Source organism: Vigna angularis, chromosome 7 (genome assembly GCF_016808095.1).
Source record: "Vigna angularis cultivar LongXiaoDou No.4 chromosome 7, ASM1680809v1, whole genome shotgun sequence".
Taxonomy (NCBI): Eukaryota; Viridiplantae; Streptophyta; class Magnoliopsida; order Fabales; family Fabaceae; genus Vigna; species Vigna angularis.
This window is the reverse complement of record NC_068976.1, coordinates 15,332,776-15,403,939: the sequence shown is the minus strand read 5'-3', so window position 1 is coordinate 15,403,939 and position 71,164 is coordinate 15,332,776. Positions and strand designations below refer to the sequence as shown.

The 71,164-nt window shown below is 31.6% G+C and overlaps 6 protein-coding genes across 12 annotated transcripts; all 6 read right to left on the bottom strand.

Annotated features, from left to right (window-relative positions):
- Positions 1–10,432: 10,432 nt before the first annotated feature.
- Positions 10,433–18,429, bottom strand: LOC108338319 (uncharacterized). Of its 2 annotated transcripts, none has more exons than XM_052880562.1 (6): positions 18,289–18,429; positions 14,822–16,030; positions 12,214–12,433; positions 11,475–12,134; positions 10,813–11,388; positions 10,433–10,720 (listed from the first exon to the last, which is right to left on the bottom strand). In XM_052880562.1, exons 2-6 carry the CDS (start codon positions 16,027–16,029, stop codon positions 10,529–10,531), a joined length of 2,856 nt encoding a protein of 951 aa, XP_052736522.1. In that variant the 5' UTR covers position 16,030; positions 18,289–18,429; the 3' UTR covers positions 10,433–10,528. The 2 variants fall into 2 exon arrangements, with proteins under 2 accessions (XP_052736522.1, XP_017430607.1); XM_017575118.2 differs by lacking the exon at positions 18,289–18,429 and adding an exon at positions 16,579–16,788.
- On the bottom strand, positions 17,990–20,779 carry LOC108337052 (probable BOI-related E3 ubiquitin-protein ligase 3). Its single transcript, XM_017573490.2, has 4 exons — positions 20,621–20,779; positions 20,363–20,463; positions 19,711–20,033; positions 17,990–18,718 (listed from the first exon to the last, which is right to left on the bottom strand). Exons 1-4 carry the CDS (start codon positions 20,692–20,694, stop codon positions 18,191–18,193), a joined length of 1,026 nt encoding a protein of 341 aa, XP_017428979.1. The 5' UTR covers positions 20,695–20,779; the 3' UTR covers positions 17,990–18,190.
- Positions 20,780–22,736: 1,957 nt separating this feature from the next.
- Positions 22,737–26,311, bottom strand: LOC108337263 (transcription factor ALC). Of its 3 annotated transcripts, none has more exons than XM_017573748.2 (6): positions 25,904–26,311; positions 25,385–25,474; positions 25,245–25,310; positions 25,040–25,105; positions 23,409–23,687; positions 22,737–23,178 (listed from the first exon to the last, which is right to left on the bottom strand). In XM_017573748.2, the coding sequence occupies exons 1-6, from the start codon at positions 26,198–26,200 to the stop codon at positions 23,098–23,100; spliced, it is 879 nt and encodes a 292-aa protein (XP_017429237.1). In that variant the 5' UTR covers positions 26,201–26,311; the 3' UTR covers positions 22,737–23,097. The 3 variants fall into 3 exon arrangements, with proteins under 3 accessions (XP_017429237.1, XP_017429238.1, XP_052736521.1); XM_017573749.2 differs by having other exon boundaries at positions 25,385–25,471; positions 25,904–26,294; XM_052880561.1 differs by lacking the exon at positions 25,385–25,474 and having other exon boundaries at positions 25,904–26,294.
- An 8,796-nt stretch (positions 26,312–35,107) lies between these two features.
- LOC108338304 (probable E3 ubiquitin-protein ligase RHG1A) lies at positions 35,108–40,481 on the bottom strand. 2 transcript variants are annotated; one of them, XM_017575099.2, is made up of 6 exons: positions 40,033–40,481; positions 37,145–38,884; positions 36,666–36,716; positions 35,871–35,969; positions 35,640–35,780; positions 35,108–35,548 (listed from the first exon to the last, which is right to left on the bottom strand). In XM_017575099.2, the coding sequence occupies exons 2-6, from the start codon at positions 38,789–38,791 to the stop codon at positions 35,417–35,419; spliced, it is 2,070 nt and encodes a 689-aa protein (XP_017430588.1). In that variant the 5' UTR covers positions 38,792–38,884; positions 40,033–40,481; the 3' UTR covers positions 35,108–35,416. The 2 variants fall into 2 exon arrangements, with proteins under 2 accessions (XP_017430588.1, XP_017430589.1); XM_017575100.2 differs by having other exon boundaries at positions 37,145–38,800.
- A 16,515-nt stretch (positions 40,482–56,996) lies between these two features.
- On the bottom strand, positions 56,997–61,017 carry LOC108337466 (NAC domain-containing protein 35). 2 transcript variants are annotated; one of them, XR_001832909.2, is made up of 4 exons: positions 60,265–61,017; positions 59,254–59,517; positions 57,453–57,785; positions 56,997–57,366 (listed from the first exon to the last, which is right to left on the bottom strand). XR_001832909.2 is itself a non-coding variant. In XM_017573999.2 (3 exons), the coding sequence occupies exons 1-3, from the start codon at positions 60,706–60,708 to the stop codon at positions 57,663–57,665; spliced, it is 831 nt and encodes a 276-aa protein (XP_017429488.1). In that variant the 5' UTR covers positions 60,709–61,017; the 3' UTR covers positions 56,997–57,662. The 2 variants fall into 2 exon arrangements, 1 of the variants encoding a protein (XP_017429488.1); XM_017573999.2 differs by having other exon boundaries at positions 56,997–57,785.
- Positions 61,018–66,233: 5,216 nt separating this feature from the next.
- On the bottom strand, positions 66,234–70,860 carry LOC108338192 (polyadenylate-binding protein 2-like). 2 transcript variants are annotated; one of them, XM_052880558.1, is made up of 9 exons: positions 70,304–70,860; positions 70,084–70,202; positions 68,895–69,551; positions 68,724–68,801; positions 68,532–68,621; positions 67,438–67,575; positions 67,042–67,218; positions 66,754–66,954; positions 66,234–66,673 (listed from the first exon to the last, which is right to left on the bottom strand). In XM_052880558.1, the coding sequence occupies exons 1-9, from the start codon at positions 70,557–70,559 to the stop codon at positions 66,434–66,436; spliced, it is 1,956 nt and encodes a 651-aa protein (XP_052736518.1). In that variant the 5' UTR covers positions 70,560–70,860; the 3' UTR covers positions 66,234–66,433. The 2 variants fall into 2 exon arrangements, with proteins under 2 accessions (XP_052736518.1, XP_052736519.1); XM_052880559.1 differs by having other exon boundaries at positions 67,438–67,569; positions 70,304–70,859.
- Positions 70,861–71,164: the final 304 nt, after the last annotated feature.

Sequence of the window (71,164 nt, the reverse complement as noted above, 5' to 3'; positions counted from 1 at the left end):
CGTCAACAAATATTAAGTATAATTAATAAAAACGTAAATATACTTTAATGATTATGCTATTTATAATATAATTTATTATATAGATGGATTTTTATCTGAATGAACCTAAACTTGGGTCCAGTTACTCATTTGTCTTATCTAAATAAATATTTAATCATATTTTGCTAAGTTACATAATAATTTATTACGTAATTGGTTTTTGTATATCGAAAGTTAGTCGACTAGGTATGCAGACAAAATGTTTATATACTGACATTTAGAACATATTCATTTGTGTTTTGTGGTGTATCTTTCTAAAAGGAGACCGATACTTGTGAGAGAGAATACACCATCATATACAATATATATATATATATAAAAGAAACCCTTTGCATCTATAAAATAATTAATTCTACATAGAAATAGATACATGTTTAGATCAGAAATCTAGCTAAAGCATAAGACAGAGAAAGACAGAGCCAAACTTTGTCGTTGATTCGAACTAGGTTATAGGTATACATATACACATGATATGGCCGGAGATTAGTTCAAAAACAATCTATATATATTCAAAGTTCCTTCAAAAAGGTTCTGTTTCTATACATATACCATTACTTAATTGGATAAATCCCACGACCAAATTGCACACTCATAATCGACAAGAACAACATTTTGTCTTCACATACAAACATTTGCCTAATCACATTTTGGTACTCATCCAGATTCATACATAAATTCACGTACGCGAGATTTAATTGAAACAGATTTAAAAGACTTAGTTAGCCATAAGAACTCAATTCAACATTTAAGAGACTTTTACAATATTAACGATGCTAAAAAGTAAAAATAATATTTATCTTTAGTTTAGAAGCATCTACATTAATATTCGATGGTATGTTATATAGAACTATCTTCAAAGAAAGATACTTTTGAGAACAAAAAAGTTTCTTCTAATGCATGCGTATACATCTAGTATACATATTTTAAACAAAAAGAAAAATACTATTCATTCTAATTTTTGCTTTTGACTTGTAGATAGGTTGAAGTGTTTCTTTGATTTTCTGTCTTTATAATTATATTTTCCCTAATAATAATAATAATAATAATAATTAATGATACTATACACAAAAACGTATCATTTTTGCATGCTAAGTTGAATTACAAAGCAAACGTTGAAAAGAAACTTTGTGGAAGAATTAATGTTCATATCTCATCCTAATAGAAACATTTGATTTTCTACACATATTCCTTACATTTTATCCCCAAGAAAATCATTCTAGCATGCATTAGAGTTAACGTTAAAAAGTGAGAACAAGAGAGAGATTTCCTTTTTTATATCTTCAATCACTTTTCTTCTTCTTCTTCTTTTCTCTCTCTCTTTTCCTATCCTTTTATTTGTTTTTTTTCTTTCTTTATCTCTTAAAGTTACCCACACACGACTTCTATGGGGACAAAAGATAGACCCTTCTATTTATGTGATAACATGAGATACGTTAATAATAATAGAACGACCGAGAAGGTTTTTTTTTTTTCATTTTTATTCTATATCATATTACTAATCATGCACTTACAGAAAACACTTAACTTTTTGGTGATTTAACTTAAAGAAAAAGCAAAGGGAAGTGTTAGGTAGTCTATTTGATTTGATACTGGCCTAAGAATTTCACCAGTTAGCATAAAGAAAGCTAAAATTTGATGAATGATCAAGAACATTAATTCTCGCGCATGCATGGTCGACCTCACATGTCTTAGAGTGGGACCCTTCTTGTGTTCTTATCAGTACAATTAAGTCTTAACGTTTTCACTTGCCTTTCACAAAATAATATATCACTCAATTATCTTCGTAACCTACACATCTACTATTCTTAAGCTATGTTTATTGGTCAGCTCCATAATCACATTTCATATCACTAACGAGTGATTTAAGAAAATAATTCATGGAAAAAAGATAACACTAATAATTATGTCTTATTTTTAGTTGATGTCAAATCTTTATCATACTCCTTCACGTTGATATATATATATATATATATATATATATATATATATATATATATATATATATATATATATATATATATATATATATATATATATATATATATATATATATATATATATATATATATATATATATATATATATATATATATATAACTTGTAACTAAACGTTGACGTGTGTTCGATAATTCTAATACTATATTGAAAAATAAACTTTTAAATTTAATTCAATCTTACAAAATAAAATATTTACATCCATTTGTGTCTTAACTTTAATAGATGGAAAGTTTTCAATACATCCTAAGAAATTGACTTTTAAGATAATAATTTTGAGGTATTATAAGATGTCCAATTTTTTTTTTATTCAAAAAGTGAAATTTAGATTTATATTTGAATTCTTATAAACAAATAGTTTCAAAAATTAATGTTACACTTGCACATGAAAATGGTGAATTTGTATCAATATTTTATTTTATTTTTTAAAAAAAATATGAACTCGAGGGTCTTGTCTTTTTTAAGAGAAAAACAAGAGTCAGATGACCACACTATTGCCATAGCTAGCTAGGAAGAGGCAATAATGGGGAACATAAAGTCTGTTGGATCACATGCATTTCACAATCTTTTTCTTCTTCTTCTTCTCCTTCTCTTCTTTTGATAATGTGGGTGAAACATGTTTAAAGATAGAAAGAAAGAAAAAAAGACAATAAAGTTGATTACTAAGCAACAAAAATGAAAAAAGAAGAATAATAAGAAGAAAGGTGTTACATGCATCCACATATATATTCCACTACACTGAAGTGATGGATCTGCTGCAACCATAGCTAGCTTCTCCAAAATCGAAGGGATATTCTGTGAGCTGATGAAGCACGTTCGTAACTTCCTTCAGCTTCTGGGTCCCTCCTCATCATTTCCTGCGTCTATTTCAACGACCCACCTCTCTCTCTCACCTTCATAACTTTGTAAGGCATATCCTTAAAGTGCATTTTTTTCTCATATATATATATATATATATATATATATATATATATATATATATATATATATATATGTATGTATATATTCATATATCATGGATGCCATCCAATAATGCATGCATGGCTGTATCTGCATGCACCATGTTTATCTAAACTACATATGACATGGATAATACCCTAACTGATATCATCGTATCAGTTCTCGGTAAAGAAACAAAGATATCGCAGTTGGTTTGTTCTATTATTATGTCGTGAAAGGGAAATCATTGAATTCCCTCATTGCTGGGAATTAAAACACTAGTTTTTTAAAATCATGGTTCTTTCCAGTGACGATATAGTAATTAATTAGTCTAACTATTAAATGATTTTTAGTTTCATTTCTTCATTTATATTTCAATAACTTAATTATATGAAGAAACCATAACAAAAACAAGGATGGTTGATTGAATAAAGCAGATAGGAAAATTAATAAAATGTTGCAGGAAGTGCTCATGTTTATGCGATTCTGAAAAATAAATGTGTGTATATAGAAGTTATATTTTATTAAAGATAATGTTGTGAAAGCCATTTTCTGAAGTTTATCATTTTCCATAATATATATAATAATAATAAAAATATGTTATTGCCACCTAGCTTTCCACTAAATAATAGCCCTTCTGGCTAAGTCAATCATGTCTGATGTAAAGTTCTCTTTGGCAACTGAGATGAGTGTCTCATTCAATCTACCAGCAGATTAATTCACCGTTTGCCTGTTCCTTAAATTCTGCAGAACATTTATTTTCTAATTATAGTGTTTGAGGAACACACCAACTTAATTAAGATGGCCTTCGGGGTCCATAAATTGTTTATCTGTAACTATAGTAAATGTGCTATCGGAGATTTTACATTATGAAATTCAAATTCATAAATGTAAGATCTTTTTTATTCTGCAAAACTGGCTTTTCAGAGTTGAATTATTTCCAAATTTAAATTTTGAAATATTCCTTTACTTAGACAAGGACTGCATAATGCATGACTGTTGCAGAAGGTGGAACCACAACAGCATCTTATTAATTATTATGACGGGTTTGGTGTTGGCTTTATTTGCAGAACAAAAGAAGAAGCTGTTTTCATGTCCCACTAAACCCTATATATATATATATATATATATATATATATATATATATATATATATATATATATATATATATATATATATATATATATATATATATATATATATATATATATATATATATATATATATATATATATATATATATATATATATATATATATATATATATTTATGTGTGTGTAAAGGAAAAGCATAAATGGCTGCAACAATTAGAAGGATATCTGAGAAAGCTAGTTTTAGACAGTGGACACAAGCTAGAGATACAAATATTGGTTTCAGAGTTTCAGCTTTAATATGAAACCAAAAAAAAAACAATACTCCAAACAAAAAGACTCTGAAATTATCAGAACTATAGATGGATATGAAGGACGAATGATGTATAGCAATTGCATATGTTATATACCGTATTATAGTAATGGAAATTATGCAGAATACATATATTTGACTATTTCTTTTGTTTACTGTGTACATCAGCTAGTCATGAAAGTAAAAGAAATTCTTAATAACTTCTTTGAAGCCTAAATCATGCTTTTTACTTTTAGGATTTATTTTATTTGAATCAATTTTAACGTGCTATATATATGTCTCGATTATACTGAAACCGAAGCTTATAAAAATGCGGTAGCAATTTCGTAGTTTTAAGAAAAGTATCTGTCTCGATTGTCCAGAATCCGATGTCTAAAGCCGCTACTGCCTCAGTTCTGAGAACACCCGAGGCAGAAAACCTCAGACATTTAATAGTGCGGTAGCAATTTCGTAATTTTAGGAAAAAATATATGCCTCAGTTGTCCAATAACCGATGCCTAATGGTGCTAGTGCCTCGTTTCTGAGAACACCCGAGTTAATAAGCTGATATTTCTGCACACCTTTCAAAATTCTGCACTCCAAAACCCTAAACGTTTCTTTCCTAAACCACTAAGCCACAAACCCATCCCATTTTCTTTGCATTTTTGCCACTGCCAAGGCGGTCCTCTCCATGGCGGCATCAGTGGCCGCCACTGCAATGGTCATTCGTTCGGTAGCCAGCGAGATCCTTCCGTCGAATGACGAGCCCTTGACTGCGGCGTGTATCTCCAAGCCGCTCTAGATCGGCGAGTGCTCCGTCGTAGCCGCGGCGGCGTTTGAGCGGGAGCAAGGGGTTGGACCAGAACGTCGGCGTGAAATACGCGGTGAGGAGCGGAGGCGGGCGGTTGGTAATCTGCATCAAGGGAGGAGGGCGAATCTGCTGGAGGCGCGAGCTGGGAGGCTTGGGCTGTTGAATGGGAGGAGGCGTTGCGATGCAGTCGTGCGCAGGTTCTGCTGGGCTTGCGGCTGTTGTGGGTTTGGGTTCTGAGGTTGGGCCTGTGGTTGGGGTTGGGGCTGGGCTGTGACGGTGGCGGTGGCTGAGGGTGAGGATGATCAAAGGTGGATTTTTTAATGATGGGTTTGGAGATCTTTTGAGAAAGCTTGTTGAGGTGCCTGAGATATTGATCCCTGGTGTTGGTGGTGTTGCTAGCAGAGCTTGTGGTAGGAGGGACGCGTTGGAGGAGCAAACGAAGGGAAAGAAAATGTTTTGCGAGCACGAGGAGTGTTGGAGGATGGGAAGGATCGCCACCACCAGGATCGTCACCATCAGATCCCCATCCCCAATTTTATTACTTTCTGCATTGGGGTTCTATCAAATTGGGTTTCTAAAATTGGGAAATCTTGGGTCTCTGTTTTGATCTCGGGTTGGGATTTTCTGGTTGCGTATTGTTCCAAGTTTCCAACATCAACTGAAAAACACTTTGACTTGCACCACTCTGTTTCAGGTTCCTCTACCGTCAGAGCCACTCCTCGCGTTGAAGGTTTACACATGGCTTCCACTACACCACATGACCAACCGTAATGGGAATTCTCCTGTGACATGAAAATGGATTTTGGATCTGAAGAGCACGCTTCCATTGTGTATGCTGCCTTAGTAGTTGATAAAGAGTTGTAACCTGATAAAGTAAAACGAGGCATGACAGTATGAACCGAGTCCTAAAGTCTAAAAAAAAAATACGTTACTACCTCGGTTATTTAAGAACCGAGGCATAATCCTATCTTGTTTTATCTCGGTTCGTGACCGAGGCATAAAGCCTACCTCTTTTTACCTCGTCCGTATATGCCTCGGTTGCAGAACCGATGCCTATAAGCAAAATTAACCGGTGTCTTTTCTCCTTACTGTACTAGTAGTGGTCATTTTTCAATTTTAAGACACGATTTTGAAAGTTTTCTAATTAAATTTTCCTAGACGAAAATAATGAAATCTAATATGCTTGGAGAAAAAAAGGGTTATGAACATACTGAAGTTCATCTGAAAATTATGTTTCAGTTGTCATATAGACTGTTTTTTTCTTTCTCAATTTTAGTATTTTAATAACTACTTTAGTTTGAAAACATAGATTTTATATAATGAATAAAATTTTTAAGTAATGAGTGAAAGAATGGTTGATTCAAATTAAGATTGTAAACTGCAATTAAAAGTTATAATCAGAATAAAAATATATATCTACCCACTTGATATATTTAGAAGTAATAACCAAGGAGAATATTCCACTGTACATTTTCATCTTTGAGAGACTAACTTCGTGACAGCTGCTTTTATTCTAACTTTGTTTTATTTTCTGCATAATTGAGAAAACTTGTATAAGGGCACTCATTAAGCAATAATAATAGATATAGATATATCCTGGAAAAGAACAAATGTTCCATTTACATGGAGTGAAGCTTTGCATCAGAGCACAATATCCTTGAAAAGCAGAAGTTCAGTTTAAAGAGGGAATAACTTTGACTGCAAAAGAAGAGATATATAATGTATTGATTGCAGTGACAAAATAAATTGAATGAGCTGGTGCATGCATGATATCACTGCAAAAAGAAAGAAAAGTGATACAAAGTGGAAGGAAGCAAGTCTAGAGAAAGCTGACCACAGACCCCACTGAGAGAAAGAAGAAAAAAAGAAAGTATTTATGTAAACAGCTTTATGGGGAATAAGGGTGAGATTGCATGATTCAACTTAACTAATCACTCTTCATTCTGCAAATCTATTCATTATTCTTCACAAATTTATATATTTTATCTAGGGTTTGGGAGAAAATGTTGGTGTTTGATATATCTCCGGATGTATTTTATAAAAAGATGAAACATAAATTTACATGATTAAAAAAAACTTTAAATTTAATTCAATCTTATAAAATTAACTTGGAAAATAAAATTTATATTTATTTATATATTATGAATTGATTTTATCTAATAATATGAAATTTTTAACAATTATCTTTAATCCAAACTTTTAGAAAAAAAATTTAAATATCTTTTTCTATGTTGTTTAACTTTTTTATTTTTGCTTAAGTGACTTAAATTTACTTAAATTTGTACTTAAATTCTAAATTTTTCTAGTGTATTTTTATTAATAGTAAAATCATTTTCATTGAATTGTGTCTAGGAATTAGATGAACTTATTGTTTTAGTTTTAGGAGAGATGAGAAGAAAAGGCAAGGCAAAAAGGGAGGTGGAGTGAATAAAGAATGCAAAGAAGAAAAAGAGAAAGTGGAAAGAAAAGGCAAAATTGTAGGATGAAAATGAGAGGAGTAAGATGAGAAGGATTTTGCGGTGTGAAAGTTAAGAAGAAGTGGGAATGATTATGATGACAATAATAGATTAATAGTTATAATCATAACACTTTCCTTTGTCATCTCTTTTCAAGGCATGATTAGAAAAAAGTTCATCAATCTTCTCCTTCAAAAATCAAAAGAAAAAAAAAGAAAAGAAAAAGTGTTACTTTCCACACCCTATATCTTCCTCTTAAGCTTTTCTCCATCTTATGCAAAACAAAACAAAAATAGTTTTACTTTTCACTTACACATAAAAAATGTTAGTAATGCAGTTTGAATAAAAGCCTTTGACCAGAATTTGAAATATTGAATTTAATTTATTTTCAAAAATAAGAAAAAATATTCATAAATTTTGGATTTTTGTTTTTAAAATAATATTTTGCTACTTTTAAAGACATTGTTCTCACCTAATCATCACTGATTCTAACATTATCATTATTTCTAAATTTTGGATTTTATCATTATTGTTATATTATAACTACTATCTCGACATTCTGCACCTTCTCTGAATAAAATCAATAATAAATGTGACCAATAACATGATAAAAATAAAGATATAAAGTGATCGTTAACTTAAAAAAATAAGATGTAACAAAGGACAAAATGATCTGATAATTGAAAAAAAAATGGAAAAAGTATCATCATTGTTTTCTTCACCTTTCCTCTTTCCACCACTTACATAACTTTTAACACTGTACCATGTTTGTAGGAGAAAACTGCAATACAATTTTATTCCTTCTAGAAATACTGTGCCTATAATTGCTTTATACAACAATTTCAAATCACTCAACTTATTGTACCGTGAATCTTTATAGTAAAATTTTACATACAAAATTTATATTAGTGAGAACTTCACGTTGGATATAATTATTTAATTTGAATAATTTCGTTTATCTAAACCAATAAATCCTTGGTAATTTGGCATGACGTGGTACTTATCAAGGGTTTTGGGGTTTAGTTATAGGGTATTGACTTACAGAATCTTAATTCATAAAGATTAAGGTTTTCCAAATACTTGTAAATAAAATTAGTTATGTAGTAATTGCAAAAAAGAGAGATTAAAAAACAAATAAAATGAGTAAAAGAACGATATTATTGTGATCCAACAAGGAAATAACCAAGCTTGGGCCTTGAGTTCGATGTCAATAAATTGCTTTCTGCACCTCTCTTTTTTCTTCATGTACCAATGAAATTGTAAACCTCATATTATTCCTGTTGAAGACTTCGATAAATCTAAAGATCCTCTTCACCTCCTTCCTTTTCCTTTTATCACTGAATCGCACAAACTCATCACCAACTTCACCTGTAACCTTACCTCCATTTTTATTGTTGGGATTCATTAAACAATGTCATCATACTACAAGATAATGAGATTAAGGTATCATTTGAGCAAAGTTTACATGTTGTGGGTCATACTTTCAAGGTCAGCTTGTATAAAAGACTGGCGGGCTTTATGTCTAAATATGTTTTGATGCATATTGTTGAAAAGTTTGAACGGGTTAGATATGTTGGATTTGATAGTGAATGTTTTCATTAGGTATTGAGGCAAACTCACTCTTTACCTTATACTTGTGAATTAGTTAGATATGACCAAAGAATAATACTTCTTGATGAAATTCATATGATCTCTTGATGAAATTCATATTATATGGACTACATTGAGTTTTTCTAATATTTCATATACATAATTTCAATATGAGTTATCTATTCAATAGAAATATGATCTTATTTTGAATCATTTTAAAGAAGTTTACATTATTAGAAAAAGTGACAATCAAACAGAAGTTACGTGAAATTGCATGTCTTGATAAGACTTTGGTACTTAAATGCATAAAGTCAAAACAAAGACTTCACAAAAGACTTGATCATCTTAATTTGAGAAGTCTAGCAAGTATGACCCGTCATATTTTATGCATGTTGACGCCTTATATTCTATACATGATAGTTATTGTAAAAAGAAAGTCACGCAATCAAAGACAAAAGCGTATGTTCTCATGTTAAGACAAACAATACCAATGTTGTCACCCTTACATTGTTGATATCAAGGTTGATGGTCATTGTGAGTATTAATATATTATTACCTTTGTTGCTAATAGGTAAAGAGTCATGATCACTTGTTTGAATGAATTTATTTAAAGAACTAAATCAATGACGTGATGAATATATAATAATATTAAGTATGAACGAGTCGAAAAAGTAAAAAAAAAATTGCTAGTAGAAGATATGTCATTAATAAGTTATTTCACACATTTAAAAATCAGTTCAACGTTTGGTAACTCTAATTTCATAAGCACTTATTCAATTCTATACAGGTTATGTCTTGGTGTGTTTATCATTGACTTAGCATTACAAAGTAAACCACCTTAGAACATCATGATACACCATGTCATCACAAAAGGATATGTTTACCGTTCACATTTTGTTCAGGTAACTTTAATTGAGTCATTGTTTAAACACTTTTTACATAAAATTAATATTAACTACATCAGCATATCTCAATTTATGCAGATGAAATTGTGAGATAATTATGCCATAAAAAATGTTGATATGTTATGGTTCACACAGTGTTACCATGAAGCTAAGTTGTTGCCCTCCTTTTATCTTAATAGAATAGAAACATTAGCACAATTGTTACGTATTAAAATCAGTATGTTAATCTTGCAAAGGATTGATTAAATTATTGTATTGTATCGTCGAACATGAAGGCATTTATAATATATTTCACAGTTATATATACTTTCATACTACAAGAAGAGGTTCCTCAAAATATATATAAAATGAAAACAAATTTTCACAGATTATATCTTATACAACACTTAAATATACAAAACAAGTCAAATTTAACTACTATGCTCATCGTGTCTCTCAAATACATTACGAGAACATCTAATACAAATCGTTTTGTTATCAATGACATCACGGGCTAATTGTAGTGATGTTTGGGTCCCAACCCATGCTGGACTTCTTCCTTCAGTCACCTCACCGCAATCAATCATCTTTTGTAACTCGTTCGCGATGCGACTAAATATGTCCTACATTCATCAAAATCAAAGCAATCAATCATACAATCACAGTAAACATCATGGTAAATAAATAATGAATATATATGACCTAAATGACTTACCAAACAAGCATGCTCATGCTGTGGTGGTGTGAGTCTACCTCCTTCATCTGAGCTATGACAATGTTGGCGTGGTAAGACACTGGGTCGACCTTCCTTTCCACTAGAAAGTATGTAAGGGTGTGACACACTCTTATACCAATTCATGTAACCGTCAGCACAAGCAGACGCTGAGGTAGCTGGTATCATCCCTGTCACTAGGTGGTCTGCGAAGTGTAACCACCGTTCATCAATGATAGTCAAGTCAACACTATCAATCGTCGTGGGAGATCTCGGAACAGTCTGCTCGTAGCCATATTGTCGCAAGACTCGCTCCGGCATATGACGATGCATAGACGCACCCAAACGAATGAAACCAGAAAAGAGAGTAATTGACTCGAAGGGTTGAGTGATCCTATGCGCTTCATAAGGGTTCCATATGACTCCAGCATGGGTCAAATTATCTAACTGCAACCTAACCACTCTAACGGTAGAGATATGTCGTCTGGTAACATATCGTGCAGCTCGCGGTTGAACTTCTTGATATGCTGGGACGATGTCCCTATTTCCCATCCCTGGAAAGTGCTCGTATATCCAAGCCTATAAAATTTTAAGGAAAACATTCTAACATCATGTGTTTAGATAAAAAGAAAATTAAATTTAAAATCAATTTATATATCATTTACCTGGACAAGCGTGGCATAACCACCCAATTGTTTCGTTTGTGCAAAGCATGCATCACCTAACTGCTCGTACATGTGTGTCAATGCAGCGGCTCCCCATGAATATTTGCCACACATTCTCAGATTCCTAAATAGTAGTAGGTATGACACACTAATGGAAGTCGCACTCTTATCAGCAAATATAGTACATCCTACAAGATGCAACAAGTATGCTCGTGCTGCGCATTCCCAACGCTGTTGGACACATGATTCCTCGTAAACCTCTCGTAGCCAACTAAGTCTTACATGTGCCCCACGACAATGTCTCATTTCTGAGGTCGCATCTTCATGCTCAACTCCCAACAAGTCCACCAAAACTATTGCCGCAGTGGCAAATTCCAGCTGCTCATATGTACAAAATTGTCCCACAATGGAGATATGAAGCAGTGCCGACACATCATCTAATGTTATGGTCATCTCACCAACTGGGAGATGAAAGCTGTTCGTGTCTCGATGCCACCTCTCCACAAATGCTGATATCAATCCCTTATCAGCTGTCTCATAACTTATGTAGCACAAAGGCAATAAACCAGAATTAAGTACATATGCCTCAATATGAGGATCATAAATCCCGAATTTACTCAATTTACGACCATGGGAGACTAATTTCAATTCTCCTCGATCCTAATAGATACATGTGTTATAATATATAAAATACAAAATCATCATCAAAATAACATCAAAGTCAAAATTTTAAACTAACCTCGCCGTCCCATAGTCTATATGCCACGTGATCAACATAACTAACCAGTAAAGAAGGGTCTGATGGTCCTCCAAGAAATCCTTCCTGCTGCTCATTACCCCTTACAGCTAAAGTCACAGGATCTACACTAATCCCTTCTACAGCTTCTGCAGAGTTTTTTCTACAGGCCAAAGACGTAGGCCCCTGCTTGCCTTCACCTTGGCTTGCACCACCTCTCCTCCTATATAGTACATAATTTCATATCAACAAACATTAAAATTGTATTAATCAAATCATAGATACATAACATCTATTGCATATTAATATATGTGCTTTCAAATTTAGAAAACATACATTCTGGAATGTGTATTTCAAAGCATATTTTCACATTTAAAGATATCTTTCAGAATGCACAATCCGGAATGCATCTCACAAAAAATATACATTCTAAAATGTATTTCAAAAACACGCATAATCAAATTTAAAACCACAAATGTCATAACCACTGTCCCCACCCCCTAAAACGGATAAAGAAGTGGAAGATTACCTCTTTAATCAATCACCAGATGCAGGCAAACGTTCACAATTCCTGCTCCAAAAGCTTCTCACCAATGAAAATGGAGGTAAAGGGTGAAGATGGTGAGGAGTATGGACGTTCAATGAGAAGAGAATAAGGAAGTGAGAAGGGTGAATAAAGTTTTATGTTTTTACAAAAATTTTTGCTTAATTAGTCATTTGGTTCCTACTTTCGTCCAAAAATGCCAAAATTGCCAAGTTGATCCTCCAATTTTTTTTAGTCTCAATTTGATACGATTTGTGAAAATAGATGCAATTTGGTTCTAATTTGTGAAAAATTGATGCAATTTGTTCATTTCTATTAAATTTCTTGAAACAGATCAAGGATTTTTCAAAAATCATTGATCCGTTTCAAGAAATTTAACAAAAATGACTAAATTGTATCAATTTTTCAGAAATCATGACCAAATTATGTCAACTTTCACATATCAAAATCATATTGAGACTTAAAAAAATTGAAAGACTAACTTGACATTTTTGGATGAAAATAAGGACCAAATGAGTAATTAAACTTAAATTTTTAAAAGGGTAAAATGAGGTTTATGAGTTTTATGAAGGTGCAAAGAGGTGTAGGAAGAAAGAGGCTCGTTATCAATTGACCTCCAATAAGTGCGCTTAGGCCTCCCTTTCATTTTCATGGTTTTTCCTTCCTACACCGCCATGATTGCACTGCCACACTTTCTAGCAACACCTCTACAATTTTTAAAATGATCATTTTGTCCCTCGAAAATTGAATTCCAAATTATCTGTTCTAGAACAAGCTTTCCAGAATCTTTAGAGCATGATTTCTAGAACAAAATGTTTGGAATAAGATTTTCATAACAGAATTTTCAAAACAATCCTTTTAGAACAAGTTTTTTATAATAGAATTTTCTGAACAAGCTTTCTAGAACAGATGTGATACCTTTTAGAATCAGTTATCTAAAACGAGTTTTTTTGAAATACATGAAATGCATTCTAGAATGAACTTTCCAAAAGGAACTTTTTTCTCAGAACATTCTCTCTCTCTTCTTCTTCCTATGTAAGAGGGATGGTACAACAACGATGGTAATGACAATATGTGGCGACAATAACAATGCAAAGGTAGTGTGATACAATGAGAAAAAGCATTTTAATTTTTTTTTCTGTTAGTAACAATGCAAAGGTAGTGTGATACACTGAGAAAAAGTATTTTAATTTTTTTCTGTTATTATGGGGGTACAATCATTAATAATAAGGGTACAAGAAGAGAAAAAAAACTTAATTTCATTTTAAAACCCATTAGTCAGGTCTATTAGATGGTTTCATTAAATTTAATCTAATTAATAAAGTGAATTCAATATAGATTTAATCCAATTAAATTGGAATGAAAAAATTCAAATCTAGTTTATCTAATTCAAATGGATTTGGAGTGTAGGTCCAATCTATTTTATTGGATCTAGATTTCAAAAAATTAAATCCATGACTACCCTTAATTATTTTTCATCTTAAGTATGTTAAGAACAAAAAGTTCTTTGTTTTTCAAGCTCAGAGAGACATCACAAGAAAAAGATTTCAAGGTTGACTTCTTGTATAAAAATAAATTGGTCTGATAATTTCTACAACATGCATGCAAATTATGCATTCAGCAAGAACTAAGCAAATTTAACAGCAGAAGTCTCAAAAGTGGCACTCACAAAAAAGAATCAATAAAGGGACTTGTGACTCACAAGGATATATGCTGATGCATTCAATTGAACTTTTCGAAATTATCATGTCACACTCGTTAGTTGCACATAGCTCAAGCTAAGCATCAAGGCTATATATAAAATCCAAAAGAACCCACAACACAACAAAAGCACAAATCAGATACTCATATAAACAACTCTCATTTCAAGAGAAACAAATGGGAGCAATGCAAAACAAAGAGGTTGTAGACAGTGAAAATTCCATTAACGAAAGCAACGAAAAATCAGTAACTCATCAGTGAAACAGCATATAACAGTTTAACAGCTAGAGTAAAGATCAGAATAAAAATAAACAGAACACAAATCGATATAAAAGTGAAAGAAAACAGTGTCCAACATTCAATCACCTAGTCTCCAAGGTGCTCATCCTCTTCTTCCTTAGCATCAACAGCATCCTCACCCCCTCCTCCTCAGCAGGCTCATCCACCTCCTTCTCAACCGCATGCTCATCTGTTTCCTCAATAGAATCCTGCTTTTCAGGATGTTTCGGCCATGCGACATTGGAATCAAACTCCTCTGCAGATGGAAAATGAAATGAGTCCTGAGAAATGCCAGGTATGAGGCTCCGTATGCTGCTCATCATCAAAACCTGGGAACGGTACAAGGCATCCAACTTCTGGTGGATCAATTGCTGATCAGTCTCTAATAGCCCGAGTCGATGAGGGATGCTACCAGGTACAGCAGGAGGCGCAGCTCTCACTAAGGGAGCACGAGTTTCACTTCCCATACAGTTTTTCAAAATGAACTGGGCATTAATAGGCTGCCGAGGTTTTTGGAAAGGTGGCTCTGAGACATCAACTCCTGCCCTGCGACAAAGCTCGGTGATTAGAGACGGGAAACTCAGCTGACCAGTACTGCCTGAGTTTGCTGTCAAATGAATCTCCTGAGCCATGATGGCTCCAACATCCATGGATAATCCAGCCATAATAGCATATACCATTTGGGATCTCCTCTCAGTGATATCTGAGGTGTGAGAACAAGGAGAAATGTTGGAATGCAGAAAAGACGTCCATATCTGCGCTAAGGGAACCAAATCGCCTCTCAAAATTCTCCGTTTGTGGCCTGCTGCACTAGTTACATAGTCTGCCCCACGCTTGCACAGTTTTTCAGCCACCTTCAAGTAGTCCTTTTTCTTATTGCACCATTCAACATATTGACAGCCTGATGGACCCAAATTTAGTTCCGTACCCAGGAAACGGTTAATGACTCGGCCACTATAGGATATCTCTTTGCCTCTGACAAAGCTTTTGAAGGTTGGATCTCCTGCTTTGAGCAACATTGCATTGGCATAGAATTCTTTTACAACGGCTACATTTGCATGAGCCGCGTATTTCGTCAATTTGATCCATTTTCGCCTCTGGAGCTCTTGTTGAAACTCTTCGTGTTCACCTGTTTGTAAAACAACCTTTCGTTCCGGTAATAAGTTCCGGTTCTCGACTACTGCGTACCATTGTTGGTGATCTTCTGTAAGGAACCGGTGGGAATCAAAAGATGGAATGCCTTGGGATTTTGAGATCTTCCTTTTTTTCCCGGGTGGTCCGGTTGGAGGATCCATCCTGACAGAAAAAACATTAAAAAAAAAAAAACAACAACAACAATTCTGATCACAAACAAAAAAAGAAGGAAAGAAAGGGAATTCACATTGCCATGAGATCAACAATTGAACCAAAAACATGCATGAGCGGCAAAAGAAACTGGTTGCAAAAGTACACACACAGTTTAACCTCGCCGCTTATGGAATATGCATCACATATAAAAACAGGTGGGTTATAAAAAGGTAGAAACTTTGCTAGAAAAATGTTCACAATAAGACATTTTATCGAACACCTAGTGAGAAGGAACCAATAAATTACCGATAATCAAACAATCACAAGCGCAACAGCAGCCACTCTCTACATCCTTCAATGACATCATCTTAATGCTTCATACAATAGAAAATAAAAAGGGAACAAACCCTAATCCTCATTATTTTCCGGAAAAGAAAAAACATAAAAACTCCGACTTTAAAACGCAATCCACGACTCCCTTTCCAACGTTGAAATCAACATACAACCCAATCACAAGTGAAGAAAACGAGGAAAAGAAAAATAAAAATATTGCTTACTTGAAACGAGTGAGTGGTAGAAGAGAGGAAAGGAAATAGCTTGAAGGGAAATGAAGTGCCCAAAGGGATGGAAGAAAGAGATTTGAGGCACTGAGAAATGGGAAGCTCGCAGATTAATGAAAGTCCCTTAGTGCAAGTGAATTGAAATATCGCTCAGCGAAAGCGCTTATTGAAATATCCCTCAGTGAAGAAGGACTGAAAGGGGCATGTGATGAAATATGTTACAACACACTTATTTGATTAATTTAGTTTTGCATTATAGCTGTTTTACAAATTATAAACAATACTGATAATATTTTTCAAGTTCTGCTTCTATTTATATTTAATAAAATATTAATAGGGTTTACTGATTTGTGGTGATAAAAAGGGTAATTTGGGTATAATTGTCAAAGGAAATAGTGCATAAGAAAAAAAAAGTGAAATTTGCATTTTGTTTTGGAAAAAAGATTAGAATATGAAAGTTTATATTCATTAAAAATAACATTTTGGAAAAAGATTAGAATATGAAAGTTTATATTCATTAAAAATAACATTTTTGGAAAAATGTTAGAATATGAAAGTTTATAATCATTAAAAATAACATTTTGGAGAACAAATAGCATTTGTCAGATGGAGAATATCCAAGGAAAATACATATATGGGACCTAAAATCGGTTTATGATTAATAAAGGGTCTAAGAAAGAAAGATATAAATTAAATAACAGAAAATTGTAGGTTGTTATATATAGCCTATTTATCTAACGAAGTATTATACACAGTTTGAGATAAAGAGGAAGGGAGTTTGTGAGACTTCTTTTGTCGAAGAAAAATTAGATACATATTTTTGAATAAAAAGAAATATTACAAGCTGCTTCTACTTCCTCAAGAGGAGTTTCAAATTGTCCTTCAGTAAGTGAAATCACCGAACTAAAATTCTGTGTATACCTTCAAGAACCACATCAAAATGTTCTTGAGATCAAGTACTTTGCACTTTTTAATGCTGTTATACCTTTTGTATCTACATGGTATTCATACAAAATGAATATTTTATGTTCAAAATAGATTATACAAAAAAACCAAAATGTGTTTTCTGTTTTGTAGTTTTTGGGAATGAAACCTCAATCCAAACCAGAAACATGTTTCCATTTAGTATCGTGGAGTATTTGTAAAAAGAAAAACTAAAACAGAAGATATATTTAAGAAAAAATGTATGTTTAACAGTTCCCAGCATATAACTAGAACCAACATAACATTCTCACGAAGATGGCATGTAAAATCAGTGACTACACTACACAATCACACAATAAACAACTGTAAGTGAATGACATTAAGAAGAAGAAATTGTTTCGGAAAAAAGTTATGTGGAAAAACATTTATAGCAATAGTAAGATTACCTCTTCTAACAATTTTCTTTTGGAAAACAAAGTTGTGATACACAGTACAAATGTCACCTGCATCGGTGCATGATGCTTTCAATAACCATTGTTCTCAAACATGTGGAACACATTATGGTCAAATGCATCTTAGAAACTAGTTACAACGTGTCATGGTCCTCAGAGACAAGCTACAAGAACAGACGCACATAATAATGACATGAAATTAGAGATTTCACGTGTACAAGTATACTTTGCAGTTACATGTAGACCTCCATGCTTATAAATTTGGAGGATTGACATAGAGGACAGAAACTAAGCTTACTTTCACAATCTTTACAGAGGCAAAGATGCTTACAAGGTAACAAAACCATGGTCACTTCATTCACTCTGCAAGCCTTGCATGTCATCATCTCTTTCATATCAGTGTTCTCCTTAGAAAGCAGATGAAAATCAAGGGTACGGCCATTGCAGCAAGAAGCTGTGTCATCAACCTCACTGTCACCACATCCTTCTTTACTATCTCTACTTTGGACATATGCTTGCTGAAGGTTGAACTTGAGAGCAGCAATCATGTTTTCATTGTATCTTGCTCGCTGCTGCCACGAACCAGCTTCCACAGTCAACTGCTCCATTCGGTCTTCAAGTTCCATGTTCCTCTTGTTGATGCTTTCAACCTCAGCTTCTTTCTCGCGAAGTTTCTGAAGTACTTTGTCTTCTATGAGTGAGACACTCTGAAGCTGTGTTGCTTGAACCTTTTCTAAGATTGATTGACGCAGCCTTTCACCCTATTAGAAAAGAGAAGATTAATTATGTTGCATATTCATATCAGATAGTTTTTTTCCTTCATTTATATAGATGCCAAATCACGTTAAAAACACAAGTTGTAATGTAGTACATAAGTATTTGAACTTAGAAGCAATTAATTAAAAGAAAAGCAGTTTTGTTGATACTGTCATAATGAAGCAATGACAAACCTTCATAAGATTTATCTTTTTCTTGCATTTGACAAACCTTCTAAAGAAACTAAACTGATCCAATTATTCCATAACAGCAAGAGGCAGCAAAAAGGTTGATTACTCTCCTGAACAAGTAAAACATTGAGCATCTCATATGCATACTACATCCTTCTACTACCTTACTAGTCATATATATTTTTATAAAATTCCATCATTGGATTTTGAGCACTCACTATTCTTTTAAACTAAAAGTTTTGAAGATATATGAAAGTGACTGTGCACTTGAGGGTCACCTTTTTCCTTCAAGTGTGGACCAACATAAGTTCTTTAATAGAAAATATGCAAACTTTAACAAGTCCGAAATATGAAAAGCATTACATGGAACAGATAATAGATCATTAACCATTGACATTGCTTGCCTTTATAAGTTCAGACGAGAATTTGGGGGTAGGTCATAGATTAGACTTATATAGATGCCTAGAACGGATGCAGGTAGATTCTCCATTTGATCATGGTAATTCAGCACTGTCAAATGAGAATTCTCTAAGCTTCCATTTCCATAACTTATAACTCACTTCTAATAGGTATTTCCTTTAATCATGAAACTTGAGAGCATGTTTCATACAAATCACAATATCAGTTAGAGAAGAGATACTCGCACAAGCCTAGTTCAAGCAAAAACTTAGCAGGTGCAATTATCAACAGTAGAAGATACAACAGGTTTACATCAATAATGAGGCTAAATGGGTTTAACATTAAATAGTTTACCTTGAACATGTAATCAATAAAATGGTAAACTAGGCATCAAAACCTGAGCATACCTGCACTTTGAGAAATCTATCTATCTCTACATCCTGCTGCTGCAACTCACGCTCAATGTCATCGCCAATGAGCGACAACAAAGCTGAGTCTCCGGTGGATGTCAGGCGAGTATTGTCGAGTGACAAGCCTAACCCAGTTGAAACTGATCGTGGTTGGAGAAAATCAACAGAAGATATCTGAGAATTGTTCTCCAAAAAGTCCTGTTCTTTAAGTCTCTTCCTCTCTGGCTCCAAACCATAATTCCATTGCAATTGCAAATCAACTCCACCATCACTGCCATCAGCAGGAGGAACAGGACCCGGAGCAAACCCAACAACATGAACTAGACAACAACATAAGAAAAAAAGCCATTACACATAAAATCTACTTGTTAACTTACTATGCCAACCCCACAACTACACCATAAGAAATGTTTAGGAAAAACACACAAAAAAGACTCGAAAAAATCTAAACTTTTCTAGTGGTTGAATCACCCCACAATAAAAATGAAACAACTTTGACTAAAAATGACCAAAAGAGCTGCCACCAACAAGTCTAGCTAGGGTAATTTCCTAAAGGGTTAATATTTTTCAGAGCATTAAACATATGCAACTAGAAATACAAAGGAAGAAAACTGAAGAAAAGAAAGGTAAAGATGAAGAATTTACATACAGGGAGGTATGTAGGGTGGATGCTGGGACTGATCTTGCAAATCAGTAGGGTTGTAAAACGCCACCTGCTGTGGAATCTGACCATCTATTGTTTGCAGATTTCTGAAAGCAAAAAGAAAACAATAAAGGGGGGAAATATAAAGAGGCAAAGCAGGTGAAATTGTAAATAAAAATTAAGGAAAAAAAAACCAAAAGGGTTGAAATGAAGGGAAATGGTTTGAATTTCATTAAAAATTGAGAGGATAGTTATAGTAAATACCTGAAGGGTTTGGCCTGTGGCTGTTGTTGTTGGGTTTGGTAGTGCCGTTGGAAGTGGTGCTGAGGGAAAGCCATGGATGGAAATTGAAGAACACCACCGAGAAAAGGAAATGGAAATGACGAGGTGGTCGATGCAGAAGTTTCTTTTAATTTCCACACTTGCCCCTCATCCTTTTTTTATTCATTCATCTCATAAAATAAAATAAAATAAAATGTTGGATTAACCCGAATGTGAGAATCTGGCCCAAAATTACAACTAGGGATTTCTTCTTCCACCCCAAAATTTCAACCTACATTTTCATGAATTTTAAAATTCTAATTATACAATCTAAAATATTCTGATTATACAATCTAAAACATTAAATATCAATATTTTTGTATTCTGTAATATACCCCATGGGGGTGCATATTGAAATTAAGGAATACAGGAAGAAATGCCCATACAACTAACATAATCAGGGTGACTTGTTCTTTTTAATCAACATCGGGTGGCTGCTTGGACATTTTGTTAAATAATTTAATTAAATGTTCATTTAATAATTTTTAAAAATAAGAGCTTAATCGTAAGTTAAAAACAATTTTCTTTGACAAACTTTTTTGTAAAGCTTAGAGAATCTCTAAAGGTAAGAGGGGCAGCTCAGTAAGTTGTATAACTTCATTATTTATATTTTTCTTATGATTCTTAGTATGATACATCAGTTCTTAAGTTTATTAAACTTAAGCAGTGATTTTTTTTCAATGGTGAAATTCTAATGAACGTTATACATCTTTTTTTTTGGACAACCCGGTTTGATACCATTATTCTCCATTGTTACAGAAGAAAAGCATTTTCCATCGAAAATAATCTTATTTCAGTAAGAAAAATATGTGATAGAATCATAACCAATTTTCATAAATTCAAAAGAACTTTTCAAACACCACCTTAAGATACATCTATTTTAAATTCGAAATGTTGATATTGTATTTATACTGGTATAGGAATATATTAAATATCATTAAAGTTTAATAAAATTTATCACGATTAGAAATCTCACTGACTATAAATAAAATAAATTTAGATTATATAAATAGATATAAACATCATTTTATAAGTCAATCCTATAAAATCGAGTTAACTTAAAAGAGTTATTCCAATAGTATTAGAGTTATGCAAAGTTTAATTTTACAAAAATTTATTATTTATTGAACCTATTGTATTTATCGTTATCAAGTCACTGTTAAATTATTGTCTGTTACTCTTAATATATATATATATATATATATTTTATACAAGGGAAATATGTGGAGATTTCACCTAAAAATAAAATGAATTTTAAATATATAAATAAATATCAATCTCATTTTATAGACTGATTTTATAAGGTAGAATATTCTTTTAAGAAGACAGTAAATAGTTGAATTTACGTTAAGTTGATTTATTTTGAGTATTGTTAATTAAAGAAAAAGACAATGTACAGTCAAGAAGGAAAGCTCAAATTTCTAAACATCTTAGTGTAGAGGACCACGTCTGAAGTTAGAGGTAGAAATGATGGAACATGATTAGTGATCATTACTGTGAAGAGATTCCATAGAAGGAATTTAGCCTCTTGTTTCTTTGTTTTTTCATCAACATGCATGTCTTAATCTTCATCTCATGCTCCAAGTCCTTTTCATTTCCGACACTCCACTGACTCCTTCCTAGCTAGTAGACGGTTGGTTACTCATTGCATGTTTTTCTTCCATAACTACGCACTGCTAACGGTTCGTGCTTTCCCCGTAAGTGCACATGCTTCTTCTCTTTCTCTTAATATTCTGTCTACATTTTATAAAGACAACTTTTTCCAATTTTACAATCATTATTCACACTCTTCTAGACAAGTAGATTCCAACAAGCTCAACCACTTCAATAACAAAAGAAAATAATTTGTAGCTTGTTTGGTTTTGAATACACAATTCACGTTCCTAAGTTATTCACATAAAAAATAGCGCAAAAAACAACTATTAGAGCTAAGGTGAGTTATGTCAAAAGTACACATGGCAAATCCACACATGCAGCTACTGTTTTTGTGTTCTAGTTTGATTAATGAAGCCTAGTGCAGTTGTTTCCACTTTAAATAGAAATAAGTCACTGAAAAACATTAACTGATATTACTGGCATAAATACTAATAATGTTTTCTCTGTTCTAGCATAGTGTAGATCGATATGTATCCAATAATCCAAGAATATAACAGATCCAAAAACATCACAGGTTGCAATGTCTAATAATGTTCATTTGCTTCATTTTGCCTGATGAAGTTATAATATACTTGTACATCTTTATGGTAGTGTCGACGAGGGCACAAAGATTCTGTCAAATGGTTACCAATAGCACCACGATCAACCCAATGGAGTGTTTGCAGTCAGAAGATTTAAATGTAGATTATAATTCCTGAACAAAGCTACCCTTTTACAAGGTGACTTGCCATCTCTAAAATAAATCCATTTATCCCTCGAACTGATCAAGACAAGTCTGAAGAAGGGTTCTTTCCAATCTTTGGTGCATCCATAAACAGTTGCGGCATGTTGTTGTAGAGTGTATCCTTCATATTGCACCAAGAGTTGTTAAGCTCAACATATATCAAAACAATAAAGTACTGATCATGAAGATAAATTATTATATAATTCTGAATCATGAAACGTCTATGATTCTTTCTGATTAATCTCCACCTATATAGCATATAGATAGAGTTTTGGAATTTGTACTATGAGCACATGATGATCTCATCTCAGAACACAATGATATTGAGGAGTCGAAGTATTAAGCATGAACCTTAATAGAAGGATGAAAAGTGGATGGGGCATTGGAGGTGGCTAAACTTGTCACTGAGGGCACAACATGGGACTGATCTGAGATGCTGCATTGCTTTGGAAAACTAAAAGCATGCCGAACCAAGCTTTCTTCATTTGAAGATGATGCAATTGCACTAGTAGAATTCTGAAGTCCATCACTCTCATCAAGGTTCAGCCCAGTCTGAGGCATTATCACAGGTCTTAGTTCTCCTGGCAAAGACATTGGATGCAAGCTCAAACCATTTCTCATCATTAACATCTGCAGAATCAATCACAGACACTAAAGTAACCATTAGACAATGAATGAGTAATAGACTCAAATAACCTAAATCTGGCAATACCAACTTCTAAGCCTTCTCTTTTCTTTTTTCCTCCATCAATTAACTAAAGTGAGTCAATTAATATTCAGCCACTTGGGCATTTTTACATGTTCGGGATGTTGTACCTACTCTAAAACGTATTAGAGTTGTGATATAAAAACAGGTGATTTATGTGTCTTAGCCTAAAAGTTTAAACTTTTAGGATAGATGGTTCATAAACCAAAGCCTCTGGGGCCTAGTGGTCTAGAGTGTGATCATTGTTGTTCTTTTTCTTCTAATAAAAAGTTAAATTTCAGAACGAGGTGGTAAACCTATGCATTGTTCTTGCTTCAAATGCAAGGACTCTTGTGAAGGAAGTAATATAAAAACCATGCGTGTCTTCACCTAACCACCTAGGCTATGTTTGAATTGAAGTTAAGAAAATACTTTTACGAATTTTAATGCATAATAACAAATTCTAATGTATACCATATGAAGAAGGAAAAAGTAATTGCTTTGAAAGTAACAGTACTTTTGGTTTTTCCAACTTTAATCCAAACACTCTCAAGTTTTCTGAAAAATTCAGTTTGTGAATAAATGTACCTAAAAGAGTTCAAACAACTTTAAGAGGTCATTTAGTCTTTTGTTCATCGACGGCACATGCTATGGTTAAGGTCAATGTGTACAACAAGAATATTCAGGAGTTCACTGCCCTCTCAACTCTTAAGTTAGCACGGAAGTAAAGTTTATCTTTTGGTGACTAACAAAAGAAACTCCATGTCAAATCATGGTTGAGCATGCGAATAAACAGTCATCATATCTGCTGTTTATTGATTCTATGACTCATAACTTAACCGCATGACAGGTTGATTGCACTGTCCAAAACAGATTATGAAGTTCTCAACTGTTCATCTCAAGTGAAAATCTAAAAAGAAAATGTGTCCTTTCATTGATCACAAAAATACAAGAAAAGGGTACTTGTAAGTAACACAATCTTAATAAGTTACTGTATGGTTCAGGACCACTATGTGTAAATGGTCCCAGCCAATCTCTGTGACTTAACCGGGTATCATACAATAATTTTTATTCCCTAACATAGTCTTTAATTATTGGTGAATATTCCATAGAAACTATAAAATTATGAGTGAGCTAAGTAACAAAAGAATTGTACAAGAAAGTATTCATGAAAAAGAAAATCTGTGAAGTACTTAAAATGAAAAGGACAAGGGAATACATATGAGCAAGTAGAGAACGAAAGACATCTCCCAGGAGTGATTATATAATATCACAAGCCGAATGAAAGAAGACTTACTTGCACTTGAAGCTGAAGCTGCTTTAAATATTCTATGGCCTCATCTAGCATTGAAGCTTTGTCTGTCTGTTGACAACAAACACAAAGGACTCATCCAGAAGAAAATAATCCAGAAAAGAGGATAGAAAAACCTTTGTAAAATAAATTAGCTTAATGAAGAGGAAAAGGATTAGATGAATGTATGTAGTGATTAGAAATACAGTACCTTGTTAGAATTCGGAATTAAATTCTGCAAGGCTTTCATTTTCTCGTTAATCCTACTCCTTCTTCTCTGCACACATCAAAATCATCAATTAAAACAAAGAAAATATAAAAGTTTCTCATAAAGTTGAAGAATAAAAGAACCTTTTCAGACAAATTATGGAACTCTGCAGCTCTACTCCTCTTTGACGAAGAACGTGGTGGTGGGACAGGTTTCGTTGCCTCCACACTCTTCTATCAAAAACAAAAAGAAAGCTCCACTCACTAACAGAAAAAAGGCATCCAAAACGCAATTTTTAATTTTCGAAAGATCTACCCAACTGTGTTCCAAGTTTCCTCAAAGCTATGAGGCTAAAAAGGCATTAACTATAAGCAAAATTTTACAAAAACAAAAAACTTTGAAAGGCTTTTTCAGTTTTCACAATCACAATTATGACAACATCAGCCATATTCATGTACAAATTTTCACAATACCAATCATCGCAATGAAAACACAACCGGGGTGATCAGAATATAAAACCTTGACTAATAGCATTAGAGAATTTAGACGTTGAGCAAGTTTCAATTTTGATATTTAAATTGAAGAGTTGTGTCCAGAGGGTGTGTGCAACGGATGACAGTTTTTTGTGGGGGAGCCAAAAATAAACATTGGAGGGGAGGTACCTCAGAAGAAGAAGTGAAATCAGGGTTGTGATTATTGTTGTGTTGTTTGAAGGTGTTGGCATCAGTTGCAGGGATGTAGTGATGGGGTTGAGAGAAATGAAAAGTTGAGGGAGAGGAAGGAACAGGGTTGTTGTTGTTGAGGTTGTTTGGGGTGAAATCAGAAGCAGAATGATTAGGGTCCATTCCTGGTGTGGGAGGGTTGTGGAGGAGTTGGTTGAAGAAGGTTGAGAAATCTTCTGAATTAGGAGGGAAGGTTCTGCCAAGAGAGGATTGTGGTTGGTGCATGTCACCAGCCATTGAACTTGAAAGTTGAGAGATCAAAGAAATGAGAGAGAGAGAGAGAGAGAGAGAGAGAGAATGTTGATGATGTTATGGTGTGTTCTGTTATGCCATGTTATGCTCTGCCCAGCAGGTTGGAAATAGTAGCAGATAGGACAAGAGATTTGTTTAAGCGGCGGGATTAACGTTTTAAACTGGTTTTATTAATACTGTTTGTTTGTACGAGGTCATTTATTAATAACTTTCCCTGTTCAGTTACCTAGACAAAAATATAAACAATTAAACTAATCAAGAAATCACTTGAGAAAATATAGATCTATAGATTAAATAATTAGTTATCTAATATAGTGAAAATAAGTGAGAATAAAAAATGTAATTTAATTTATAAGAAAATAGATAAATAAATAAAATCATATGAAAAAAAAACAATAACATCTACTTCTCTTAAAGTTTAATCATAATTTGTAATTAAGACGGCTAAATATGTTTGTAGTGTCTCATTAGGCAATCAAGATAAGGAGTTTTAACTGAATTTTAAAATTTTAAAATTTTAAAATATTGAAAGAATTTCTAAGCGTAATTACTTATCATTATTATTATTATTATTGTTTAGTCTTTGAACAATAATTGATGTTAAAACAAGCTAAACGTATTCTCCTTTTATCTTGTTAGGACATTAAAATTCTATATCAGCCACTAACTTTGTTACTTTATCTTAATTTATACTGAATTCTTTATTATAACTAAAAAATTACTGACTTTTATATCATTTTATTTTAAATTCATTTACTAGTTGATATAATAAATATATTTGCAATAATAATGAGTGAAAAATAGAATTTGTTTCATTTTGGTTTTAAAACTAAATAAAAACACTGAGTATTTATGTTGATGATTGAGTTATGTTCTATATGTAAAAGAGTTTAATTATGTAATATGATAACATAAATTCAAACTTCTATCAACGGAAAAATCTTGGCTTGTGATTTCTAATGACAAAAAAAATGAAATGTTTATTTTGAAAAATAATTAATAATTTATTTTGGTAGTCTGCTAAATATTTTATCGTAGATGATAATTAATTATTTATTACAGTATCTGAAAGAGTTTATTTTTTTATTGTTATTTTATATTTCCGTGTTGAATTTTATCAGCTGTTTAAATAGTTTGACCTGTGAGATTGCAATACTTAAGACCTGCGAGACAGTTCACAAATTGATCAGAATAAAGAAAGAGAAAACCAATTCAATCATCATACCAAAAAATATTTAATTATTTTGGGAAATTTAAACTTTATAAATATTATATTATACTATTTCTACAATGATTCATATTATACTTTTCCTTTGTAACAATTACACTGGTTATCTATAGTGAAAAATAACGTAAACAACTACCACTCAATAATAATAATAATAATAATAATAATAATAATAATAATAATAATAGTAATTATTATTATTATTATTAGTACTAGTAGTAAAATATAGCTGTCATGATTATGTTGTTTTATAATTTTTTATAAAAAAAGTTATATTTATTGCTGTTTCTTTTTTTAATTTTATTTGTTATATACGTTATATTGAAGTGATAAAAAGAAGTTGTATTTATAGTTAAACATTTTAAATTATTAAATTTGAATTGTATAGTAACTATTTTTTTTATTTACAGAGGAGTTATTCCCAACAGACATGTTAGTGAGTTTCTTGTTTGTTTCATTTTCTCCCATTATGTTTTTAACTTTTTTTTTTCTGATTTCTGTATTTTTTAAACCGACATATTATTGCAAATTTTGTATTATTATTTTAAAATATAATTAAAAATAAAATAAAACTATCCGTATATATCAAATGGAAGGATTATTGTTATGTTGTTACTATTATTATTATTATTAAAATTTTATAATAATTACTTGTAATTTATACAATGATTTTATTTTGGGTCTCTTATTACATATCAAAATACTAAAGAAATAAAAATAGTGTTGAATAAATTATTACACTAGACATTTATCACATTTTGTATCTTTTTATTTGTGTCTTATCGGATTTTTTTCCTTTTTATCTTTATAATCATTTTTCATAAATTTAAAAGAACGAAAAAAAATACAATTTGAGCCTCTCTATTTTATTCAATTTGTAATTTTCATTTCTCATATATTTATCACATTTTTATTTTAATCATCTTTTATCAATTATGCATAATTTTATTTATTTATATCTATCTACCATAAATTGGCATACGGATACTCAAATAAACATTTTTCGTAAATTTAAAACAAAGAAAACGATAAATAAGGTTTCAGTATAATTTAATCTCTCAAATTTACGCAATCTGTAGGCTTGATCTTTTACGTTTTAAAATATGTAATTTTGATTCAATTATTAATTTTATTTATATTTTAATCAATTGAATTATTTGAATGGGTCTCGAATAATTATGCCATGTTCACGATTGAATTGAAAACAAGAAATAATATAAAGGATTTGATGAAAATTATAATGTTTAAAAATTAAAGAGAAAAGCGAGGGAGAGAAAGTCAAAAGACGTCATAGTAATCTTCACCGCTTATCCAACCAATTAATTAGAGAGACAAAAAAGTGCAATTCCCGAGGCTACTTTTGGAAATGTCTTCTCTCAAATTTCCAAATTCAGCACCCCTACAACTAGACGTCCCAAAACGTGTTTGTTATCAAGAACACAAAACTTGTAAAAGGGTAAAAGATCAAATCAAATAAATTGCAATATAAATTTAACTTGCTTACTTCTAGTTGATTTCATGATTTAAATGAATTCTAATTGATTTTATAAAACAAATATTATATTTAATATATATTATAATTACTTTTTATTTTTTTTAAGTGGATCAAAGTAATTTGTTGAATTAATATAAGATTTGAAAGAGTTTAAAAATTAAAATTTGTTACAAATTGTAATAGGTGATATATCGGAAAGAAGTTGTGGTGGATTGTCATATTGTTAAGGAATAACATAAAATTTGGTAATATTAAATGAATATTTTTAATAAATATTTGTGGTATATTTAATTATTTGTTTGTTGATGAGATGGGTATATGCATCATAATATTTAGACTATAATTCTTATTTGGTTTTAATTTTTGTTTCAATTTTTTATTTGGTCCTCTCTCTTTTTTGTCCATTTAAGTTTTAGATTTCTTTTAAATTATTCAATTAAGTTTATTGATGTTAATGCCATCTTTTTAATGTTATTTGTTAGTTTACAGTATTTTTATTTTTTTAATTATTTTCAGTTACTTTTAAATTGTTTTTGTTGTCACCGTGTTAATGTTATATGACAGTATCATTGGTATATATTAGTGTCAGTGACATGTATCAGTGTTAATATCAATACCACGTGATAATGTTTTGTATTTAATTAAGTTTGTATATTTAAAATTTTAACTCAATTGAGTCCAAATTGTCTTTTAAATTGAAAAATTTTATTTTTTTTAAATAAGACAAAATTAGTAATTAAGCCTAATTAAAATAAATATATATAAATTAAAATTATTTTTTAGAATTTATATATCAAATTACTTTATCTAAATATTGAAAATAATTTAATTTTTAAATTTTAATTTCAATAAAAAAAACATCCCTATTTTAAATATATAATTTTTTTAAAATATTAAAAATGTATGTCTAAAGTGACACTTGTAATTTTTAAATTTTAATATTTGAATTACAGTTTTTTAAAACAAAAGAAAATACATATTTTTAATGACTTCAAATACATTTTTTTAAGTAAAAGAACTTATAGTTTTTCAAATGATTTTTGTTTCAGTTATGGGGTCGAGGTTATATATTTATTAAACTCTGAGTGTCCTGATCTTTGGCTTTGCTACCGGATCATTTTTTACACCGTTTGGTCAAACTATGAGGTTACTTGTAGAAGGATGCCAAAGTAAGTAAAGATTCGACAAGTTCAGAAGTTAATGTGTAATCAATTCAATCACCTATCTCTGTACTTTAAACTTGTATTTATAAATTTCGATGTGAGCTTTGTAATTTGAAGAATCAAAAGAACATGGTTTATAAGTTCTGAAATTGTTAGGTGAAAGGGATAAGTAAAGGCTATTGCACGGAGGTTAGAAGGCGTAATACCTAAATAAAACTTTTTATTTTTGGATATATTAGTTGCTTTGAAATTAAATTGTGTTGTGTGACTGAGAAATACCAACAATTATTGTATTGATATATTTTTGATTAATTATATGGATATGGATATTTCTAAGGAGAAATGCTTATATTGTATAGTGTAATGTATACATTGGTGTAGGAGTTCCAAGGTGAAGTCTTCTTGTCTTTACTAAATTCTAATGCTTATATATACAAAACAATATTTAAGCAATATGTATGAAATAATATTATGACTTAAAGAATGAAATTGAGCTAACCATGTCATGGTGGTTTTATGATAAGGATGGTGATATTGGGAGAAAAAGACTGTTATTGATGAAGTTGAATCTATTATATTAAAAGTTTTTAATAAATGTAAGACTTTACGAGAACATCGATATCGTATAGATATCATATGTATCCGTCTTCGAAATTAGAGTCTTATAAGTTTATTTGTATTTAACGTTGAATAATGAGTTTAATTATTTATATGTGATTGCAACTTTGTTGATATGATATGAAATATATGATTATTTTTTATCCTTGCATTTTTATTTTGTTTTGTGTTTTGTTTAATGGAATGATTATATAAATATATTATAAATGAACAGAGGATAATGTAGATGAACATGTAATTAATAATACTAAAAATGTGGAATTTGAATATTATATTATATTATATGTAAATAAAATATGTATTTTATATTAGACATATGAATAATATAGAACTTCTTAGACATATATGGATATGTTTTTTTTATTTAACTTTCATATATAATGTACCTATGAGTATATGAGTATGTGATTATGTAAAATGGTCAATGACTATTAAATATAAAATAAAATTGTCTGTAGTATATTTATAAGTATTTTGGATTGTTACAATATCAAAATATTCCTTTGTTATAATTAATTTTTGTCACGCCCCAATAATTACTCCGCTGAGTCACCACTGTGCTCTCATTAATGCACCGTGACACGCACACCCTTCCATTAAAACGCACTCACACTCACGCTGCATGCATGCTGACAAGTGTCACTAGGGAACGTTCTAAATGATAGTGGGATCCAAGTGGCAGCATGCGGATGGACAATTGTCCTACGTGGGAAGAGAAATTAATTTCTCTGGAAAACTCTTCCCATTCCTCTGAACGCTTCATCTTCTTCCCCAAATTTCTGATCTCCTAAATTCTCCATCTTCTCTCTAAAACCTTTCTTCTTCTCTCTTCTGTAACTCACCATCCTTTGCTCCGTTCACGTTTCAGCACCATGAGAAAACATCCCTGCACCGTGAGCTTTCCATCAAACCGAACAGTTTTGGATTCTGAAACGGGTAAGTTTCACGTCCTTAACTGCTCTTCATTATCCTCATGCAAGCCTCGTTTTGAACTGCATGCACCTTCTCTGAACCAATGTTGATTTTCTGTAGTTTTAGTTTAAGGAGTTTGGGTTGGAACGTAAAGGGTAGAAGAGTTTATACTGGAATCGGGTTTTCCTTTTGAAGAACGAACGCGCAATCCGGGTAAGGGAAGCTTATTAGATTTAATTCATGTGATCTCTGTACTGCATGTGCGGGTGTGAAGTTTGAAAATATGATTATGATTATGAGATAATATATGAAAAAGTGATGCATGTATGTACTGAGAATTGTATGCTTGAGTATATGAATGAATCTGTAAAGTTGTATGTCGTATGATCTTGGTATTGGATGATTGGATATGATTTTTAATTCAACGCTTGAGAAGTATGAGATATGTTATGATATGATTAAATGAATGTAAGTATACTGGAAAATATGGTTACTGTATGTGTAATGTAAATATGAAAATCATATGAAAATGAACGTTCGTCATCGTACGGTCATATACCGTTCGGTTCCTTTTTAAAAATGACTTAGAGTGAGATTCCTTCATACGGAAAAAGGTTGTGTCTTAGAGCGAGCGTCTTCCTTTGAAATGCTATTTGAGCGTTCGTCCAAACAGCGCTCGGTCTTACACTGAGCGTTCGTCTTAAGTAGCGCTCGGTCTTACACTGAGTGTTCGTCTTAAGTAGCGCTCGGTCTTACACTGAGCGTTCGTTCTTAATAGCGCTCGACATTGAAATGAGCGTTCGTCCTAAGTGGCGCTCGGTCTCAGACCGAACGCTCGTCCATTTCCGTAAATTATAATGAGCGAGGATAGCGCTCGTCCTGAATTCCCATATGCGTTTGTCCTAAAATTTGAATAGCGTTCGTCCAATTTATTTAGTGACGTTCGTCCAAATTAATTATTAAACGTCTACTTTCGCGCTCGGACAATTACTGGCGGTTCGTCCCCTGAATTAAATTGTGTTCGGTTTATTTTATTCAACCAACTGGTGAGGTATCTATCCATTGGATTCGTTCCAGAGTCATTAAACTTAAATTATTCTAAGTATTTTTCCGATTGTACTAGAGTTAGTTCATTTAACTAATTCAATAATTCTTTCTTGGTCTCGCCCTCGACGTTCGTCCTCATTATGAAGAAGAGTGAACGTTCGTCTTTTTAAGAAAGTGGAACATAGAATGAAAATGTATTCAAGAAGATAAATTAAGATGTGCGACCACTATGAGAACTGAAATTATGATTTTTGATTTTGAACGAGCGTTCCAGGGTGGAACGACTCTTGGTTGGAAATTGAGATTTGTAAAGTATGAATGTGGCAAGCTTAGCTGGCGGGTCATCCTGATATTCCGTGAGTGCTCGTTCTCAAGTAGAGAGGAGTATGTCATGCGTGGGAATGGCAGGAGGTCTTAGTCCATAACTGTAACTTGGACAGAACAGACTAACCTCAGGTGGCTGCTGACGAGTATTCCAGCTATCACACCTGGGTGCATGGACGTCGTAGCTACACAGAATTTATACAGTCCGGACGGTCGTCTAGTATCAGGATTTTTAGATGACATTTACGTATGAATTGAATGAATATGTTGTGAACTTACTTGCTGTATTTAGTATATATGAAATGTATGCATTGGCTTGAATTAAATTCAATAAGCTTACCCTGTGTTATTTCTTTGTGTTGTCGTTCGTCCTTGAACCTCCGTCTTGTCTATGCAATGATCATCCATGTGGATGTGAGCAGATGGTGAGGCGTTACTGGAAGAAACGCTGGAAGAAGAAAATTTGGAGGACGCCAACCTTGTAGAAGTGGAAGTGAAGGCCGAACAGTGAGAGCGTTCGGTTTTAGCCATAATTGTTAGACTAGCGAGCGTCCGTGAGCGAGCGTTCTTTTGCCCTTGTAAATATTAGGACGTTCGGCAATAGCCTTTTTGTAAACTTTTCGTCCTCTTTTGTTTTGTAAACGCTCGTTCAATTATATGCATGGTAGGTCGTTCGGCCATTTTTCGTCTTTTAATTTTCTTTTCTTTAAAACTGTTTTGAGTTATTAATATATGTGATTATTCTAAGTATATAGTTGATGACTGTATAATTTTGGGATGTTACAATTTTAAATATGAATATATATATATATATATATTACTAACTTAACCTATTTTAATTTTTACCAAGTTAAATTAAAATAAAATTTAGGATGTTATAAAAGTCACATATAAAACATACAAGGAAACAAAATTGCAATTTGTTGAGAATTGTACCATAAAAATGATTTTGATGAAAAATTACTGAATTCAAATAGTGCGTGGACAATTCTTCTCACAAAGTTGTTCAAAAAGTTACGAATTGATGCTTGAATTGCTGTTTTTTAATAATTATGAATTGAAATTACAAAAAAAAAGGAGGTTAAGTTATTGAAAAGGTCCTCTACTTCAATGTTTCGTTCATCCTGTTAGTTATATTTTAAAAAGTTCAATTTATCTATAGTCTCATCTATAAAATTCTCTCATATAGTTTATGTTATTTTATTTTATTATATGTGTATACTAATTCTTAAAAATATTTAAGAAAAAGTTCACCTAAAAGATCTGTTGTCGTTAATATTTTCAAAATAATTTAAAAGTACCCTTCCATCAATGTAATTTAAACACAAACGATTTAGAACTTGTATAATTATTAAAATTTGAATAATTATTAAATCATTAAATTAAAATTATGCACTATGCGCATTTAGGTTTATAGATAAATAATATTTACTAGTACGAGGGTATTAAAAGAAAATCGAATAATTATTTCATTTGTTGAGATTTCTTGTTAGTAAAAAATGATCAATAAGCCTTCATAGGACTTGGATAGTTCAATAAAATATTTAATAAATATAATAAAATAAATTATGATAATGTAAGTTATAAATATTTAATATTTATAAAAAACAAATAGTAAAAAGAATATTTCATTAACATATACACAAGTTCAATTTAAATTGGATTGGTCCTCAAAACCAATACCGAAATCCAGTCCAGTCCAATAAAATATTCGTACCTTTCAATAAATCAATGTTTTTAGTTCTCAGTGCATTGAATTTAACTGATTTAGATTACTCCTATGGAAAAATAATATTTTTTCACAAATAATAAAATAGATAATAAGATAAAACTATTTTTACATAAACTACAATCTATTTTCATAAAGCATTTTAAAGAACTTCCTACAACAAGGTGAAAACATCTCATAAAGATACAATATTTTCCCATAAACTCTTTCACTTGCATAAGATAAAATGCAGATAAACTCTTCCAACCACAGATCAAATCTGACACAAATAAATTACTTTAAAAAACACAATGCAAGATTGGTATTTCACATTTAATCATTTACCTTGAATCCATAGATCAATCACATCATAAACTGAAAGAAAAGCAAAACAATATGAGCAATGTGTAAAAAATTTCATAAATGTATAAAAACAAGCCTTGTAAACTACAGTTAAGAAATGTTCCTTTATCCACACCAATCATCTCATGTGTCACTTTAACCGGAGATCATTGGCTTCTTCTACAAATAAACAAAAAATGATAATAAGAAATTTGGCTAAGGCTTAAGAAGATGGGCCATTTAGAAAGCAGCATTGCACCAGAGACTTCAGCTACAATTCAGCAGAAAATTCTGATTAATTGTGCCACTTTCCTTGACCTAACTCAATGTTCATCTTCTAAGCTAAAATGTTTTGATACAAGTCTCATGTTGCCAACCCTGTTGTCTTACAAATGGGACACAAATTCTTATGCATTAGCCACTGCTTAATACATTCGGTATGGTAATCATGCCCACAATCCAGTGATCCTAAATCATCTCCATCTTTGTACTCCTCCTGCACATAACACAACACTCAAGTTTCAATGTGCAAAACCATGCATGGAACAAAAACATCATAGTTTATAACATGAACATGCAAAGTTTACCTGACAAACACAACATGGTTCTGCCTCCTGCTGAGAACCTGGTTCAGCTGAATACTTCTTATTTTTCATGTGTTTCAATACGGTCTCCTCACTCAAGCCAGTGCTCACATTTCCAATGCGTTCTTCCAAAGCAAGTAGCTCCTGTTACATTCATAAGTGTTACACAATAACAATCTCTCATCAACAAAGGAACTAAACGACACACAGGAGTAGTTTGAAACAAGTGTTTACCTCGTAAGACATGTTATCAACATCAAGTCGCATATCCCTGTGTCGATCATGCATATCAGCAATTCCAGCGAACACTGAATGGTCGAGGATCATAACATCCTGTCATAAAACCAAACCAAACCTCTTACAACACTAGCTTAGTATCAGTTCAAAGAGCCCAAACACAACTTGTTGATGTCGGTTGCAGATGTGATTTCCACAGATCAAAGCAAAATCCATTGAAATATATAAATTTCAAATACACCCTAAGCAGTTTCCATTTCCATACTCCCCAACTCTTCGACAAGAAACATAACACTAGATCTTTTATCATGTTTTGCAAGACACCTAACTCCACAACTAGATTTCATGGCCTCAACATAAGTTGAACACCCTAATATTTCTTGGATTCCAAGCAACATTCTAAAAGAACATAAGCACACTGAGATCACGACAGATTACATAACAGAATTTCATATAGGAAAACTCAGGCTTATTTTCTATGCAAGAACAAAGTATACAAATACAATTTCTATAGAAACCCTCAAGTACTTTACACCAGGATTCAATTCTGTTTGCATATACAATAGCTTTTTTCTCATTACAAAAGTTTGTTTTCTAAAGTTTCATCGGATATGAACAGAAAAATATCTTAACAATGATAAAAAATCAAATAGGACAAGTAAACATATACAGAAATTGAACCAGTTTGAAGCAACTGTGCAACTGTTAACAGAAGTTGAAAATGGAGCCAAGAAAGCTTTACTCAATATCAGTGCTTGTCAATATATATCATTAATTTGAAATAAAACTAACCTCAAATCGTAGGTTCCCACCCCTACGCATGAGGCCCAATACATTGCGGAGCTGCACAAAAGCAAATGTAAGTCCAAGAGAACAATTATTCGTAAAAGATGGCAAAAATACTGCAACTCAGAAGGGTAGCAATAACAGAGCTTGGAAATTGTCATCGTTTAGCCAAAGTGTGATTATTGAGAAATGTTAGGAGTAAAATCTGACATACTTTCTCTTAGACTTCATATTCTGCTTACTATAAATCATTATAAATTGTTAAATTCAAAACCGTGCCCAAGATAAACCATAAGGCCTGAGCCCAAGATCGAATATTTATTTTCAATAAAAAAAAAGTAAAATTTTCAAATAAAAGAAAAATAGGCTGATATCTGAGATGCCTCCATACACACATCCAAGAATTATAATAAAGAAACAATATTTTCCAGCAGTTAAAACTGCACAATAATATGCAAGAGAAGAGCCGAGTACATTGTTCATACCTCAGATACAAGTCTACTACTTCCTTCACCACCAGCAGCCAAAGATCGTAATGAATACTGAATTCCAAATTCACTATCACCTTGCCTCTCAAATGGGTTTACCCCAGATGAAGTAGATGGGCCACGGAAGGAAGCATAATTGTTGCTTGAACTTCCAGCAGCTTCCAAACCAGGAGAAAACAAGGACCGACGAACATACTCGGATAACCTGCGAGGATACTGCTGAGGATTAGGGCGAGAAACCCACGCCGGAGCAGACGGAGGGTTGACAGCTGAATTTGAGCCTGCCCTCGATGAAGAACCAACATTTCCTGGGATACTTAAATTTGCACTATTTGAAGCTCTAGCGGGATTTCTAACCACATTTCTTAAATTGGTTGCAGGCACAAACATAGGGTATTCTACAATGTTTCTCGGCACACTTCTTGAACTTGCTTCCTCGTTTGGCAAATTATTTCTATCTGCACATATGACTGTGTTTGAAGGATGATTGTTGGCTGAGCTGGAACCTCCATTCCACCTGAATGGCTGCACATTCCTTGGTAAAGCTGGAACATGAATAACAAGTGGCTGGCTTTGGGGAACCATAGTATCAACGACAGGTGGTGCTGACCTCAAGTCCAGAGAATTATCAACAGAATGAAACCGTTGCAACATTGGAGAGGACGAAGAGACACCAGAATTCCTAAGAACACTCCCACTTGAGATTGCAGGGGGTGGAACCGAAATTTGTTGACTTGAAGGATTTATCCTCACACGAAAATTTCTGTGGAAGCTTTCTGAGCTTCCTGCAACATTTGACCAAGGAATGCTCTCAGCGGCTCCATCCCCAGTACTCAGACCGAGTCTCGCATTCACCTGTTCTGTTGAGGCAGATCTGTTAAAACTGCTTCCTACATAATCCTGAGTAGGAAGAGTGTTCCAAGTATTACCATCTGTATGCTGACTATAGCTAGAACTTCCACCACCTGAAGATTGCCCTACACTTCGTTCAACAGCCTTTCTTTTACATGATACACGGCGTGTGTCCAGCGAACAACCAGGCCTACCATCAGTATCCTCAACCAAAAAGCCATTAGTGCCAGAAGGAAGCAGAAACGGACTAGAACCAATTGAAGGTTGAATATGCTCGTTTACCGGTCCACTAGACTTGTTCAAGTTAGGAGGATGTTCCACACGAAAGCCATTATCAGTGCCACTATCTGCTAAGCTTGCATTTAGGTTGAGATTCTGAGGCACCAAGTGAGAATTGGAGCTGCGCATATACATGGAACTTGTATTGACATTGTCCAACGGAAAAGTATTGTTTGGTTCAAAGCGCCTTTCTTCAAGTCTTGGACCAGCTATAGCACCAGAACTTATTGAAGATGATAATCCTAGCTCTCCTTTCTGCTCATTGTTAGTAACCTCATTCTGAGTATTGCTGGAACTTGGCTCACCTAAGCTCCATCCACTTAGGTTCTGCCATTCATGGTTTATAGGATTTGCGTAAGACGGGTTCAAATCACTGGGGGGAAGTGCAAAATGGTTTTCTGCGGGATTTCGCATATTGTTCCAGAAAATATGTTGATCAACTGCAGCAGTACTTGATGTATCAAATTCTATGGTTTCTTGCAAGGAACCAATTGTACCTCTCTGCCCTTGCATTGAAGATATCTGAAGTTTCCAAACACAAAAAAAGTTAACTATACGAGAAGAATCCTAGATGAAAAAGCACGTCACACACTCAGCTCAGCAAATCTGTCCAACAAGAAAGAAAGTGAACATTAGGCACTGAAAATGGACATTTCCAATTAGCTTCATGTAAAATGCTGTAAAAATCACATCAAACGGTGATCAATGTTGGCAACTTAGGTTCAGATAATTATTTCCAAATGCATAATGTCACTAAAACTCTAAAAGCAACAGTTATCCTAAGCTTCTTGAAAGCTCCCATTTTCTCTATAATGCACCACGGTCACGATTGCATATCTACTAGTAAACTTAAAATTGCAGTGGCAGCAGGGCTTGAGCTCTGTGTTCATTCCCTTGATAAACTAGCACTGAAATCCATCAGGTGGATAGCATACCAGATTCCTATCAATCTCCAGACACATTAGGTAGTATCTGTTCAAAGCTGAAAGACTGAAACCATAATGGGGGAAGGTTGAACCCACCAATTAGGCAGAGGACTTACCCACCTAATAGGCAATCATATATATTTGTTTAATGCATCAACAGCAATAGTTGACAACAGATTAGCTCATTTGTTGTGCACACAGATTTTACATCATAGCACAAACCAATGAGATGAAAACACTTTTTTATGAATCAATGTAAAACTAAACTTCCCAAACACTAAGCCAGGGGTGGAGAACAAGGAGAGTATTTTTCGAAAACCACAAGCACCAACCCTCACAACTCAAACACCTCTTTCATCAGCTAAGGAACCCTACAGTACAGAACCCAATAATGCAGCATTACCAATTGATTAACACCTCAGAAAATTATCCACCCAGCAGAGAAAGAAGACCATACCCCCAAGAATAACAATAAAGTCAACTCCTTTTTACAGAACATGATGAACAAGACAGAAAAGAAAAACAAAAAAAATGAAAATTTTCGGAGATCAGCAAAACTTTTGCAACGTTTCAAAACAGGGCTGGATTAAAACATATCAACACCCAACAAAAACCAATACAGCTTGTCAGAGGGGAGGAAAAGCAGTGAAACGTTAGGTGACCATTTACCCAGCCCAAAAACATTGGGAGAAGGCTGAATACTCCAATCAAACCCCAAAAACATTTTAAAAAACCCAGAAAAATTCAAACTTGATAGGTTTTGAATCCCAGAAAACCACAGAGTGATCAGACCAAAGGAGATTGAAGAAAAGGGTGCAGGAAACTTACAGAAGAAAATGAAACAACGCCGATCTAAGGGGGAAAAATCATAGGATGACTAATTGAGAGAATAAGCAAAGAAAGCACCCCACCCCATGTTTTGTTGTGGATGCTTTTTTTTTCTTTTTTTATTGGATTTGTTTATTCTTTCCCGTTTCCACACTTGAGGTGAAAAAAAAAAAAACAAAGAGGGATAAGAACAAGAACTGAGAAATGGAAAGGGGAAGAAGAAAGAAGAAGAGAAGAAACGGTGTTGTTGCTCTTGGTGGAGGATGAAGAAATGATATCAAAAAATTATGAGATAGGAAAAATGAAAATTTGTGAGGAGAGATTAAAGAGGAGCAGTAATCTTCAATTTAGGAAATAAAATAAAATAAAATAAAAGTTGCCCAATAGATGAGAGAGTGTATGCAAAAGTCATAGCCTTGGTGGTGGTGGAGACAGACACACAGCAGCTTCCATTCCAAAATCAATTTCACCATTTTACTATTATTCATCACTATTCACCCACACACAAAATAAATAGTATAAACAAATAAAACAGAAAATCTTAAATAAAAAATTATTACCACTTATTATATTATCTGATCGTCATGATTATAGATAATCTCAATGGTTACTGTTATAAAAGACTTCATCAAATAATATCTCTCCCCCTCTTCTTTACTGTCATCCAGTTTATTAAGATTAAAGAAAGCAGTAATTAATTTACTTTATGATAATAAATTTATTCTAAATTTATATATTTTTTCAAAACCATCATCTTCTCTTGCAATGTATGTATGTTCAATGCATCCCCTCACACAGATTAAACAAAAGCCAATGAAGAATAACAAAAACAAAAAAGTCTTTATTTTTATTATCAACTTTATGGAAAACAAAATAATTAATTAAGGTAATTGGTGATTTATTACTTTCTTTTTCACTGGGTAATTGGTAAGGTGACCACAGGCTGAAAGGGTGTGTCTGTTTGGCAGCTTACCAAAATGGGTCCTTCTTTCTTCTGATTTTTCTTCATGAAATTAACGATTGCATCATCTTCCTCTGCCTTCTGTCTCCAAACCCAACAAAATAACATAATGCTAATAAATGAATAGTGTCGCCAACACAGCCCCCACTTCTTCCAAAAATCTTAGTATACTCTAAAGGTAAGAAAAATTCAAACTTTAATTAATTTCATTATTATTGCACTGTTATTTTTAATTTTTTACAAATTCATAGCAAAATAATAATAATAATAATATTAATAATCTTGGTTGTTGTTGCATTACATCTCCTTCACGCCAAGCACCCACTTCTCCATGACCGTTTCTCTTTTACAATGTCGTTCACATTTATACTCTCACATGCTGTTTCTTTTTCCTTTTGGTTGAATTTGATTTAGAATTAAAAAATGGTGCACGTGGCTTTGGTAATAATATCTTGGGGGTCCAGACTTGCATTTTTCCCTTCTTTTCTGTATTTGTTGTGCCCAAAATCTTGGTGTTTGCTTGGATGAATTTTGACTAACTATTTATGGACTTATTTTTTTGTTGGTGTTGTTTTGTCTTTCTCCCCACACACATGATAATGATATGTTCATACCACTCCTTTTGGTTGGGTGAAGAAATTGGAAGAGATGAATAGTAAATAAAAATGACCAAATGTGAAACATCCTAGGAGGGTCACTAAATTTTCTGTCGGTACAATTCTAGGTGAAACTTAGCCAAACTGTTAATATGTGCTTCCCTAATGTGGTTGCATGGATTTTGATGATGTTTCACAACCAAACAAATAACATGTTAATTTATAGGAAAAAAAAATTTAAACAAAAAAAATTAATTTTTGATAAATTAATTTTACCAAATAAAAATTAACTTTTCTTTTTTCGTATTTCATAAATGAAACATTAATATTTCACTTATGTTAACTGGTAATATTAATAATTTTACTGGGATTAATAATGGTCAAATTAAATTTTTGGAATCATAAATAAATTAATAATGGCGCGGTTAATTTTATAAAAAATTATAAATGAATTAATAATGGCAAGGTTACTTCTATAAAATCATAAATGAAGTAATTATTGATAATATTAAATTTGTAACATTATTACACTTGTCATCAGTTAACTAATTTATATTGATACGTTTAAAAAATCAATGCAACATTTATTGTCCATTGATGAACTAATTGTGACTTTAGAATTCAAATAGAGTAAATATGTTTAAAAGTTTTTTTTTTCCGTTGATAATTAGATTTTAGTCCTCATAATATTCTTTTGTTTTCATGATTTCAAATTCAAAAATTATTGCTTTTAGTACTTATTAATTTTTTTATTTTTATAAAACATTCTTTTGTTAGTATCCTAATAGCATTTGTGTTTGATGGATAAATAATATATTTTTGTTCATCCATTAAGGTTTTTTTAAGAGATATTACATGTTATTATCATATCACAATACTAGTAAATATTAATTAAGAGTGATGCATGATAAGATTATATAAAATATCAAATATCATATTAATAGTAAAGATTAAAGAGTACATAGAAGCAATTTATGTATGAAATTAAGGTGAAGAGATGAACTTTAAGGTAACTTTGTAATGGCAGCACCACCACCACAGACAACCTCTTTCTTCTTCCTTTAACTAGTTTTTTCTTCTTTCTCCATCAGAGACATGTCATATTGCTCCTTTTGTGGGACATTTTATTTTATTCTTTTCTCAACTTCCTCATCTTTCTCACTTTTTTCTTTCTTTTCTCTTCTTAGATGTGCTTTGCAGTTTTGCTATGGTACTCATCTAGTTTATCCTGTTACTAATTTAAGTTTGTGTTATTATATTCATGCTACATACAACAATGGTTCCCTAGAAAAAAAAAACAAAAATTGAAATTAGTTGTAGATTTCATTATACTTATCCTAATTTTTTATGTTAAAATTTGTTTGTCATCTTTTTCATTTTGGTATATATAACAAACGTATGTGTTTACATACTTATATTTTTTACATATATATTTTATTCAATACGAAATAAATTGTTAAGTTATTTAGTAGTAAAAGTAATACAATTTAAAGAAATTACATATATATATATATATATATATATATATATATATATATATATATATATATATATATATATATTAGTGAAATTGAGACCCACATCATAACGATTATATAAATATTTAAACATATACCATATCAAGTCTAGGAACTAATTTATTATATACGTTTGGAAACATCTTTATTATCTGGACTGAGATGTATTCGATCAAAGCATTATCATATTCACCACATCTTTAATATTGGCAAATAGATTAAATTAAGGTAAAGGGCTAATACATATTAACATAATATTAAATAAAGTTAATCAAGTAATTAATCAGGTGAATCAAACTCATTCAAATAAAAATTTGTAAAATTTGTATAAATACAAAGTAAATAAAATTAATTAATTATACGTTTCATTATTATCATTAGCATGTTGTTGAAGTGTTTTCTACATACACATTTTTCTTTTTTACTTTAAAAAAACGATAATTTAGAATATCCCAATTATCATATGTTTGATTTTTCTTTTACTTTAGAGAAACGATAATATAGAATATCCCAATTATCATATGTGTGAATTGGAATTTAAAATACGCGTTAAGAGTTGGAAGAGATATTTACATAATATTCGATGTTATAATATATATATATATATATATACTCTCATGTCTTACTTAATAAAAGAATCAAATATGATATATCTTTTTTACAGAAATGAAAAACACTGTTTATTTAAAGTAAATAAATAAAATTATACTTTGAGAAATCCGAGCTTAGTTTTCCGGATTTGAAAGTAAAGTAATTTGTTGAAAGTCGAAAAGATATTCACCTTTAGAAAATTTGTTAACTCACAAGTCAACAGATAAAAGATATATTGATATTTGTTATATCTGATAAATTATCAATTAACTAACTAATATATATGTTTATTAAAAGGTATATCGGAATATTTAATATTGAGTAAGTATTTCATATAATACTGTGATATATTTATAAATTTTTTATAAGTTAAACATAGAAGATAGAAAAAAGTATTATTGGAAATAAAATATTATAATATTTTACCAGATAATTAATTAATAAATAGGTTTATTTATCATCTTTCTAACCCTTCCAAACTTTTCATGTGTGACTAGTGCCACTAACTATTTTATTATATAATTTGATTTTGAGCATTTGGTTTGTGATGGCATTAGGAAAACCTAACAGAAGCATTAAGTAAATGAATGGAATATGGATATCCACAAAGGAATATCTAAAGTTTTTCATGATTCTGACATTTCTGGAACCTTATGCAGATTATTGTAATAAAAATGACATATGTCTGTAACTATTTGCTTTTAGAATCACTATTTAAATTCTACGTAATTGTTGCATACGTTTTCTTCTCAATAATTAATCTAAGGTCAGAACAAAAAAAAATTGTATATATTTGGCCAACTGAATTTTTTTTTCGGATTTGATTTTCAATTGTTATGAAATAATTATAGTTTTGCTGTATATACAGATAAAAAAAAGTGAGCATCATTAACAAATTTTGCTATTATTATCATACAGAATTATAATTTCAGTTCTCATTGATTTATAATTCATACTTTTTCTTTGATTTTTTAATTTAATTTAATTTTCTTAAAATCGCATTGTTTTAATCTTTAATTTTTATACGTTTTTTTTGTTTTGTTTAGTCTATTATTTGAACTCTAGACCAGTCGAATTATTTTTTGATATTAATAAAAAATTAATTTAAATAATTGAATGTAAGGAAAACACAAGATTGAAGACTAATGGGAATTTCAGATTTATAGAATTATGAAAAGGAATAAAATACCAAAATATTGATTATAAACTAATGGAAAAAGAAAAATTACGGTTGAACCTATTGATTATGAACCTCTTTTCTTTAAAAACAAGCAAGATGGTTTTACTTCAAATGTTGCTTTGCAGCAAATTTCAGTATAATTAATTACAACAACAGTTAAATTTGACTTTAGAAATTTGTATTAAATACACTAGAAAAACAAGTTTGTTTTTTAAATATGCATAATAAATATATATGCACTGAAATCCAGTTAATAATATTTTCAAAATATTTGCCTAATTGAGTATTTCAATCCAAATTTAAAAATTTATTAAACTTTATAGCGGGGATATTTGGATAAAAATAGAAGGGCTATACCGGTATAACTTCACTGCATCTGTGCTGATTTCTATTTTTTAACAAAAAAAAGAAACTGAATGTAATATTTGTATACTTTGACTTATAATTGTCAGCAAATTAAAATATCTCAACTTAGGAACTGTGTAGACTACCCATTAAAAAATAATAATAAAAAGAAAGATGTAAAATTGACTTTTTAAGGTAAATATGTCGTTACTTGTATACAATAAAATTGATATGTTTTAGTTAATACTAATGAAAACATATGCTGACAAAAAAAATAATAAAATTGTTATTATAAAAATAAATATAAATAAATTTTACAATAAAAATAACTTTTATTTATTTTGTAGATAATTTTTATTTGTTTAATTTCAAACAATAGTTACTTTTTTAAAGAATAGTTAAATTTAAAAAATCAGTTAAATTTAAATAAAACGATAATTTGAAAAATAAAAGTGAAAACAAAGGATTAAAAAAAACGAATCCCCTTCATAAGTATAAATATATGTGATCTCCTCCAACCATTTTTATCAATGAAGATTGTCTTCACCTATATATTAAAATAGATTTTAATACCATATTAAAAAGAAATTTAAGTTAAATTCATTTTTATAAAAATTAGTGTATAAAATAAAGATTTATTTTTATATGAAATTTTTAATAAATAATAATAAAAAGAAGAAATAACACATTTCATTTTTACTAAATAAAAAACACAATTAAAATTTCTGTAAAACACTTTAATTTTGTTAATTATGTTTGAATTTGAGGTAGGCATTGTGTTTATAAAACATAAAATTAAATACATTAACATGTAATTAGTGTAAGAATTCATAAAATCGTCTTTTAGTAGAATGATTAAGTAACGAGACTCAAATATTTTAATGTTAAAAGTTTAAAACATAAATAAAAGTCTTATAAGATAAGTTTCATTATTTCAAGTTATACTGTCTCTTTAAAAATCGTTTCCTCTAGAGTTCTTATTTCTCTCTAGATATTATACCCGTTGGGTCTTCTGTTTGAAGATCAGAGAGTGTCAAAGTGATTACTATGACAAAGTTTTCTAATCTAGCCTATCAGTTTTCTTAAAAGAGTAAGTTAGTTTCTACTTTTTTTTCTTGAAGTTATACATATCTTCCATGCATGTGAGGATTTGTGTGCTGCATGTGTCCTCTTAGTTATATTTTATGTTGATCAGTGGTTCTAATCGCGTACCCTGATAATGATTCTGTGGTTGGTAGGTTCATACAGAACTCTTTGAACCGAAGAAGTGACGGTCCTTTTGAGCGATTTAAGCTCATATCGGGTAAGAGAAACTTTAATTATACATTTTTTCTGTTGTGTTAATGCTTTGATAATTTGAATTGGTATGTTGGAGTTTGATTAAAGAGATTTAGCTTGTTGAGATTCTGTTGTGTTGTGGTATAATTGCTTGAACTTGATCTACATGTGTGATATCTAATATTGGGAGATTATTGCCATGAATGCTTGTTGTATATTGCTTGTTTGGATCACTTGAGCTATTATAAGTTATAATTGGTTAAGAACTGTTGTTTAACCTTGAGGTAGTGAAAGGTGAGAGTTTTTACTAGTTTTGGATCAAATTTTGGAGTTTTGACAGGTTAAATTCTAGAGGAGTTAGTTCGGGAAGAAACTTGATGTTTGGGATCTATTTTTGGATCATTTAAGACTTGTTTAGCCTTTTAGTTCATTAAAATCTAATTTGAAATATGTGAAATATTTTATGAGTTATCGGGTTGTTGATGCAACTAATGTTGGATTGTGCTTATCTTGTTTGGTTTGGTTTTGAATTGGAGAAGTGAGGATTCTAAATCAATTGAGCGAATTGGTGTTCAATCTGACATTAAAACTTATTTTAGAACTCTCCATTGAGTCAAAAATATCAATTTGGTCATTTGAACAGGTCTCTAGTTCCCCAAATTTGCAGAAATGAAGTTGTTGATTTTCTGGTATAGGGCTGATCAATACTGGTATATGGATGGGCGGTTTTGGTATAGGACTGAGCAGTACTAGTATAGGGTTGAGTGCTAGAAAAATAGTGAGCCTCTCATTCTCAGGCGTTGAGTGGTGCTTTTGGGCGTTAAGCGCTGCCCTAGTGAGTGAGCCACTGGTTTCAAGGCGTTGAGCGGTATTCTGGGGCGTTGAACATTGTCCAAGGCAGTGAGCCTCTAGTTTCTGAGTGTTGAGCGGCGCTTTTGGGTATTTAGCGTCACTTTCCTCTACAAGTCTAGTTTCTATTTCCTCTTTAATTTGTTAGACGAGGGCTTAGCTTGCTGGGCGAGAAAAATTGTTCACTGGGTGCCAGTATATTGTCACTAGGCACCCTGTTTCAAGTTCTTCTTTAGGTTTTCTCTTCTTTTGATTCCTTGTTTGGTTGAGTTGGTTTATATAGATTAATTACTTACTTGTATGGAATTAATGAATGTTTTATGGATGGTAAGCATGGTTGTGTGTATGAATTTAGTATGTGTTATATGTGTGATGATTTCAAATGAAATGGAAAGTGTGGATTAAGTATGATGTGAAAATGATTCCATGGGAAAATCCTTATGGTTGTTATGTTGTGTGATGTAATGAAATAGGGACTCTGAAATTGGGGGATGATTCTCACATCTTAATAACTTTCCTTCTCAAGTAGATAATGATGGTTATGTCATGAAGAGTAGCAGAAGGTCTTTAGTCTGATAGTCATGTATTGGCTATAAATGTTTGACGGATTAACCTTGGTGTGTGATAGTTTGATGTGAGAGGGTTGTTTCACTACACACGGGACATGTCCCCATCAGTGCGACATCATTACATGTATCCGGATGGTTGAAGTTTAAAGTTGATAGATTATTTTTGTATTGTTTGATTTAAATGATAAATGTGATATTATTGTTTTAAATTATGTGAATGTTCTTTTAGTACTTTAGCGTACCTTTTTGTTTTTTTTTCTTGTTTGTGTGTTTGTTTTTCTTTTGCAATGAGCTCCTAATGGTATGAGCTTAAAGGATATCTCTGGCTAACAAGAGCTAGCTGGTGGCAGAGTTAAAACTTAGAGTAGGACATTTTGTCGTTTTCCTTTTTGTTTTAAAAAATTTATATTACACTTTTGATTCAATATATCTCCTTGTAACGTAGGATAATATATATATATCTTGTTATTATATATTATTTATGGATAATTGTGATAGGATTTTATATGTTTTTCCTTGAACCAACAATTTTATTTTTATAAAAAATGTGATATATCTTATAGTAGTTAAACGTTATAAAAATTGAGATGTTACAATTAACTTTGAAATATTTTTTACTCTCTCCCTTTACTTTGTAAATTTAAGATTTTTAATAATTCTTTTAAATATAAGTATTACATTAATGTTATTGTTTCTAACAAATATGTAAATAATTATTAAAGATCTCAAAATTAAAATTTTTGTATTAAATCTATAATTATTATTTTTATTATACTAAAAATAAAATATAACAATATCGATTATATTGAATCCACTATTTAATGTAATAACATGAAAAAAAAATTAATAATTTTGATATATTATGAATGAATTAAAAGTTGTGTCCATTGTGTTATGATTAGCCGTAATAAAGCAAGTGTTGGTTGAAATTTCAAATGTTATGCCTTCAAAAACGGTTTAGTGGTTTTCATCTTTTCATAAAACAACATCTGAATCCAAGATTGTTTCACATCTACCACAATGCAAACCCCTTTTCTTTTCTTTTCTTTTTCTTTCCAAGAACCAGACATCATTAATGCCTCAACTGTAAACAAATTATACACCAATGGTCTTTGGATGCTACTGTGTTTCAACTTCGTACAAACGTATTAAATGTGTCGTTTCCGATTAACATTTTTAAGTCAAACATCTAATTTATTTCATAATTTTATCAACAATCTATTATATATATATATATATATATATATATATATATATATATATATATATATATATATATATATGTAGACTTTTAATTAGTTTCATCTTATGTATTAGAAACCAATTAATTAAAACTTATTGCATGTATAAGAACCAAATTAATAATATCATTATGTATGTACATGAACTAAATTAAGAATGTGTAATAGGTATCAATGATGAAAATCAAATTGATATCGTTTTACTCTAAAAGGGTCGTTTAATAAGTTTTTAAGTATAGAGATATCAAATTGATGGTTTAATAGAATGACTAAATTAATTTTTAACTAGAGAAAATAATTATTTTGATTATGTTTGAATTATTTAGAATATACAGAAAAAAAATGATATTAACAAATTCCTATGTTTTCTTTTAAATTGCTATCGATAAAAATATATTAAGTTTAGCGAATCTTACTTTTCTTTGTAAACAATTTTTTTTTTTTGTATTTATAGATATAATTAAGACACTATAAAAAATATAATAAAAAACTGATAAAAATATATAAAATATTATTGTAACAAATTCAATGTCCGACATTTGAAATGAAAAGTATCTAAAAATATAAAAATAGATATTTATAACTCAAGGTAAACTATGATATATATATATATATATATATATATATATATATATATATATATATATATATATATATATATATCATTAAACAAATAATCTTGACACGTCATCATTACATCAAGAACCAGATGTTTCCATCGGTGAAACTAAAAGTTTTATGTACAGTTTTAATAACATGTAACACAATAAATAAACAAATCCTATCAGGATAATTTGTAATACTATTTTCAAGAAATTAACTTTAAAATCGAACCTAATCTCATACACCACATTTAAATTTAACTTAACTTCAGAAATCATATGATAATATATATTTTCACTTATTTATATGTAATTTAATCATATTCATAATCTAAAACCACCAATGAAGTGTGGAAGATCCACATGTAAATGAAACATTGGACAGCTCACAGCACTATAAAGTTTATTTGCGAAAGCATTCTTGCACCAATAATTGATGGGAGTATCAGCCACAGACTCCCAACAAAACAACAAAACAAAATTTCAAAGACATGAACCAAAATTCAGCATCCAAAATTAGGGTTTCTATAGAAATTAGAGAGAGAGAGAGAGAGAGAGAGAGAGAGAGAGAGAGAGAGAGAGAGAGAGAGAGAGAGAGAGAGAGAGAGAGAGAGAGAGAGAGAGAGAGAGAGAGAGAGAGAGAGAGAGAGAGAGAGAGAGAGAGAGAGAGAGAAATTGAGGATGCAGCAGTAACGAGAAGTTTGACCTTAATGTGTGCACATGAATTATTAAAAGTGACACTAAACAACAAAAGAAGGATCAAAGTTGAGACAAAGGGTTAGGTGATGAATTCAAGATGTTGAGCCACCCACATAATTCTAGATATACATACTACTCCTATACGTATTACTTTTATGGCCCTATACCATTATACTCAAAAATACAAAACTATGTTACAATATTACATGTGTTTTCAATTTAATATAGAGAAGGTGGTGTTATAAAAGAATGTAATGAAGTATAAGATATAAATATTCTTGTAAGAGAAAAATAAACCATCTCAATATGTAAAGTGTTACTATAAATTTTACCTAAATAAAAATGAAAAAGTTGATCTTATATAGACAAAACTTATATATTCATTAAATAGAATCTATATTTTATATTAATTTGGTCAAGAATTTTACTATTATTGATAAATTAGATTGAACATTTTGCACCATATTTTAACGTTTTTATACTGTCTTTAAACTTTTGCTGCAAATAAATCAAAGTGATTTGTATAGTTTTGTGTGTTGGACAAAATTTTGTTAGACATGTTTTAGGTTATGAATCAAGAATGTGGATTACTTGAGGAATTAACAATATATATCTTTATTAAAAAATATTTTGTATTTTAAAGTAAAAATGTTTATTTTATAGAACTTTTTTTTTATGTCTTTTAATTTATTGACAAAATGCACACGATAAATAAATGCATACTAGATTTCAACAATTATATATGTTTTTTCAATGGCTAGACAAGTATTTTAAATCTTAATTATGATATAAGGTATCTAGTTCAACTATATTTTATTGAATCTTTAATAGTGAAATTAATTATAATTGTACCATATTATTAATTAAAGAGTTTAAATAATATCGTTAAAGAAATTTACTTTTGTATGGTATATAGTTGATCCTTTGATTTTATCAACGTTGATATCTTTTTAGAATAACTTAGTGCAAAACACACTCTCTGTGCCACATGTTGAGGGTTTAGTGTTATCTATCAAAGGTTATGTTATGACTGTTGAGAGTCATATGTTGCATGCCGAGGGCCAAATACTACTTGTCCAAGGTTACATGCTGCTTGTTGAGTGTCACATGTTGCTTACTAAGGACTATATATGTTGTGAACCAGGATTGAGTGTCACTTGTTGATAGTTAGGTTTCGCTTGTCGAAGACTGCGTGCCTCCTACCAGTATCATTTGTCGCCTCTTGAAGATAATGGAGATCTACTTAACTACGAGTTGGACTGCCTAACTAATTCCATGCAGCCACAAGCCAGCCTATTTTACTGATTCCACCCAGCAACAAGTCGATATGCTTGAATGGTTGCCACAAGCTAGCCAGTTTGACTTATTCCATCCGGCCACAAGTTGGCTTGTCTGGTTGATTATACCCGACTGCAAACTGGCCTATCTAACTACTTCTACCTGGTCATAAGCCGACCTTGTAAGAACAATGTCTGACTGTTTCTACTCGGTCACAACCAAGATGTGTGACCAAACTACATGGACATAAGTTGGTCTATCTAACTACCTTTTAGACTAACAAAGCTGATGACGTATTACTATGAAAATTAGCATAATTTGGATCAAACAACTAGCTCATGAGGTAAATGGACCACTAGACTCACACAGACCTATATAGGTGAGGGCCCACAAGCGTCATAATTATCCTACAAATAGCACAACCATCAAGGTAAATAATTTAAGTTCATTATTATAGTATTAACTGCTATTTGACGCACCCGAATAACTTGAACGTTAGAGTGTCTTCTATAGGTACACCTCATCGGTCTTTAAGAGACATGGACCTAGAACATCACAATTTGAAGAGTAAGGAGTCTTTGTTAGAAGGAGTTTGAAAGTCTTCAAAGGATGTACTCAACCTCACAAGAACAAATTTACTTGTTATTAGTTTGTTTTCTTATTCACTAACTTCAATGTTAAATATTTGCATGTTGCCATATCTTAATTTTTTTTCATTACTATTTCACACTTTTATGTGTCTATTTGTAGATAATGTTTAATACCAAATGAAAGTGAAAATTAAGTTTAAGAATTCATTCGTGTGTGTGTGTGTATATATATATATATATATATATATATATATATATATATATATATATATATATATATATATAATGAATTTTGTTCAGTAAAGGATTTCACTCGCCTAGCAAGCAAGTACTAGAAATTTGTATCAATGAAATTTGCTTAGCGAGACCAAGACATATTGAGCTCTTCATGTTTTTCAGAAAACTAATTTCGTTTAACAATCAAAATCCTATGAGTTTTATTCAAAAAGTTCGTCCAACGAGTTCTTACTTGTCCAATAAGTAAAGTGACATGAGTTCTCTAAATTTTAAAAACACAAAGTTCACTCTACAAGTGGATGAATCACCTAATGAGTTTGCATAATTTAGAAAGTTTCACAAATACAAATACATTAGTTTATCATATTGGCTCAAACTCAATATTTTTACTACTTTCTCATATACAACATATACATTTAGTTCTAAAATGTTATCCTCACCAAACCACATTAACTAAAATAATATATTTGACTTAGTTTACTTCTCAATCTAATTAAAACATTTAATTAAAAATCATCTCATTTTAGCATTCACAAACCAACACAGTCATAAAAATACACTCCAAACAACTCAAATTAGTTGTGAACCACATTGCTCTTACAAACAAATCATCTAACTTATAACACTAGTAGAAAATAAGCTAGTTTTTCTTACCTGAACAAAGTTTATTGACTCTAAAAGAGCTCCAAGAACTTCTACTCTCACCCGATACAATACTTGTATGTAGAGAACTCAGATAAATGCTTTGAATATATTCTAACAATCTTAAATAAATAGAAATTCATCTTGAGTCTTATTAAATCACATGCATACAACTCATAATATATACATGTAAAACATCCAAAAATCAACTCACGAAAAAAGGTAAAAATGAACTTACTTATTAAAATTTTAATAAAAAAATTGTTCTGCTCTACTTCAATATCCTTATGGTGGATTCTAATACTAAAAAGAGATGAACAAATTGTTTATAAACCTAGAGAGAAATTAGATAAAGAAAATAAAACAATTTTAAATAAATAATGATGCCTATAAAATAAAACTCAAATAATTGAATTTTATATTTACAAATTCAACATTTTGATGATAAACTATTCAAATTTCCCTTACGAATCCACTTTTACTCCTAAATATTTTTTAGATCATTTCTTAAATTGTTGAAAATTTAAACTATTATGCAATGTAGTTTGTTAGAGTGTTAAAATCATTTATATTAAAAATAAATTAATATTATATTAAAAATCAAACTTTAAATTTTATATGGATTAAAACAGGTTATTTTGTTTTACAGAAAGTATAATTAAAATTATAAGTTTTATAAAAAAAAATCATATACAATGTGAATTTTTAATACATTTTGAATTTTGTAAACCAAACTTAAACCAAAATTTTTGAGAGATGAAAATCATACTACATAAAAAAAAATATATTATTAAACATTAATTCAAGGGTCAACCAAACGGACTCTGTTATCGATTAACACCAACACCACAAATGTAAATAATGTTAACAATAAGAAACAAAATATATTAATTTTCAGTTTATAAATTGATATCTAAATTAATTATTATAATAATTAATTATTTTTTGACTTTAAAATTAATTGGTATTTAATAATTTTTATATAATATATATATATATATATATATATATATATATATATATATATATATATATATATATATATATATATATATATATATATATATTATTCCAACGTTTTGACGAAAAAGATTATTAGGTTAATCTGTATGCGTTCACAAATTACACTTCTGCCATTATTATACCAAATTTTGTTAAAAATATTTAACATTATACTATAAAACTTTTGAACCACTTACAACCACTACACCCAACAATGTACGTACTATATGCTATTTAAATAGTATTTCATTTATATTGACCATAATATAAATTTTTTAACCACCAGAATATTATCAACTTACGTTGTAATACTTTTACTACTACCTTTTAATTGAAATCGTTACCTTACTGTAATTAGAGCTCATATGCTAAAAATAATTCATAAAATAGTGGTTAATTTATTCTAAAATACCAAAATACCTTTCCACAGTTAAAGGTCAAATTATACTTTGAAATTAATTTTTGGACAAAAATAGTTTTTCAACCCTTGCAAGACAATCGTAAATAATTGTTGTAAGAGAGGAAAAATGAGACAGATAAACGAAGGGTGAATCATTGTGATAAGCTATTTCTGACTAAGCTAATCAAGGTTGACTGTGAGTGCTCATTAAAAAAATGAAATATCTAACTGAATCACGTTTTATTAAAATATGTATTAGAATATACTAAATTTAACTTAGCTCGACTATTTAAACCCACAGACACAAGGATTTAAATGTGTGAAATGTGTATTATAAAGTGGAATTGACCCTAAACAAACATCACCATGCAACATACGAGTCTAACCTAATTTTTTAGATAAAGGCTAAAGACTAACTTCTTTGCTCCAAGTCTTTAAGACTTGACATAACTTTAAAGTTTTCTATTTTTATTTTTATTTTGTTAAAAGAAGTTAGATTAGGGAAAGAGGCACCCCTTTACCTGTCCTTTTTTTTTAAAAAAAAATTATAATAAGACTAATTAAATATATTAAAAAATATTATTCTAAGAAAAAAATAGAAGACCCTACTTTTAAAGATGCTTTTTTTATTCTTATTTTTACAACAACTTTTGTAAATTGCGACTGATTATAGTTGATAATTTTAACATCAAACGGCATTGCCTCGAAACAACATCTGAAGTAGGAGGAAAATGACATGGGAGGATGATCCCAAAAATTGAGTTGGGAGGCCAGCTAATTTTCTTGACTAAAACTACAAGACGGGTTTAAGTAAGTACCTGAAAATACAAGGCAACCACCCTTATTTGTTGGCTTTCTTGGGAAACACAAACAAGACGCGACTCAAGCTAAATATACAAATATATGTTACTTTAATCACTCCTAAGCATGGGATAAAAGCAATTGAATTTCTAACCAAAAATTTCAGGCAATCTATATAAGTTTTTCCTAGTGCGTTCTTGTACGAAAATTATTATTTTTTGTTTTGGGGGAAGGGGTACTACAATAGAACCCTACACAACCTTGCATTTCAACTCATGCACAAGTAAAATACTAGAACTGATCCACTGGGTCACGGATCAGGCTATCATTGGCAGTATTCACGAAATAAGCTCATCAATCTGTTCAAACAATGATATTTTTTTTGGAATTGAGTCGACCCACCCAAAAAAAGTTATTTCTGCATAGGTGGTGCCAAACTTGGCAGGCGCACGCAACGCCCATGCTTTGGGTAAAAGAAAGAATAACTGCTGCAAAAATATATTTCTTTGGTCCAACATTCAAAGTATGCCCAATTTTTTTGACATCTTTACTGAAGCTCAAAGATATATATGTTTAGATGTTTAAATAACATCATATTTACGGAGAAACGGGTCTCAGGAACCATGAACTTTCTGAATTCTTTGCATGAGACTTGAAGTTAAAGCATATCACACAGCAGATCACAAACCAACTACTATGAACTTCCAAATGTCAGTATATTAAATGCACATAAAACACAACAAATACAAACTACACTGTTCCTATATCGATGCTGCGAACAGCACACTCTTTACATTTACAATATAGAGTCTTCTTTACTATTGGATAAATTTTATGTCAGACCCACTAAAAAGAGTCATGATTTTTAACGGGGACCATATTAAATTCACTGAACGTGCATTGATCTAGCACACAATAATGTCATAGACAAAGCAGAAAACAACATTCAATAGATAAATGATCATTGATTCCTAGTTTTTGGAACTTTTTCCTTTCACATAGCAATCAAGTACAATTTAAACCGATTCACATGCCTTTTAAGTGCCAAGCTCAAACTTTTAGCCAAAAGAAGGGAATACAACTGGATTTCAAAACAGAAGTTATACCACACAAGTAGCGATGAAATGAAACCTGTCACATAAAATACACATGAAAATGCAGTAAACAAGAGCAAATCCTCCCCCAAATAGACAAACATAAATTGATACCACTAGTGGCATACCCACACAAAAAGGCACAAGCAGCATTGTTATATACAGAAACTACACAGATCCAGTTGACAAAAACCACGATATATATGGCATAGTACCAGATTGCATAGTACCAATTTGAATAAAGTCTCTACAAACACTTACAAAAGAAGAAAAAAATAATGAAATAGGTTTCTTCGTGAGCTAAAAATGGCTAATATATAAGCTAATTTATAAAACTTTTCTCATATTAACTTCTGTAATAGCTGTTTTTTCAATTAATGCATAAACTACTTTTAGCTTTATAGAAAAGCTTATTTTACTTCTTATGTTTTTTCTCCTCTGAGTCTTTATAGAGAAATTTATCAAGACATAAAGACCCTGAAAATCATAAAATTAGTCAGCTTAACCACAGAAGTAAATAGAAGGTTAAGGCAAATCATATAACTATGGTTATGCTGTAACACTTACAATTTGGAGTTCATCCGATTTACCTCTTGAACAAGATAGGAAAAATAAAGTACCACAGACAGTTACGAATAGGCCCTGCTACTAAGGTGTAGATAGTAAATTCTGATGGTCCCAGGAATGAAATATAATTTAAATATGAACAGGTCGTTCATTCAAGGAATGAAAGCATGAAGTACGGTGAAGTTGCTCATGGCATATTAGTGTAAATTGCATATTCCAATTACCAATACCAATATCTAACTCTAACTCTATCGCTCTGGAGCCAATTGCCATTCAGTAGGCAGAGGAAAAAAATCTGCATGCCCAAAACAAAGAAGATCCGCTGAATATTTCCTCAAGTAGGGCTCAAGAGTTTAACATACAAAGATCTAAAGTAACTACCTTAACATGCGAAGAGATCATAATCCATGACATTCGTCCCAACCCATCTGACGGTATGTATCTTCATTTGAGTGGAACAACAGCTACTCAATATTATAAATCTCTCTCCTTTAGCTCAGGCAGTTATCCATTCTGAATACAATTGTTTCAGGTGACAAATACTCCTGATAGCTGGATTAGAATTCACATTATCTCTTACAACCAACCCATTCATACAATATCATTCAATTCTATGAAATCCTCCTCTAGAATGGAAAGCATGTGTTGCTGAGGTATCACAGCTTCAATGTACAATGCACCGTCACAGGGAAGTCCAGAAAGCCTTTCCTGAACCTGATTACCACAGCAGCAACCAAAAGAATTTAATAATTTGAAAAAAAAAATTCTCCACTATAAATAAAAAGAAAAGGTACAAGGGAGAATATGCTAAAATTGAACGAATGAATAAAAAAATATAACACGTTTAAAGTAATAGCGTAACTATCAATCGACACATGCAGAGCTTTCTGTTAACCATTACATGTGTTCTCCACCTTTAGAAGAGTAGACAGCTCAACTTTTACGAAGACATAAATGAAACAAAATACACGTATGTATTTCGAATATCCAAGAGCATAGTGACCTATTTGTAGTTTTAGCGACATGCTGTGACAAAAATTAAAAACTTAAGATGTTACCTCTAATAGAAAAAGTTCTATTAATAGTAAAATATGGATGCAAATGCCATCTGAAAAGAACCATCACATGAATGAGTTGAAAATTCAGTTTTTCTTTTAAAAATAGTAGTTGCAACAAATTTTTTGAGTGACTCCCTATGCTAATAGCCCTAATTCTGACTACACTTTTCAGGCTACTGCTGATGTTCGAGACTGACAACTCCGAAACAAAAATAATTCAAAGGAATCCAGTGGAACTATCTAGCTCCACAAACAAAAACTACCAACACAAAAAGCCTTCCTAGTAGTAAGTCGTACACAGTGTTGCATTACTGGAGATCCTACATCCACTAAAAAAAAACAACTTGTAGTATATACATGGATCCAAACCTTATCTTATAAGTCAGTTTTGTAAAGTTGAAGTACACTTAAATGCACTTTCTAAGATTGTATTAAAGTCTACTTTAGCAAAGTTTGTTGAGAACTATCATGTCACTCGCTATGAGAACACTATCTGTCACCCACAAATATCTAGTCCCATACTTAGTTCTGGACATGAAAGAATATGTTGAAAATCTCACATATTATCAAATTATAGTATATAAGTCAAAGATCACCTCATAAGCCACTAAATTTACTTTCTTAGATGCATGGTAACAAAAATGAAGCATAAATAAGCAAAAACAATAATTTCTTACTAAGGTATTATTTAACATGGAGACTTAACACACATTAACTCAAATTGTAATCGTTCAATTCTATTCTATAAAAAACAAAAGGTTCCACTTTTTATATTCATGTTTCGCTATATTTTTACAATATGCCAAATGCTAAACAAAGAACAAACATAAAAACAGCCCCATAGATACTCTAGGTATTGTTCTCTTACCATAATTAAAGTTTAATGACCGTCAAATATAAGTTTGCACAAAAAATTCAGTAAAGGTCAACAACTGAGGTAAAATTCCAATCTCTGATTAGATAACAATGCCAACACCTCCTAAGAAACTGTATTCAAGTTCTCCCTTGAAATAAAACCATATGTTACGTTCTTATGTGACATTCTAACATGTACGGTAAGCTTCTTAAGTCATGCAATTTGCGAAAGCACAAGACAGCTTATCAAATCAGTGTTAATTTCTCACCGGCTGACTTCCCTGAGCAACTGAAACAGTTGCTGCATGATCATGTTCACCACCACGCCTAATTGGATTCTCAGCGGCCTCAATCTCTCTATTAACATATCCATTATCACAAACGTCATCACCTCCAACACATCCATCATGTTGAACACCGATGTGTCGCACCACCACAGCTGCACTCTCTTCAGCACAACAACTGCGACCAATTTCAGATGGACTATTCTTATGATGAGGCTTATTAACCACACGACAAAGCACAAACGAAGACTGCACACGCAAAAATCAAATTCGTTACAATTAATCAATGGCTTGTTTGGACTCACCTTAGATGATCACAATCACGTTGAAGTATCAGTATAATCAATCAATCAGACAACACTCTCCTATATATATATATATATATATATATATATATATATATATATATATATATATATATATATATATATATATATATATATATATATATATATTTAGATATAGATATCCCTTTTCCTCCCCTTTCGTACGTTAAGACAATACTCTCTTTTCAGTTTAATAATACATGTTTTTCCCTTTCATGCTCTTGGTTTTCTCTGTTCTGTTTCTTTCCTTTATGTCTCCTATTGTTTACACTGAAGCGAACAACACCATGCATATGGAGTGTGCCAAGACCATGCAGACACAATCAAGAAACGTTGAGATGGTATCAGAGCTCTTCTTTTTGAAGAGCTCTACTGCGCATCCCCTGTTCTTGCTTTTCTCTCTTTTTCAAGATGAGCGCAGAGTGTTGTTCAGTAAGGTGGTATTTTATCTCCTGACATAACTTGATTTAACTTGTTAAATTAAGGAATTTGTTACATGTTCTAATTTATACAGCTAAAATAATTTAAGTAACTTCCAATACTAGATTTTATTTTTAAGTAAATGCAAGAATAAATCTAATTGCATTAAAATCAGTTTTCAATTGCTCTTCCAAAAGCAAACTAACTATTTCAAGAAATGGTGTGATTTGAATTAATCGTGAAACCGTACCAGAATTTGGTCAACCAATGCGTACTCGTACAAAATCCAATCCGTTCTGGTAGCTTTTTTCAGCGAATTCCCGACGTAGAAAACGAAACGGGACCTGGTGCCTAAAACAGCGTTCCCAATCCCACCGTTATCGCGAATATCTCGAACCCTTCCCTTCCGGAGCCAGAACCCGCTTTTGACCTTTCTGCTTGGGCTTTTGGTCTCTTTAACGGTGTAACAGAACCAATGCTTCTTCCTCCCTCGGTAACCGTACGGGAAGCACGCAGCGTCCGGTAATTCGAAGGGGTCATGATCGTACAGGTTCAGTTCCTTGATCAAATCAGAACCGTTGAACCTCTGCTCCCGGTTCTCGTTCTTCTTGGTTAAGTAGTAGCCGAGTAGAACCTCTTCGGACGGGTAGAACCGGCAACCAGGGAATAGTGCATCTTGCGCTCGGTCTTCCATTAATCATGAGATTGAGATTGAGAGTGTTAGGGTTTAAGGAGGATTTAGGAAATGGGAGAAAGAACGAAGAAAAAGAGAGCGAGTGTGGTTTTGTAGTGAGAACGAGAATCGTGTTATGCAAGCTTTGCCACTCTCCCGCCGGTGACTGTGCGTGTGGGACATGGCGCCTCTTGATTGGCTGTGACGACGCCATTTCATTTGCCCACGGTGGAGCCGGGTGATGGTATCATTAGTCGCAGCAGCCTCATATCAGTGGCTCATGAGTGGTTCAACCATCATGCGTCGTGCGGCTGCGAAGCACCTGGTCACAGACTTCCTGGTTTTTACTTTATTTTGACCTTGGGGAGGAATCTGCTGCGGCCTGGGCATGACGGAGTAGAGAAATAGCCAATGATGGTTCAACACGTGTCATACGTACGGATAATGCCGCTTGTTCTGCGACATTGCGTAGCGCTTTGCGCTACGTTGCCGTATCAAGGCATATTCACTTAATTAAGTCTGAGAATTTTATTAATTAATGGTTAATGATTAATAATTAATGTTAATTATATATGTTGACCGGTATTACCAATCTAATTTCAAAGGAAGTTCGAATAAAATCGTTTGTTTTTAGTTCTTTACTCACAGTTCGTAGAACACACGTGCTTAGACAAGAAAATAAAAAACTTTCAAAAATTTTAATTTCAAATTTTTACAAGATTATTTTATTCATATGTCCGCCGTTAAAGTTGAGCAGCGTTAATTTTTTTTCCATTTATATCATTACTTTAACTAGTTTAGATATTTATATTTATTGTGATACAGAAATGCAAAATAATACAGCTAGGAGATTTCATAATTATTTTATTAGTATGAAAATTTTTATTATATTTTTTAGAATTTTGAAATCAGAACCTAAAAGTAATAGTGAAAGTTCTTTGCTTTTTTATATTTGTAAAATGAGTTATTTGTTTTCAATATGTAGATTTCACACTGTTGTATAAAATTAATAATTGTACCCAAAAAATATTAATATAATGCTAAGATTAATAAAGTGAATGCTTAACTGAAGTTATATATGTAACATTCTAAATTTATAATTTTAATACTATTATCAAATTATCATATATTTAATAAACATGATTAGATAATTAAAAAAACATATAAAATATGATTATAGATATCTAAAAATATAATCATAATTTAAACTTTATATACAAAATATTTTATTTCTAATATTAATTAAACATGAACTCATCAAAATATCATGATTCAAACTAATAATACCCTAATTATCTATATATCAATATTCTCCGCACCCATCACCCGTTCAACTAAAACATCTTCCTTTGTTACCAATCAAGTGATTCTTATCAAGGAGAATGATTAAACAAAACATAAGCAACAAGGTAAGTAATTTTAAAAGAATCAAATATATCATTAATTCAAATCATAAACATCATAATTTCAATATCAAGTCCATCAAAATCAAGTACAATTGAATATAGAATATCCCAATTATCATATGTGTGAATTGGAATCTAAAATACGCGTTAAGAGTTGGAGGAGATATTTACATAATATTCGTGTTATAATTTATATATATATATATATATATATATATATATATATATATATATATATATATATATATATATATATATATATATATATATATATATATATATATATATATCTAAACTCTAGAATTAACTATTTAGATACATGTATTAGTGTCGAACTATTGGAGGACCTGCACAAATGTGGTGAAACAACATATCATCCAAACTACCATACAAAGTTAGTCTGTCAAACACTCATACTCAAACTGACTCGAGGCGAAAGATTTTCTTCTACTCTTCACAACATAACCACCCATTTCTACTTAAGATTGGATAGTCATTAGAGTCGGACATTCCTCTATTTCAAAGTTCCTACAATAATACATAATAGAAACACAACACAAAGGTTTTCCCCATGGAATCCCCTTCACTACATACTTAAACCGAATACACTTTTATCATTTCCATTTGCAAGACATTAATAACTCTATCACAAAATCTATATAGCCTTTTAAACATACATATATTAAAAGTGCATCTAAACCATTTCATACCAACTAGATTTCAGTGAACTAATTAGCTAAACAAGTCTTAAATGGTCCAACAAGAAACACTAAGCATTAGATTTACCCATCCAACCATTCATTCAAAGTTTTACCTATCAAAACCCCTCTCTTAAGACCAAAACTAGCATACCACATTCCTTTTTTACTACTTTAAATTGTACAATTTTGTACCTCATTAAACTTCAAACAAAAACATTAAAGGTGCAGGCAAGTACTAATTCCCAATCATACATATCATTATGCTTCAATAGACAATGTTCACTCGTCACTGCACTAACATCATTCAATCATCTCAATTGATAACAGATTCAACTAAACATTAACCTCACAACTTATCTAACATACATTCATACTTCTTAACACTAAATTAAACTAATTATTAACTTCCCTTACTTGGTTGGAAAGCTCAAACAGTTCTAGAAAGCAAACTACCTCTGCCTCAACTCAGATAATTCTATTTGTACCTATAGATCTAGAATTTTGATCAAAGTAAACCAGTAGGACCAATGATCAACAAAGAACACTCAATAACTCTAGGAATATGCATGCAACATAAAATATTATCGCATGCATGGAAGAATCTCAGTTCAAGAAAAAGAGAAAAAACTAACTTACTCTTTCTAAAAGACTGATGAGATAAAGTTTAAAATATTATTATTGTAATCACCTAGGTACTTCTTGATCGTCAAAGAGATCACTCAGGAGTTAGAAAACTTAAAGAGAAGGAGGAAATATAGAGAAAGAGTTCTAAAGAAATAAGACGTGTTTTAAATAGTGTTGTGAAAATGGGTCATCACGCCCAACCCAACCCAGCCCACCATGGGTTGGCGACTTAGTGAGTCAATTCAACTCAACTCATTTATTAGCGAGCCAACAAAATTTGAACCCGACCTGACCTACCATGGTTGGTGGGTTAAACGGGTTGGCTCAATGACTCCCTTAATTACAAGTTTTTTTTAATCTTAAAAAAATTACAAGTTGTTTTTTTAATCTTAAAAAAATTTGTAATTTTTTTTAATTCAAATTTAAATAATTTCTCTTTAAAATGATGTTAAACTCTAAAGACAATTCAAAATAAAAAATTAACATACAACTCAAATATAATCTAAAAGCAAACCTAAAAAGATGAATAAATAAGTTTATAATATTGATAATTTTTGTGTCATGTATATTTTTGTAAGATTAAAGACTTGAATGGATAAATTTATAATATTTTGCTCTCTTGAAACATTTTTTTCTTTATTCTCATTTACAATATAAGAAAAAAAGTATTAACTAATAATATTAAAACATAAAATAATAAATAATTAAATTAAACTAGGTGGGTTGGTGAGTCAACTCGGCTCACCACAGGTTTAACCTAGGTGAGAAATTGGCTTGTATAAAAAAAGTGTCATTTTTTTCAAACCCAACGTGACCCAAATCCATGGTGAGCCGGTTGATCCGCGGGTTCTAACCTATTTTGACAGTTTTAGTTTTAGTTTTAGACAATGAGACGTATTTATAAATTTCTATTCATATTATCAAACTTTTAACATTAAAATAATATAATTTCATTAATTTAAAACATCTATCAATTCTGATATTTTTTTATGTCCTTACAATGTTATATACTTTCGATTGAAAACTTGATTTGTTTTAGTATATAACAAGTAGTAGCTTTGTTTCTTTCACGTTACTTATTTGAAGTGGAAAAATAATTAACCAATGTGACTTAAGTTTAATAAACTCATCATATAATCTCAGAAAATATTCTACAAAAGTTTGTTAATTTTTTTGGTACGATAAAAAGAAGGTTTATTAATTAAGTTAATCGTATTAAATGTGTAATTAATATTTTTTTAAAGTATCTTTAACATTATTAGGACTAAATTCTTAAGCTGATAAGCATTGACTTTTAATACTTAATTTTGATTGTGGTCGAATAGTTTAGTTTAAATTCTTAAGTTGAAAAAAAAAATGTTGATAGTTTTAGTTTAGAAAGATATCTTTTAATACCCTGCAAAGGTTCAGTTCAACTTTTTAATATAAAAGTATAGTTTTTTTAATTAGTAAATACTATAGTTCAATCTCTTTATTTTTTTAGTATAAAACTATAATTTTTAACTGACAAGTAACACATTTCAATCTATCCTTTAAATTATTAGTCTATTTAGATAGATCATTTTACGTGGAATGAGAATTCTAATAAGATAATTAATATTAAAAAAATTGAAATATTTTATACCCAAATATGCAATTTAGGTAAAATAATATAAAGGAAGTTAAAAATTTAGAAATTGATAAGAATAATTAGTTTTTTTTAATTAGAAATTTTAAAAATTTACTTAAAAATAATAAGAATATGAAAATATTTATATTTTCAAATTTTCATATATATTTTTTTCAAACTCATTGAGATTTTGATGAAAGTGCTGTCATATTATTAGAATTGAGATATTGTTGATTTGGTTGAAGTTTAATTATTATAATTTCAATGTTACTTTTTATGAAATAATATTTTACTTTTTGGTCAACATTATCAAAATTATTTGATAGTTGATGTCAGCCATTTCTCATTCAACATTAACCATTTTTTTTTGTTAAAATTATTCGTGTTTTTAAGTTGATAAAAAAAAATCAACTTAAGAGAATTGAAGTTATTTTCATTTGACATAAGTTTTTCTAAATCCAGAATCATTTTTCAATTAGTTATAATTTTCTGGACCAACATTGGAAGAATTATTTTTTAGTTTATGTGCACTTGGCTTTTTTATTGTTATAAACACGTTTTCTTTATTTATATTTTTAAGAATTTTCTTAATAAATGTCAATATAGATTTCTCTTTATATGGATATAAATTAGAATTTTCCAATTGACAACCTGCAACTTTTTTTTGTCTCAGTGAATTTTTTCTATTGAAGGCAAAAAATGATATTCTTCCTCAAAAATTTATTTCAATTTTATTTTCTAAATGTAAAAACCTTTATTTGAATTAAATAATTGTTTTTAATTAATGTAAGGGTCATGTCATGCTGCCAGGAATCTTGATTATCCTAGTCTAAATAATTATGGTAAACAATAACCGAAAAAAAATATAAACTAAATATAAAACGCTATTTATTTGATAAACATTTTAAAAGATAATATCAATAGTTAAAAATAAACTATTCTAATAACCTTTTTGAATTATTAACAAATATTAACATTTAAACAATATTTATTGTTTTTAATTAAACCACTCTATTTAAGTGAAGAAAAACTCAATCAATTAAAAAATAAAACAATTGAAAAAAGTAAACAATAAAAAAAATCAATTCAATTCTTGTAAAAGCAATAATTGTCTCTTTCTTGGTTTTAATTCCATGATTCTTTAGTAGCTATTTTAGAATCCTTTATATTGAGGACAACAAATGCATGATTAGAAGAATTAAAGGGTAAAGAAATTCACAAAAAGTGTTATAATGCAAACGAGCAAAAATCCATAAATGCATAAACTAAGAAATCCAACAAGTTATTCTACTCCTAGCAATCCTTATAGGAAAAAAAGTGACACCAAAAGTAGCATAGGAAACGACTAAAACGAAATATCTAAGCCGAAAATGAAGTGCAGATTCCTGTCAAAGGACCAACGGAATCTAAGGGACAAGATTGTCATTGAGAGAGAGTGAAGCTAGTTGATCAGCAGGGTTGGTTTGCTGCTGAGCAACATTTCTCAACACATCCATGGCTTCAGCAACTTTCGCCTTCAGAGCATCCGGTGACTCGATCAGATGTAGCACTTCAGGCTGGTCCATCTCCAAAAGCATGCCAGTAACCTTTGCTGCTGCATCATGTTCCAGCTGATCCACCAGCGGGTATAAAGCTTCACCCAGCATCTACAAAACCCATTCATTATAAAAAATCAGTACAACATTATAACAGAATAAAAAATCAAAGAATGACATAAACATCTTACAGTCCTCTGCTGCTCAGGTGGGGCATTTGCAAGGGCCGTAGCCAGAGCTTGAATAGGCATTGGCTGTCCCACAGCATCGCGGATTGGCAAGCCACCCATGTCATACTGGACAGACATCATCCCACCAGCTACACCTGGAAGTGGGACATCTTGCATGTTGCGGCCAGGAGGGTAACGATAGACTCGTCCCCTTGGAAGCATCTGCGAAGAACAAATTTTGAGAACTAATCATCATGCATACAGACAGATAAGGTAAATAAAAGAAGAAAACTTTGGGCAAGAGCAAACCTGCTGCTGCATCATTGGCACTGGCTGTTGAGGTTGTTGCACAGGACCAGCTCCTCGGCGACCACCTGGGCGCTGTCCTTGCTGCCCCTGCTGAACCAGAGGAACAAAGAAGCTAGGCATAGGACCGCCACCAGGCCTCATTCCAGGAACTAGCTGCTGCTGGTAACCAAATCCAGCCTGTATTTATTTTAGGAGATGGTTACAATTATTTCTCAGTCTAAATTTGATCAAATAAGCATCCATGGAAAATCAATAGCATACGTGGCATAGCTAGAAAACAAAGAGAATAGCTTCACTGAGATATTTAGTAAGAGTAACATCTGACTTCTCAAAAAATATAAAAGCTATTTTCTAATCCATAACAGAAACAAGAGAAGTAAAAAAACCAATAATTACTTGGGGAGGAATCATGGCTGGTGGTCCTTGACCATACAAAAATTGTTGTCCTAGTCCAGGAGCACCAGGAGGATAGAGAGGCATTCGAGGTCCAACAGATGGCGAAATTGCAACAGGCCTCATCTGTGAAAACTGTGCCTACACAAAAGGCAGTAATCATTGTGAAACAATAATTTAAATTACATTCCCATTTTCCCAACCTAGAGTAATTTTAATTACAGTTGCTGCATAAAAAGATGAAAGCCCAATTAATATATGCTAAATACTCATACAAAAAAACACATGCCTTATTAATGAATAATGAATGATATTGCAACAAAATACAACACAAGGGAAGCAAAAGTCCACAGAAAACTGCTTTTTATAACTAACCACAAAACAGGTAATTAAATTAATTCAATCAACTGTAATTCATAGCATATGAACAAAACGAATAATCCCAAGTTTCAGAAGGTAGCATTGAAACAGATGAACAGTTTTCTCGGTGATGTGGAAGACTAAATTTAATAAAAGGGGGTATAATTGTTAAAGAAAGGGTAACACGTATAAGAAATACAAAACATAATTAAAAAAGAACACCTTTTCATTACCAGAGACACTGTTTATTTCCAGCCTTGGAAAGTTATTCTAACATATAAAGTGAAACACAGTGACTACAAGAGATGGGAATTGCAAAGAAAATAACGATCGATAAGGTCCTTGCGTGCAACACCTATCCTATGTATGGAAAAAGAAAAAATACACTCAAGATCTGCATATTATGCACACACAGTACGTGTCCTACCCAGTAATGGGATTTGCTTGCTCTACTAACTTAGTCTTAACACCTCAGGCCTGCCCCTAAACACTATCAACCACACAAATCGATAATATATTTAAAAAAAGTAGAATTTCAAATTTCTATGAACAACTTTTGTTTATCGCCAGAATTTAGGTAACCAAATTAAGTTCATTCATCAAAGAAAACAAAAATACATGCACAAATGCATACCGGATATGTATCATTCTCAAAGAACAAAATACAACAATTTCTTAGCTAAAAATTAACCAGAGTAATTGGGAAGAGAACAAAAACATTGCTGACGCATTGTCACCTGTAACCTTGCTCTTCTCTCTTCTTTTCTCTGTGCCAGGGCAACGTAGAGAGGCTTTCCAGCAATCATTTTACCATTCATCTCAGCAAGCTACAAGTAACAACACAAGTATAAGAAAACAATAGTTCACAGGAAAAAGTTACTACCAAACTACTATATTATAGTATTAGTTGTACACAATTGGGTACTCACAGCCCGAGATGCTTCTTCAGGAGTTGAAAATGCAACAAATCCAGATCCTCTACTAATTCCATTCGGGTCTCGCATTACCTAGGGAAGGATTAAATCACAAGCATTGTTCAAGCCTGCTACCAATAATGATACTTAGACCATAACATTTGTCAACAAATCACATCTACACACCTTGTATGAAGTTATTGTACCAAACTCAGAAAACATTTCTTTAAGATTTTCATCACTAAGAGTATCATCCAAGTTCTTGAGATACAAGTTGACACCCTGAAATTTGTCAGCAGCTTCCTTGATACTCTGCTCAAACCTTCCTTTCAATTCAAGTTCACGCTCAGATTTTTTCTGGGCTTTTCCAACATACCACTCCTTCTCATCAAATTTCTTCCCATTAAGCCCCTCAACAGCTTTGGCAGCATCGTCTGGGTTTTCAAAATTGACGAAACCAAAACACTTAGATTTACCATCCGCATCTCTCATTACTACAGCACTAGTAATGGTACCATGTTCACCAAAAATTTTCTTCAACTCTTCATCTGTGGTTGAATCTGATAGGTTTTTCACATAGACATTATTGAATTTTGTCTTACTGAGAGCATTCTCTCTATCTTGCTTTCGCAGGAAAGGACCTACATAGACCTGCTTATCATTGATCAGCATGCCATTTAACTTGTCAATAGCATTCTGTGCAGACTCTTCATTGTCAAATTGAACAAAACCATAACCTTTAGACAGGCCAGACCCATCAGTTGCTATTTTGCAAGAAAGAATGTGTCCAAAAGAAGAAAAAGTATCATGTAAGGCCTTGTGGTCAATAGCCTTATCCAAATTCTGCACAACCAATACCAATGTAAATATGAGATTCAACACAACAAGAAACAAAAACAAAAAAATAACTAATGTGATCACCCAATAATCCATGCAATAAACTAGGCAAATAAAAAACTTTAGGGTTGTTTTGTTTAAGAAAGCAACATCTATTTTTACTTTTAAGTACAAAAGTTCTGCCTTCACATAATCTCCTAGTGTATATATGGTGCATACTGAAAAAAACTTTTTAATACTGGGTGATTTCATTATTTATTTAACTAGGCAAGTTTAAAAACATCCCATCAAAACTAAATCAAAAAGTCCCGCAATCATTAAGCTAGCTTCCTGACAAAGTTATAAATTAAAATCAAAGAGGGTCATGCATCTGACTTTTAAGCAATTAAACCTAGTTAATATTAGCCAAAGATCTATAACACCCAGGTATTAACAATTAACTCATTCTAGTTCATTAACAAATTCGAAAGACTAATTTCACCAACTAAGTAGCCAAATGACATTGTTGCTGCCAAATCAAATTTTTTTATGAACATACCTTGATAAAAATATTCGCAGTACCACTCTTCCTAATACTAGGATCCCGATGAGAATACATGATCCTAATCGATTTGCTGTTCAGGGGAGTGAAATTCAGCACATCCAATGCCCTCGCCGCTGACCAAAAACACACAAACCACATTATCAACCACAATTCCCATTTCCACCATGAAAGCACAGGAAAAAATAAAAATTTAAACCGAATGTGAGAAACGAACCATCTGTAGGGTTACTGTAATTGACATAGCCATAGCCGAGTGAACGACGCGTGGTCAAGTCCCTGCAGACACGAACCGATACGACTTGTCCGACCTGACTGAACAGATCATAGAGTTGCGAGTCGTTGACATTCTGGTCAAGATCGCCTACGTACAGCGACGTAGTCACAAACTGGTTCGCGTTCGGCGCCGGTACGACGCCGTTTGGCGGAGCCGAAACTGGACCTTGATGCTGCTGTGCCTGAATCTGCGCCATCTCACAAACAGACAAAATGGATACACGAAAAAAACTGATAGAAAACTAAACCCTAACAGCTTCAGAAAAATTTTTTTTGGAATAGTTTTTTTCGTAATTCGCTTTGCTTCTTCTTCTTCTTCCGTGTAAGTAAGGATAGGAATAAAGGATAGTGATAGGGTAGCCGGACAATAGAACTGTGGTAGTGGTGGTTGACGGCGGAGAAACTGAAAAAAATATTATTTTTGGTTTTTTAGGTTTTTTTCAGTTTTAGGTGGGAGGGCAGAAGGGGCTGCACCGCACGTCACACAGGTAAGGGTGTGGCTTATATAGTGTGAAAGGAAACCCTAGTTTAATCCGTGAGTCAAAAGCATGTTATGGGCTCGCACGTGCGAGAGGGCCTAGTCAGAGATTATTGCGATTGTTCTCGCGCAACAATAGGGCCATGTGAGTGGACTTTGCCTTCTTTCTTTATTCTTCTGCTTTTAGTATTTGTTTTGAACGAACGTTGGATTGTAACGATTATTCTGGGCCATTTCTTCTTGCACCCCTAACGCTTTGTAAGCTCTTTGAATAATTTGACAACATCATGGTCAGATTAGTAAAAATATACTTTAATTTGGTTT

Excerpts from the sequence above, each read along its gene's own strand:
- LOC108338319 (XM_052880562.1), bottom strand. The coding sequence starts at position 16,029 with ATGGATCCTCCAACCGGACCACCCGGGAAAAAAAGGAAGATCTCAAAA. Across the intron at positions 11,389-11,474 it reads GTTATGCCACGCTTGTCCAG|GCTTGGATATACGAGCACTT; the intron begins GTAAATGATATA and ends AAAATTTTATAG. Across the intron at positions 10,721-10,812 it reads AGCATGAGCATGCTTGTTTG|GACATATTTAGTCGCATCGC; the intron begins GTAAGTCATTTA and ends TGATGAATGTAG.
- LOC108337052 (XM_017573490.2), bottom strand. The coding sequence starts at position 20,694 with ATGGCTTTCCCTCAGCACCACTTCCAACGGCACTACCAAACCCAACAA. Across the intron at positions 20,034-20,362 it reads TCCACCCTACATACCTCCCT|TTCATGTTGTTGGGTTTGCT; the intron begins GTATGTAAATTC and ends GTTGTTGTCTAG. Across the intron at positions 18,719-19,710 it reads ATAGATTTCTCAAAGTGCAG|GGTGAAAGGCTGCGTCAATC; the intron begins GTATGCTCAGGT and ends CTTTTCTAATAG.
- LOC108337466 (XM_017573999.2), bottom strand. The coding sequence starts at position 60,708 with ATGGAAGACCGAGCGCAAGATGCACTATTCCCTGGTTGCCGGTTCTAC. Across the intron at positions 59,518-60,264 it reads CATTGGTTGACCAAATTCTG|TCTTCGTTTGTGCTTTGTCG; the intron begins GTACGGTTTCAC and ends TTGCGTGTGCAG. Across the intron at positions 57,786-59,253 it reads TTGCTCAGGGAAGTCAGCCG|GTTCAGGAAAGGCTTTCTGG; the intron begins GTGAGAAATTAA and ends TGTGGTAATCAG.
- LOC108337263 (XM_017573748.2), bottom strand. The coding sequence starts at position 26,200 with ATGGCTGGTGACATGCACCAACCACAATCCTCTCTTGGCAGAACCTTC. Across the intron at positions 25,106-25,244 it reads TAATTCCGAATTCTAACAAG|ACAGACAAAGCTTCAATGCT; the intron begins GTACTGTATTTC and ends TGTTGTCAACAG. Across the intron at positions 23,688-25,039 it reads AGCTTCAGCTTCAAGTGCAA|ATGTTAATGATGAGAAATGG; the intron begins GTAAGTCTTCTT and ends TTGATTCTGCAG.
- LOC108338192 (XM_052880558.1), bottom strand. The coding sequence starts at position 70,559 with ATGGCGCAGATTCAGGCACAGCAGCATCAAGGTCCAGTTTCGGCTCCG. Across the intron at positions 68,622-68,723 it reads CTGAAGAAGCATCTCGGGCT|CTTGCTGAGATGAATGGTAA; the intron begins GTGAGTACCCAA and ends TGTTACTTGTAG. Across the intron at positions 66,955-67,041 it reads TGCCAATGATGCAGCAGCAG|ATGCTTCCAAGGGGACGAGT; the intron begins GTTTGCTCTTGC and ends TGTTCTTCGCAG.
- LOC108338304 (XM_017575099.2), bottom strand. The coding sequence starts at position 38,791 with ATGCAAGGGCAGAGAGGTACAATTGGTTCCTTGCAAGAAACCATAGAA. Across the intron at positions 36,717-37,144 it reads GTAGTAGACTTGTATCTGAG|CTCCGCAATGTATTGGGCCT; the intron begins GTATGAACAATG and ends GCTTTTGTGCAG. Across the intron at positions 35,549-35,639 it reads AACCATGTTGTGTTTGTCAG|GAGGAGTACAAAGATGGAGA; the intron begins GTAAACTTTGCA and ends TGTTATGTGCAG.